Source organism: Cornus florida, unplaced genomic scaffold (assembly GCF_030987335.1).
Source record: "Cornus florida cultivar Cherokee Brave unplaced genomic scaffold, ASM3098733v1 CherokeeBrave_3.0.0_Hap2_Chr06, whole genome shotgun sequence".
Classification (NCBI taxonomy): domain Eukaryota; kingdom Viridiplantae; phylum Streptophyta; class Magnoliopsida; order Cornales; family Cornaceae; genus Cornus; species Cornus florida.
In genome coordinates, this window is record NW_026775576.1 from 66,900,145 (window position 1) to 66,969,525 (window position 69,381).

At 35.2% G+C, this 69,381-nt stretch overlaps 3 protein-coding genes across 7 annotated transcripts; all 3 read left to right on the plus strand.

The window, feature by feature from the left end:
• The first annotated feature begins 1,255 nt into the window (after positions 1 to 1,255).
• LOC132311826 (uncharacterized) lies at positions 1,256 to 14,133 on the plus strand. 3 transcript variants are annotated; one of them, XM_059809950.1, is made up of 14 exons: positions 1,256 to 1,516; positions 10,788 to 10,899; positions 11,365 to 11,477; positions 11,560 to 11,682; positions 11,773 to 11,945; positions 12,084 to 12,159; positions 12,269 to 12,355; positions 12,606 to 12,686; positions 12,796 to 12,828; positions 12,962 to 13,015; positions 13,126 to 13,167; positions 13,427 to 13,505; positions 13,591 to 13,661; positions 13,743 to 14,133. In XM_059809950.1, exons 1-14 carry the CDS (start codon positions 1,331 to 1,333, stop codon positions 13,842 to 13,844), a joined length of 1,332 nt encoding a protein of 443 aa, XP_059665933.1. In that variant the 5' UTR covers positions 1,256 to 1,330; the 3' UTR covers positions 13,845 to 14,133. The 3 variants fall into 3 exon arrangements, with proteins under 3 accessions (XP_059665933.1, XP_059665932.1, XP_059665934.1); XM_059809949.1 differs by lacking the exon at positions 1,256 to 1,516 and adding an exon at positions 5,629 to 5,861; XM_059809951.1 differs by lacking the exon at positions 1,256 to 1,516 and adding an exon at positions 7,753 to 8,061.
• Positions 14,134 to 16,027: 1,894 nt separating this feature from the next.
• On the plus strand, positions 16,028 to 24,997 carry LOC132311828 (uncharacterized). Its single transcript, XM_059809952.1, has 14 exons — positions 16,028 to 16,285; positions 21,724 to 21,835; positions 22,291 to 22,403; positions 22,485 to 22,607; positions 22,697 to 22,869; positions 23,006 to 23,081; positions 23,191 to 23,277; positions 23,526 to 23,606; positions 23,714 to 23,746; positions 23,882 to 23,935; positions 24,043 to 24,084; positions 24,323 to 24,401; positions 24,487 to 24,557; positions 24,651 to 24,997. Exons 1-14 carry the CDS (start codon positions 16,097 to 16,099, stop codon positions 24,750 to 24,752), a joined length of 1,335 nt encoding a protein of 444 aa, XP_059665935.1. The 5' UTR covers positions 16,028 to 16,096; the 3' UTR covers positions 24,753 to 24,997.
• A 16,997-nt stretch (positions 24,998 to 41,994) lies between these two features.
• LOC132311829 (uncharacterized) lies at positions 41,995 to 50,094 on the plus strand. 3 transcript variants are annotated; one of them, XM_059809954.1, is made up of 14 exons: positions 41,995 to 42,254; positions 46,792 to 46,903; positions 47,346 to 47,458; positions 47,541 to 47,663; positions 47,754 to 47,926; positions 48,065 to 48,140; positions 48,250 to 48,336; positions 48,587 to 48,667; positions 48,777 to 48,809; positions 48,946 to 48,999; positions 49,111 to 49,152; positions 49,411 to 49,489; positions 49,575 to 49,645; positions 49,753 to 50,094. In XM_059809954.1, exons 1-14 carry the CDS (start codon positions 42,069 to 42,071, stop codon positions 49,852 to 49,854), a joined length of 1,332 nt encoding a protein of 443 aa, XP_059665937.1. In that variant the 5' UTR covers positions 41,995 to 42,068; the 3' UTR covers positions 49,855 to 50,094. The 3 variants fall into 3 exon arrangements, with proteins under 3 accessions (XP_059665937.1, XP_059665936.1, XP_059665938.1); XM_059809953.1 differs by lacking the exon at positions 41,995 to 42,254 and adding an exon at positions 42,613 to 42,843; XM_059809955.1 differs by lacking the exon at positions 41,995 to 42,254 and adding an exon at positions 44,345 to 44,413.
• The last annotated feature ends 19,287 nt before the right edge of the window (positions 50,095 to 69,381 follow it).

A 69,381-nucleotide genomic window follows, 5' to 3' on the forward strand; every position in this document is an offset into this window, starting at 1 on the left:
GCATCTCAGATAAATAAGAAAAAAAATCAATTTTTTATTTTTTTTATATATAGTAACATATTATATTATTGTTTTATTATTATATCTTAGTGGTTTCCATGTAATTTATTTATTTTGAAATTTGAAGGTCTAAAACAGGTTTTGGCCTTTTTTGTTGTGAAGAAAAGGCTAAAGAAGACGGAAAATCTAGATATCCATTGGAGAGACGTGAGAGAGTAGTGAGATTGGAACATGCCTTTATTTAAGCTTTTGTCGTGCGTGTTAGCAGCCTTTTTTTTTGTATTTTAGTCCTTCACTACCCTAAAGACCCCACAAAACATCTACATCAGAGGCGTTACGATGGTTAGTTTCCAACTTACTTTTTGACTTTGAAATAAATAAAAATAAAATTTTAAATTTAAATTTAAAGTGCTAATTCAATACCTCCGACATAACTTATGTTTTTTTCATAATAAAAAAAAGAATAATGCTAAAAACACATATGGGTATATTGTTGAACTCTAAGATTAGTATCTATGACAATATGTTAAAATATTTTTGTTATGTAAGATATACATTGTAATTTTTTTTTTTTTAATTTTTAATAATTTTTTTATACAGCCACATTAGCATATTTCTTTTTTCTTTCATATATCTCATTTCATTAAGTATATTAAGTAGTATAGGTTCAGACATGACATTGGGTGGTTGTTAATTGAGAGATATATTTTTACACAAAAATATAAAATAATGGTTGAAGCTAAAAATAAATAATTCAAATTTTTTATATAGATCTATTATAACACATCAAATTTATACAAATATATACATATACAGATAGGCTGGTGATGCTCTAATAAGTAAGACTCCTATTCAATAGCCACTTTTATTAGTATTGATCTCCCGTTTGAAGTGTTAAATACTAAATTTAATGACCGTCAATCATTGAAATGAAACAAGAGAAATTCCATTTTTATTCAGTATTCACAAGAGTGACTATTGAAGACAATATTGGTATTTGAGCTCTGGACTTTCAATTTTAGAATTCCAACAATTTTTAAAGTATAAAATGAGAGACTTCATCAAGCCATCGACCAAATAAACGGTCACAAGAAAGCCCGCTCCGGCACGTGCGACCCTGTGCTCCAACCTTGACGGGCACACGCTCGAGCCTTGTCATTGCAAGAAATATGTTTCTCCGTCCAACCACCTCAACTTGTGTCGTGAATTAATTGTATAAATATCTACCTCTATATATATATATATATACACACACACACAGAAAGATAGAGTCAGTATTCTTATAAGTTAACTTTGTGAGAATTAGAAAGGAAAAAAGAAAAAGAAAAAGATGGGGTGTAAGCTGCTGAGTTTGGGAGAACTGAGACCTCTGCTTCACTTTCTGTTGCCTTTCTTCGTTCACGGGATCGCCGAAGCGATGACCATTCCGGTGCTCGTCGACGTCACCACCAGAGGTCTCTGTTCCGGAGACTCCACCTGTTCTCAAGTTATTTACATCAACGGTATTCAGCAGACGGTACTCACTCTCCCTCTCTCTCTCTCTCTCTCTCTCTCTCTCTAAATTACGTACACTCTCTCTCTCTCTAAAACTCCTTCCTTTTTTTTTTTTACGATTCATATTCCTTAGTCCTGAATTGTATTTCTTTTCCGGAAACCAAACGGAGCTTTAATTTATTTAATTCATAATTCTGGAATTGATCTTGGTGTTTGATTTGTTGTACCCTTCTTTCTATCTTTCTTTGGTGCTGGTTTAGTGGCCAAGTTTTCTAAGTTTCTTCAACAATTTTTAATTTTAGGGACAAAAGATTTGAATTTTAAATCATATTATTATAAGTGAAGATGCAAGAAATTTCTGTCCCTATTAAGAAAGTAATCTATTACATTTCACATTCTTTCTCTTAACTTCAGAAGTTATAGAAGTGTACATTTGTCCTAAAATCTTCCTAAAAACTCTCAATCTTGGGCCAATCTTTAATGGGCCGCCATGAGTGGAGGGATCCTCATAGTGTTGAAGAGATTGGGCCTTGAGGTAGCTCAACAGAACATTGGGCCTAGCCAACCACTCTGCAAGTGAACTAATGGTCCTTCTAAATCCTGGGCCGAATGGACCGAGGCCCGGTTCATTCTTCGTACCCTCAAATTCTGGTTGCTGACAAAGCAATATCAGACAAGACAAGACACTTGTGGTTATTACCATTTGCCAAATTGCGGACACAGTGGTCATGAACTCATGGTGCTACTTAATATCATGGGACCCATAGTCACTATAGTCCCATTGCGTCGAGTGAGCGGGTGAAGTCATCCATGACATCACATGTGGGTCCATAATAATTAAAAAATATTAATTTTTTAAATAATTATAAAGTAATATCGAGTATTAATTAAGATATAATTAATTTGTATGAGAGTCAAAATGGTATTTCTCTCTCTATATAAGTTTTGTAAATTATTGACTTGATGAATTCTACACTTCAGCCACCAAATTAGGGATGTCAATTTTTACCGCCCCGCCCCGCCCCGTTCCGCCCCGTTAATAATGGATATGGGAACACTTGTTATACCGTTGGGGCGGATATGAATACAAATTTTGTACCCGTCGAGGGTCACGGGGCGGGTAAGGGTTCAATATACATATCCTAGGGGCTCCGCCCCGCCCCGCCCTGCATATAACTATATTTAATATATATATATATATATATATATATATATATATATATATTAATAAGTTATTTTAGCGGCTTACCCAATTACCCATCTCTTATAATCCTAATTTGGGATATAAACTTGGTATTAAATTTGTTTTTGTTTTGATTATGGTGGAAGTTGGAGCTTAGAACTTCTTGTGATTTGGTTGTATTAAACTTTTATTTTTGTTTATTATATTCTCTGAATTATGTTATGTGCATGTTATTTTTTATTTATTTATTAGGATACATAATTTTATTTATGTTGTGTCATTCCTAAGCTTTGCACATTTAAATAGCAGGAGTTTAAGTTCCAAAAAGTGGGAGAAAAAAATTTGTTAGTGGGGCGGGCACGGGGCACAGTATTTCCTAACGGGGCGGGATTGGATATGAAAATCCAACCCGTCGCGGATCTCGGGGCGGGCATGGACTTGATAAAAATTAAAAGGGGCGGGGCGGGATTTAGAGAAACCCGCTCTAAACCCGCCCCGTTGCCATCCCTACACCAAATCGAGTACCTTCTTGAATCCCAAATAGTTCCGAGTCTTACTCATAACTCAATATTTTAAGTTTTTGACCTTCTATGTTAATGACGTGGTAACTTAATTTATCTGTTAATTGTAAAATGTGGGCAATTTTGACTGATGTGGCATAGTCCGTTGACCATTTAATCACGCTATGTGGGTTATTGTCATTGATGTGGCGTTTGCCATGTGGACTACAGTATACTAACACCTACAAACATTAATATGCCACATCAACCAGGCGGAATCACTGATTGACACATAAACAATTGTGTAAGTTTTATTTCACTTTTTTTTAAAAAAATTTATAATTACATGTCTAAAATATATAAAAAATTATTATATGGTCTCGACCAATCACTATTCGATACCTAAATAAAAAGTTAAATAAAGTTCAACACATTTTTGATAGATTTGCTTAGATGTCAAATGATGATTGGTTTGGGGCTAACAATATCCTTGAAATCGTGTAATAATTTATCAAAATGTACTAGTACTGTCCTATATGCTTTAAATTGGAATTCATGTCAAGAATTGATATATGGTGAGTCACGTGTGTCATTAGTATGCCTACAAAATAAATTTTTTTTTTCAAAAAAAATAAAATAAAAAATAAACCACCAAATAAAAATTTTGTAAATCAATTCGCAAAGAATAATTTTTTATTACACCCTTTGTTTTCGGAGGGCTTTCATAACTCGCAATTTAAATTAAATTATTCAATGATTCGGTATTGTTTAAATTAAGAAGTTTAACTAGTGCTTGCTTGCCTATACACCTGCTGAATAAAATGCATGTATATATTTATGTATACAATCAGCCACGGTCTACTTCAAGTGGTGTCTCTCTTGTTTTTTAAACGATGGATAAGTTTTCATCTAACTAATTTATATTCTAAATGTAGAAAGTTCGAAATTCTCTAGGAACTATTTTTTTGACAATTTTTCGGTTTATGTGGGATGGGACTGCATGTATTAGGAAGTGATATCCAACCTTCTCTTTTCCAAATTAATAGGGTAAATCCGTAAATCTTTGGAAATATTTTAGTCCTTCACGGGTCTAAAGAGCCCAATCCAGTGGCGTTGTAAACTTCACGGGTTTAGTCCTGAATCCTGATGGTATGTTTCCAAACATAAATTCCGAGTTTTGAGTTTAGAATTAAAAGAAATTTAATTTTAATTTTTTTTAATTTTAAATTTAAAATGCCAATTTAATACTCTCAAACATAAATTAATATTTTTCTTAATAAAAAAAGAATAATGCTACAAATAAATGTGTATATTGTGCAACTCTAATAAATAATAAATTTTTTTTTTCACTAATAAATAATATTCAATAGCCACTTTTATTAGTATTAGATAATTAAAAATACAATATCTTGTTCCAAGTGTTACACTCAATGATAAAATTTAATTATGTTAATCACTTTGATAAAACTAGAGGTTGTATTTTTATTCAATATTTACAAAAGTGATTGTTGAAGATAATATTGCTAATTGGGGTCTGAACTTTCTATTTTAGAATTCCAACCAAAAATTAATCCACCAAATTAACGGTCACAAGAAAGCCCCAGTGAGTGCGACCCTGAGCTCCAGCATTGATGGGGCACGCGCAACGAGTCAATTTTTTCTTTTTTGTTAAAATTTACAACTACCAGTCAACTTTCTTTTTTTTTCGAAAAAAAAAAGTGAATGCTTGGTATATATGAGAGAGCTACTTCTGCATCCGGATGAAAAGTGAACGTGTGGTATATATGAATGGGGTGTTAGTTCACTTAATAACTTAAGTTGTTGGGTTAGGAATAGCTTTTGGGTCAAATTATTAAACACTCATCCGTTATAAAATACCATTAGGCCACTTTGGTCTAGTCACTTTGTGAGTTGTATAAATATCTAATATATATACACAGAGAGAGTTAGTAAATCAATTTGTCATGACCAACATGTCAGTAGCCTAATGGTATTAGTCTCTTACTAAGGTTAGGGATTCAATTATCAGAAAAGACGTGTGTACGTGAATATCAATTAGGGAAAAAAAAAAAAAAATCAATTCGATGTTCGAACGCACAGTCTACTTCAAGTGTTTTCTTTTGTTTTTCGAAATTCTTGAGAAAATTTTTCAAGAAAGTTGCGAAAAAATATTGCTTTATAAGTTTAGAAAAAATAAAAGTGATTGTAATTCCCAAAATTACCTTTTTAATTATAAGATTAGTTTGAGATATTATCATATCTCTATAATTATGAAGAAAATTAAAATTCTGTATTATTTTTATTTTTTATTTTTTGACAATTGTTAGGTGTCATTTTTTTTTTTTCAAATTCCAACTACCGGGTCCACCTCATTCCAACTACCGGTCCACCTCTCTCTCTCTCTCTCTCTCTACACGTACATATATATAGAGAGAGAGAGAGTTAGAATTCTTATAACTTTGTCAATTTTTGTGGGAAAAAGGAATAGAAAAAAAGAAATGGGTGGAAGGCTGCTGAGTGTGAGTGAACTGAGACCTTTGTTTCACTTTCTGTTGCCTTTATTCGTTCACGGGATCGGCGAAGTGATTCCCATTCCGGTGCTCGTCGATGTCACCACCAGAGCTCTCTGTCCCGGAGACACCACCTGTTCTCGAGTTATTTACATCAACGGTATTCAGCAGACGGTACTCTCCCTCCCTCTCTCTCTCTACAAATTACATTCTGATCTCTCTAAAACTCCTCTTTTTTTTTTTTTCCTCCTTTTCAAGATTCACATTCCTTAGTCCTTGTATTAATTTTCGTTTTCCTGCAACTTTTCCAGGTAACCAAACGGAAAATTTTCTTTTAGAATTATTAATTTTATGTACAAAAGCTTTGGATTTTAAATCATAGGAGTTAACGAATGAAAATTCTGGTAGCTGACAAACTTTGGATATAGTAATTGGTAGCCAACAATTATTTTATTTTATTTTTTTTTTTTTTATTTATGACAAAACTTAGGTTCCTGACCAATCATATCAGACCACGTCAACAACAAAAAATACAGTCAGCGTTAATAAGAAGCACACGTCAGTACCTTTGATCAGAATGAGTTTCTCTCTCTTCGTTTTCTCTCCCCTCACGACTTTGTCTCCGATGACGACGATGACCACCACTTGTTGAACCCCGACAATCACTTCTAGCCCGACATCCAACCCAACGCTGGCCACCCGTCCTGGGCTGCTTACCCCTCCAGAAACTGACCCATTCGCTGCCAATCAGCCCCAAACTGGTTCTTCCGTCGAAGACCTCTCACCGATCGTTTTCTCTCTCCTCCCAACGACGACTTTTGTCTCCGCCTCCGCCGCCGCGGACGACGACCACTTGTTGAACCCCTACCATTACTTCTGGCCCGCCGTCCAACCCAACGCGGCCACCCCTCCTCGAGCGCGGCGGCTTACCCCCAGAATCTGACCCGCTCGCCGTCGATCAGCCTCAAACTGGTTTTTACGGCGAAGGGGTCTCACCGATTGCACGCACTCTTCGACTTGGTTCCTCCGAGTTCGTGACTGTGACGAATTTGCGAGAAAATTGGAGTGCTTGTGGAGAATCAGAGTCCGACTACTGATTGGAAATTAAAGTTTCAGAAGGACTTCGAGCGCCGATTCAACCTCTCGCTGTTCCGATTCCCTCCGCTTTTCCGGCCACCGTTGCCCAGTTTAGCCTCTACTACAGCCGCAAAAACCTAAATTAACACAAACAAACAAATAATGTTCCGGGACCATTTATGAGATGTTGGTCGGGACACTTCTCCAATGATCCATTACTCTAACCATCGCATTAATATATCATATCTTCTACACATGATCGAAAGCATTTGGTTGTGCCGGATACATTCGGCTTTTATTCAAATCTTTGTTTTGGGAGGCCTTATGATATATAAATTCTAATTTAAGTTGAGTTATTCAATAATTCAGTATTATTTAAATTAAGAAGTTTAACTAGCTCGTACTTGTTAAAGTTGTTAATTTAAATTGAGTTGTTCAATGATCCGTTAGATAAAGATGTAAACTTATTTTGAGATGGGGTGGTAGTTGCATGAAACTTGCCTATACACTTGCTGAATAAAATTTGTGTATATATATATTTATATAGATAATCACGGAACATCTAGTTCAAGTAATGTCTCTTGTTTTTATCAAGTGGAAGAGTTATAATTAAATTTTCTTAAAGGACATTGTAAATGTCGAAAGTTCGAATTCTCTCAATAATTGTCATATATATCTGGTGTGTGTTGAGAAAAAATTTCAACGGTGTTCTATAAAGTATGTTTCGGAGATTCATGCCTTGCTTCACAATCTTCTCATAAAATGTAACAAACCTTACTCTTATTTTCATTGTTGAACTCCTGTTACCAACAAAATTATAGACCGCCCAATTAAAGGTCAGTCGGTTGCACGTGACTGACACACTTCAGCACGTGCGAGCCTGTGCTAGTCACCTTCCAACCGCACCGCCTTTTTTTTTTTGAGAAATTTCCAACCACCTTCTTACTCTATACGTTTGTATATATATATATATATATATATCCACGTCTATATATAGAAAGAGAGAGAGAGAGACGGTTATTATCTAATTTATCTTGAATTAATTATATAAATATGTCTATTTCTCTATATAACTTGGTGATCGAGTTGTGAAATAATTAAGAAATTAAGAGAGATGGGGTGGAAGCTGTGTGTGAGAGAGCTGAGACCTCTGCTTCACCTGCTGTTGCCTCTCTGCGTTCACTGGGTCGCCGAAGAGATGACCGTTTCGGTCCTCGTCGATGTCACCACCAAAGCTGTGTGTCCCGGACAATCCACCTGTTCTCAAGCAATTTACATCAATGGTATTCAGCAAACGGTATTCCTGGCCTCCTCTCATCTTCTCTCTCTAGAAATTGAATTCTCTCTCTAAAATGCATATCTCGAGTCGAGCTCACGACGATGGAGTTTAAGGCTAGTCTGAGACCCTTAAATTGGGCAAAATCAAAAATTGTCAATGACATTGGCTAATATATGATTTAATATGATTTCCATTCACACACACCCTATATATTGTGTTGTATTTATTTATTTATTTTTTTCTCTCTTGTTATGTTTTTAGAAAATTTTGATTATTATATTTCTTGTTGTTTAGGTTCACCAAAAAGTTAAATGAAAGCAACCCAATTAGCTAAATGCACTGTTTGAGTGGTAACATTGTCAGGTTTTTCTTTTAGATGATAAAAATATTTGTTTACTTATTCATAATCCTTCATACTTATTTTTCTTTTCCTTTTCCTGCAATTTCTCAGAAACCAAATGGAGCTTCAATTTATTTCTTTCATATTTCTAGTGGTTGATCTTGGTTACACCTTTTTATCTTTCTTTATTACTGGTTTGGTGGCATACTTTTGTAGGTGTGTCTACCACTATTAATTTTCTGTTTTGCATTTTATATCATATATTAGAAGTTAGTGCAGATGCAAGAAACTTTGGGTATGTATAGTTCAGGTAAGAGTTCTTACAAATAGAACTGATTTAAGATAATCATTAAAAAACATTATATGAAAATAAGTTTTATTTTGAGATTTTTTATAAAATAATTTTTTTTATAAAAAAATTCAAATAAGTTGTACAATATTTTAATTTTCATTTCTATTCTCTTAAAAATAAAAAACTATTCTCCAAAAAACTAAATTTGGATTTATTGGCTATATAAATTTGGCTATTTATATAAATTAACATATTAGGAGCAAATATTTTTTCTGGTTAAGTAAATACTGATACACGCAGATGCTCTCCATGGAGCTTAAATCCCTCACCTCCCTTTTGAGGGAGGATAGTTTATATGGGCTTGAGGGATTATATATTTTTTTCTCTTTCATGAAAGGTCAAGCAAACACACACCCATACACTGTATATATTATGCCTCCACCGAAACTCGGACAACCAATCTCTCCATTTGGAGATGAAAATTTATACCGTCTGGACTAGTGCCCATTGGTATTATACATTGAGGGTTGTAATTATAGGATCAATATTAAAATTTAGTGGATGAAAAGTTCTAATTGACTGATTTAGGATCATTTGATTTTGTTTTATTTATTTTACAAAGCTGAGGTTGTTCCATTAGTCTTAAGGGTGAGAATCCATGTAGCTGGGTGAGGGCTCATTAAAGATACCTTATCTTTATGGACTGACCATCATAGTGGGGACTTTTTTTTGTCTTTTGCTTAATGTAAATGGATTTTGATTCATTTTGGATTTGGGAAGAGTTTCCTACTAAAAATGAAATAAAAAAGGCCATGGTTGCTCATGAATAAAGTATATGTTATATAATTTTGTGTATGGGTCCTATTGATGTCGTAGTTGTGGTCTATTTGTTTTTAAGCTTTTGGTTGCATTTTCAAACTTGCTATATACATAACATTTGAAAAAAAAAAATGATGTATCACTTTCATAATCAAGTAGGTGTACCATATAAAATTAAAATATTTAAGAAATGATATATTTAGTCCATGACATGATCATTATCCATATTTTGAATTAACAAATACCTGCTACTAAAAAAAAAAAAAAAAAAAAAAAAAAAATCTGATACTGTTTTGATGTTTTCCTGTTAAATTAATAGCCTTAGCATGTTAAATTTATACTAGTTATTTTGATTGTATTAGACTATTTTGCAAAACCCAAATGATTTAGATACAGCTAAGTTGTTGAAATTGGGATGAAGAATCAAAAGTAGAAATTGTGAGTTGTTTTGTGTGGTCTATGAGAACCCTACCCCATTAGTGCACCTAAGGTGTATGAGAAAATGCAAGTAAGAAGAAAAGAGCAGTAACAACAAAAAACTGATCCATTTCTCTCTTTGAAACTCCTTAAATCCATCAAATGTGCGCAAATGCGATTGTGTTTTTAGGTAGGGTGAAGGACATACAAATTAGATTATCACTATGCAGCAAGCTTGACTCCCTGATCTATGTCCGAGCTTTTAAGTTTTCAATTTTCAAGAATAAAATTTTGATTTGTGGAATTTATTATAATGGTGATAAAAACCAAGCTTTCCTATATTCTTTTGTTTTATATCAGTTGTATTTGGTCGACATATAGATTAGCGTTCGGATGTTTTAGCTCCAAACAGTTTAGACATGCCTTACCCCAACAGGAATGAGCTATTTTCATGAAACTAGAAATTGGAGGTTAAGGCAGGACAATGTTCATGTTGATGATTTGTATAATTTCGATGTATGGATTTATGATTAAAGCAGTGATAAAAGTGAGCTTCTCAATCTCCTTTTTGTTTTGCTCATATTGATCCATTATGCATCTTTGCATCTAGCATTGGGTAGACCTCATACAGTAACTGTCCCAGCTCTATCGTATCTTTTGTTTCATTTTTTCTGGAACAATCACAAACACGTTTTTGATTATGGATCTACTACTACCAGAAATTCAATGCGTAATCTCAGCATTCAATGGGTATTCGTGAATAATCTCATTTTTCAATTATTCATCAATTTCATTTTACCAAGTTCAATGTTAGGCAGATTGGTCAACATATCAACGGTGTACTATCAAGGCTTATGCTTATCTTTGCTCTTGTAGGTCGTTGGAATTTTCAAGATGGTGGTGCTTCCAGTCCTAGGCCAGCTTTCCGATGAGCATGGGCGTAAACCACTGCTTCTTATTACAATATCCACTACTATAATTCCTTTTGGTACGTAATAGAATTTTGACTTAACTTTTGGTGAGATCGTCTTAAATTTCTTTCTCAACTTACTCTTTGGTTGTCACACTTGAAAGTTAAATGCTAGCTACTTTCCTGTTAAGCATTTTGCTTCCCCTTTTTATTTTATTTTATTTTCTTTTTATTTTATTTTTAAATTTTCAAATTAGTCTTTGAATATCTAAAATGTTCCTAATGGACAGAGAATATATACGCGAACCATAATGACAATTGGTAAATATGATTAATGGATAAGCTACCTCTCAATTAGTCCTTGGCTTTGAAGAAACAAGAATAATTTTCCTGAAAGCAGAAGACATATTTCATGGCCTAGTTATCATCTCTTGATGGTCAATCAGTGAAAGGACACTACTTTGCAAATTACACTCTGCCTCTAGTCTTGCCACAAGTGTTCACAAGGTTTCCTATGCCTGATCTTTTCATGTTCTTGTTCAGGTTTACTTGCGATCAGCGAGTCGAAGGAATTTGTGTATGCTTATTATGTGATCCGTACATTTTCATATATTATAAGTCAAGGGAGCATTTTCTGCATTGCTGTTGCATATGCCGTAAGAATTTTTGTTCAATTCAACCTTTTAAAAAATCTTGCCGGGGAAATACTGGGAATCAGCTTTTATCTTCCTCTTGCAGGCAGATGTTGTTGATGACAGTAAGAGAGCTGCAGTTTTCAGTTGGATTACAGGCCTCTTTTCTGCTTCGCACGTCTTGGGAAATCTCCTAGCGCGTTTCCTTCCTGAAGAATACATTTTCGAGGCATGTTGGTGCAGAAAACTATAGCATTTGCTCATGCTGTTTCTCTCTATCATTCCTAGTTGTTAATACTGATGAAGCTTCCTGTTTCAGGTTTCGATTGCTCTCTTGATCTTTTGTCCGGTCTACATTCAACTATTTATGCCTGAGACAGTTCACCTGACTCCGAAACAGGACAAAAGTTCATTTTGCTTGCACAAGGCATTCAAGGTTGTTCAGGAACGATATAACTCAATGAAATATGCCGCAATTATTGTCATCAACAGGTATTTCTGTTCGTATGCCAGATTGATTTTTGTGGTTACGTAGAAATATTGCAACAACATATTATTTTATTCTCTACAGAAATTTTAATGTGGACAAAGTGTGACATTCTGTTTGCCTGACCTCATTTTACTTCTCAGTCCAACACTTAAGGGCATTTCTCTTGTTTCCTTCTTCTATGAGATGGGAATGACAGGCATCAGCAGTGTCTTACTGGTATGTTGATCGTTAGAAGCTGCACAAAATTTCATAATTTCAATATTCTACAAATGACTAAATTATAACATTATCTAAAAACTCGTGTAACTTTCTTTTATGTCTGCAGTACTATCTGAAGTCGGCTTTTGGTTTCAACAAAAATCAATTTTCAGAAATTTTGATGATGGTGGGAATAGGATCAATTGTGTCTCAGGTATTCCTTTTCGAGGTTCTTTCTCTTATATTTTACTTTAGAGATCCTGAAAGCATGAAACATGCTTGTAACTTGATACTGAAGATCGCGAGAGTGTCTCAAATCTGAATCCATTTATGAACAATAATGTCAGCACACGAACAAATTGTTTTTATTATCTGTTGAATATTTTTGTTGTGTGCCCTTATTCCAATTATTCCTCAAGAATTTGTCCCCTAACCATATGCTTCATTTTGCTGTTTGCTTTAAGATGTTGGTGCTTCCTCTACTCAATCCATTGGTCGGAGAGAAAGTGATACTTTGCTCATCCTTACTTGCATCAATAGCTTATGTAAGTTTTTCAACACTAGCTGAATTCAATCCCTGAGCCTGAGGACTTCATCTTATATCAGTGCATATTTAAATGATTTTAATGTCAAAGAGTTCATTTTGTTGTGCAGGCATTGCTTTATGGCTTGGCATGGGCTTCTTGGGTATGTATTTTTTCGTACTAATAAATGTCAAACTATTATCTGTTTCAAAACTAAAATTCTTACACTAGCAGGAAAAAGAATGTTTGCATTTAAAGTTTCAAATCTGTTGCTTATTGAAATCAATGCCAAACAGGTACCATACCTGAGTGCTTCATTTGGAGTCATCTATTGCCTTGTTAAACCTGCTGTAAGTATATTTCCTATGACTATCCATTTTGTCTGGAAAATATGTCAATCAATTTATGATGTCAAATTTGATATTTTCTCCTTCTTTCTGTTGATTTCTTGATATGACAGACTTATGCTATTATATCAAAAGCTTCAAGCTCGAACGATCAGGTTTGTGAAGTCATAGTGCATCCCTACGCAGTGTCATAGTAAATATCATTCAGAGTTATAGACATGGCAAAAACCCAAGCAAAGACAAATTTGGGGCATAAAAATGGGGAAAAACTCATTCCCAACAGCCTTAAAATTTTAAAATTCAGTCTGCTTCCTTGCTTGACTTCGGTGTCTTGGTCGAAATTTTTTTCATTGCAATTCAGTTTCACATACTTCACATTCTTCTATCGTCTTCTAAGTCCAATATGAATCACAGGGGAAAGCACAAGGGTTTATTGCTGGTGTGGAATCAATATCAAGTTTGTTATCACCACTTGCAATTAGTCCATTGACATGTAAGTTGATTTTTCTGTTTGTTTCAGTTGAACATCAGAACCATTTTAACTAACTTACCTAACTGCTGACTATATGTTGTCTCAGCATTGTTCCTGTCCAGCAATGCGCCTTTCGACTGCAAAGGTTTCAGTATTATCTGTGCATCGTCATGCATGGTAAGCCTTCTCTCTCTCTCTCTCTCAAACACACACACGCACAACAAACACACAACCTGACTGCACTATTCGTCATCTCAGGTGATTGCCCTCGGTTGTGCTTGGATGCTAAAACCAGAAGCACCACCAAAGAATGATTTGGAGGCTAATGTAGATAACATTGAATCGCCACTTCTGTCATAGAAGGTGGCAGTATAATCCTAGATACTCCTCTTAGGCTGCAATGTAATCAAATTTTGATGTTTCTTGTGCCAAGTGTTGTCGCTAATATAGAATGTAAATATCTATGTAGTCTGCCATTTTCTGCTAGTTTCATTCTCTCATAGAAAATATAGAACATTGAATTGTTTCTCCTGCAACAGGAGAATGTATTGTAATTATTTTTCATGCTCCACATAAGAGTGGTGTGTTAAATGATCTAAAGGTATGTGATGTCACGAAAATAAGTGAAGCAAATTCTAATTTATTGTTACCACATCTTCCATTGCGTTGCACTCCATTGGCTCGTATTGTATTTGTATCTATCATACCAGATACATCTCTTCGGCGAACAATGTAAACCAGGGAGTTTTTATCCACTTGATGTGGTAGGTAAATTCAGGTGTGAATCCTGTACACTGGGGATCCCGCTGCCCGGGGGGGTGTTTACTATACCCAACCAATATATAAGTGTATGTATGTTTGTATTATTACTAGTATTTGCCCACCCAGAGAAATATTAGCCCACTCCGTTGACAATTCCTAAATTCGACCTTGATCCTGTAGATTTACTACGTCACTAGATAGAAACTCTCCAACTAACAAATAGGTTAAGAATTTGTTTGGTTAGATGGAAAAAGAATCGTAATAGAAAATATAGTTTCCCGCCTTAACTAGTTTCTCCAAAAACTTTTTTCTCACAAACACTTCAAATAATATTGTTTTCGTCAAAATTGTTTCTTTTTATTTGACGTTTCTATTTTATCCAATAACTGAATCATGTAAAACAACTAAATGAGTTTCTTTTCTAATTTAGTTTCTTTTTTTATTGAGTTTCAAAGAAGCAAGTTCTCTAACAATTTTTATTTTAGTGGAGTTCTAAAAGGCAAGTTTTCTCTAAACATGTTCTTTTGTAATACAATTTGGACTTTTTCTTTTTATTTTCTTCTTTCTTTTTTTTTTTTCTTTTTTTTTTTTTTTTAAATATATACATTGTATCTAATATATATACACTTCTATTATATATACCAGAGAATAATATATATTTTGCTATTTTTATGTTCTCCAGTTAAAAGCCCGTGAGCCCATTTTTTTTTTTTTTTTTTTAAGCTTCCTCATTTTTTTTTAAAATGAATAGTTAGTTATACTTGTACTTAAAAAGTCTTGAAATATTATTTTAATTTAAATAACATAAATGAATATAAATAATGATGTTATTAAATTTAATAATTCATTATTTTATTAAATTTTGTTAATAAATTTAATAATTCATTATTTTATTAAAATTTTGATAAAAATAGACATCATCAAATCAAACACCTTTTAAGTAAAAAATGAGACTTCATCAAGCCACCAAATTAACGGACAAGTACCAGCACGTGCGACCCTGAGCTCCAACATTGATGGGCACAAGCAACAACCAGTCAATAATTTTTTTTTTTTTTTTTTTTTCAAACACCAGTCAACTTTTTTTTTATTATTTTTTTTTCTCTTTGCAACAACCGGTCAATTCAAAGTCTAATAATTGGGCGTTATTTTTACCTAATAATTTAAGTTTTTAAATTAACGGTAGTTTTTGAATTGAATAGTTAAGTATCCATTTGGTACAAGATATCACTGTATCACAGAGACTTTGATCTAGTCACTTTGTGAATTATATATATATATATATATATATAGCAGGAGAGAGAGAGTAAATCAATTCACTGTGTGAGAACAATTTTTTATTTCCCCCTGTGTTTTCGGAGGCCTATCATAACTTGCAATTTAAATTAAGTTATTCAATGATTTAGTATAATTTAAACTAAGAAGTTTAACTAGTAGTGCTTGTTAAAGTAGTAAATTTAATTAAGTTGTTTAATGATTCGGTGGATAAGATGTAAACTATAAATTTCTTTTGAGATGGGGTCGTAGTTGCAAGAAACTTGCCTTCACAACTTGCTGAATAAGATGTATGTAGACAATCGGTCTACTTCAAGTGTTGTCTCTCTTGTTTTTTAAACTATGGATAAGTTTTCATCCAAGTAATTATACTGTGAATGTCGAAAGTTCGAAATTCTCTAGGGAATGTTTTTTTTGACAATTGTTCTGTTTTTTTTTTTTTTTCACATTCTAACAACCTATCCACCTCTGTGTGTGTGTGTGTGTATATATAAAGAGAGAGAGAGAGAGAATTCTTATAACTTTGTCAATTTTTGTGGGGAAAAAAAGAAAAGAAAAAGAAATAGAAAAAAGAAATGGGGTGGGGAAGGCTGCTGAGTGTGAGAGAACTGAGACCTCTGCTTCACCTTATGTTGCCTTTATTGGTTCACGGGATCGCCGGAACGATGACCATTCCGGTGCTCGTCGATGTCACCACCAGAGCTCTCTGTCCCGGAAACTCCGCCTGTTCTCAAGTTATTTACATCAACGGTATTCAGCAGACGGTACTCTCCCTCCCTTTCTCTACAAATTACACACTCTCTAAAACTAAAACTCCTCCTTTTTTTTTTCAAGATTCATATTCCTTAGTCCTTGTATTTTTTTTCTATTTCCTGCAAATTTTCTGGGAACCAAACTTAAAATTTTCCTATAAAATTATTAATTTTATGTACAAAAGCTTTGGATTTTAAATCATAGAAGTTAACGAATGAAAATTCTGATCGCTGGCAAACTTTTGATATAAACAAGCTTGGGATAAATTTATTTATTTATTTATGACTAACTTAGGCTCCTGACCAATCAACAAAAAAATACAATCAGCGTTAATCAGAAGCACACGTCAGCACCATTTATCAGATACTGTATAAGTTTCTCTCTCTTCGTTTTCAATCGGCCCCAAACTGGTTCTTCCGTCGAAGAGCTCTCACCGATCGTTTTCTCTCTTCTCCTAACGACAACTTTTGTCTCCGCCGCCGCCGACCACTTGTTGAACCCCTACCATTAGTTCTGGCCCGCCGTCCAACTCAACGCCGGCCACCCCTCCTCGAGCGCGGCGGCTTAGCCCCAGAAACTGACCCACTCGCAGGCGATCAGCCCCAAACTGGTTTTCCGGCGATGAGATCTCACCGATCGCACGCACTCTTCGATTTGGGTGTAAGGCTAGTCAAGATCCTTAATCATGGGTCACCCTGCGGGTTAAACTTTATCTTGTTTGATCAACACGCTGGTCAGAATTATCTAAAACTTCATATGAGGGGCAAGTAAATTTATATAAAGATATTTTTTTATAATTTTAGTGGAAGTAATTTTAAAATTTTATAAACATAAATGTAAAAATAATATAAATTTAAAGATATAAAATATAATAATATAAAATTTCAGTAGAGGCACTGAGGCGACTGTAGATCGGTGAGGTGATTTAATATGATTTCCATTCACACTCTCTCTATGTATATGTTTTACTTTTTTTTTTCCGTTCTCTTGTTATATTTTACAAAATTTTGATTATTATATTTCTTGTCGTTTACGTGCACCAAAAAGTGAAATGGAACCCAATTAGCTAAAAACACTGTTTGATCGGTAACATTGTCAGGTTTTTCTTTTAGATGATAAAAATATTTGTTTACTGGTTCATAATCCTTCATCCTTATTTTTCTTTTCATTTTCCTGCAATTTCTCGGAAACCAAACAGAGCTTCAATTTATTTCTTTCATATTTCTGGTCGTTGATCTTGGTTACACCTTTTTAACTTTCTTTAGTACTGGTTTGGTGGCATACTTTTATAAGTGCGTCTACCATTATTAATTTTCTGTTTTGCATTTTATATCATATATTAGAAGTTAGGGATGCAAGAAACTTTGGGTAGTTCAGGTAAGAGTTCTTAAGAATAGAACTGATTTAAGATAATTATAAAAAATCGTTATATGAAAACAAGTTTTATTTTGATTTTTTTATAAAATAATTTTTTTTTATTTTAAAAATATCAAATAAGTTGTACAATATTTTAATTTTCATTTCTATTCTCTTGAAAATAAAAAATAAAAAACTATTCTCCAAAAAATCTAAATTTGGATTTATTGGCTATATAGATTTGGGAATTTATATAAATTAATGTATTAAGAGTGACACAAATGCTTTCTACGGGGCTTGAATATCTCACCTCTCTATGGGCTTGAATACCTCACCTCCCTTTTGAAGGACGATAGTTTATATTGGCTTGGCCCATTAATATTAGGAGGGATTGGTGATTATGAATGCTGATACATTTTTTATTTTATTTTAATTTTATGTAATATATTGTACATTGAGGGATTATTATTATTATTTTTCTTTTCCGAAAGGTCAAGCAAACACACACCCACACACTATATATATTATGCCTCTATCGAGGCTCGAACAACCAACATCTCTATTTGGAGATGAAAATTTATACCGTCTGAACTAGTGCCCATTGGTATTGTACATTCAGGATTTTAATTATAGGATCAATATTAAAATTTAGTGGATGACAAGAAGTTCTAGTTGACTGATTTTGGATCATTTGTGTAACGACCCGAACTCGAGGGTCCGAATCGCTAACCGGGTCCTTACCTGAACCCGAGGTCCACTAAAAACGTTACCGTCCTTTCCTATATCAGTACATAATATACGTGTCATCCTAGGAATTTATAATTAATAATAATAATAATAATAAGATGAGATTATAGCTACAAAATATATCAAACAGTCCACTAACCCATCAAAACCTATGGAGGAACGTCGTCCGCCACTTCTTTCCCGTGACCTAAAAAATGTTAAAATGATGGGGTGAGCTAAACGCTATGTAGAAAGTGTCTAAGACGCACTTTTTATGACCCCGTGAATCCACATAGAGAATAGAAAGTAAGAGAACGGGATCATATATCGGGAGTCAAGTAAAACCACTGTATCATCAACAAACATACATATCTCAACCAATTACCAAATGCACTACGTATGCCAATGATGTGCCATGCCACGCAATGTCACTCCCCGTTTCCGAAACCATACCGTTTCAACTTTCAAACCGTTAGTGTAATCCGACCTAAGGCACCTCCAAGGCGTCACGAAAGGAGGATTGGCTAACCATCCATGACCACAAGGCACCTCCAAGGCGTCGCATCCGGCCTGGTTAGCTCAACCACATTAGGGTCTCTCCCTAGTCCCCTCTCTAGACTACACTAACACCACGGACCACTAAGCGCCTCTTAGGCGTTCGGGTTTTTACAAACACTTTTCAAAAACTTTTCCCCAAAATAATCTCATTGGTTTTAAAAAAAATATATATACTTTTCCCCTTTTTTCTTTACCAATGAATGCTTCATGATTCCAAATGTCAAATTCAACAACCATATTCCATACATTTTACCCATATCATAATCACAGCTTGTAAAAGAATATTTTAAACATTTACTTCTACGATTATGACATCAAATTTTCATGGCAATTGAAATACATAAAGTAAACAACTTGTCATTTCTAAGCATGCTTCTTCACTACAAGGATATAACTAAATTTACAAACTCATTAATCACATAGCATACATCCACCATTTTACATATAGTCAACCACAATCACATAGTCAAAATAACTGAAATTAAACATGCTTATAGTCAATTTAAGAAGGAAAACTCACATAGAACCTAAGAAATTGTGAATTAGAGCACGCCTACCTCAAAAGTAGCCAAAATACATCCCCAGCCGGAAAAGTCAATGCCGGTCAACGCGGTCAATGCCGGTCAACAAAAGTCAACGCCGCTCAACGGCTTCGGAACAGAAAACTGTTCGGTGGGAACGTAGCCGTCGACGAGGAGATTCTACTGTTCCAAGGGTCAGCTCCGGAATCCGACTCTAAAATTTCAAAAATTCATAAAATAATCATCGCTCCTCTGAAAAATAAATCCTTTGATTATGTGATAGAGAACGATGAGAGAAACGTTTTCCGTTAAGGAACCAAGACCGGAATCCCTACCGATTGGCCGGCAAGTGAAGACGAACAATTGAAGCTCAAAGAAAAGAAAAAGAAAACAAAACAGAGAGAGAGAGTTGAGCCGTGAGAGAGAGAATCTGATGGTTGCATATGGCCTAATGGCCTTTGAGATGATTTAATGAAATGGTGGGGCCCACTTGCTTTTAATATATTTTTTTTACTATTTATTTTCCACCACAAATATGTGTATATATATATCTTTTAAATCCTAACCACACAAATTAACACACTACCATGAAATTGTGCAAAATAACAATGCAATGAACCCGTGACGCAACTCCAGTACACAACAAATCCGGTTGCGGGTCCTGCTCAGGATCGTTGGGCCTGAAAAATGAAAAAAATGCAAAAATGGCAACCTTAGCATTTCAAATAGTCTTGGACGTAATGAAATGTCTCAACCAACTATCGGACACAACCGGCACACTCCGCAGTGTCCGGTTCACAAAACGAGACAAAGACAGAAAAATCTCAGAAATGAAAAATGGGAAAAATTGAAAATATTACAATTTGATTTTGTTTTGTTCATTTTACAAAGCTGAGGTTGTTCCATTATAGTGGGGACTTTTTTTTGTCTTTTGCTTAATGTCAATGGATTTTGATTCATTGGATTTGGGAAGAGTTTCCTACTAAAAATGAAATAAAAAAGGCCATGGTTGCTCATGAATAAAGTATATGTTATATAATTTTGTGTATGGGTCCTGTTGATGTCATACTTGTGGTCGGTCTGTTTTTAAGCGTTTGGTTGGATTTTCAAACTTGCCATATACATAACATTTGAAAAAAAAGGATCTGTCACTTTCATAATCAAGTAGGTGTACCATATAAAATTAAAGTATTTAAGAAATGATATATTTAGTCCATGACATGATCATTATCCATATTTTGAATTAACAAATACCTGCTACTAAAGAAAAAAAAAACTGCTACTGTTTTGATGTTTTTCTGTTAAATTAATTGCTTTAGCATGTTAAATTTATACTAGTTATTTTTATTGTATTAGACTATTATGTAAAACCCAAATGATTTAGATACAGCTAAGTTGTTGAAATTGGGATGAAGAAGCAAAAGTAGAAATTGTGAGTTGTTTTGTGAGGTCTATGAGAACCCTACCCCATTAGTGCACCTAAGGTGTATGAGAAAATGCAAGTAAGAAGAAAAGGGCAGTAACAACAAAAAACTGATCCAATTCTCTCTTTGGAACTCCTTTAATCCATCAAATGTGCGCGAATGCGATTGTGTTTTTAGGAAGGGTGAAGGACATACAAATCATGTTATTACTATGCAGCAAGCTTGATTCCCTGGTTTATGTCCGAGCTTTTGAGTTTTCAATTTTCAAGAATAAAATTTTGATTTGTGGAATTTATTATAACGGTGATAAAAACCGAGCTTTCCAATGTTATTTTGTTTTGTATCAGTTGTATTTGGTCAACATATAGATTAGCGTTCGGATGTTTTTGGTCCAAACAGTTGGGACATGCCTTATCCCAACAGGAATGAGCTTTTTTCTGGAAACTAGAAATTGGAAGATAAGGCAGGACAATGTTCATGTTGATAATTTGTTTAATTTTGATGTATGGATTTATGATTAAAGCAGCGATAAAAGTGAGCTTCTCAATCTCCTTTTTGTTTTGCTCATATTGATCCATTATGCATCTCTGCACCTAGCATTGGATAGACTTCATATAGTAACTGTCTTAGATCTATCGTATCTTTTTTTTCATTTTTTCTGGAACAATCACAAACACGTTTTTGATTATGGATCTACTACTACCAGAAATTGAATGCGTAATCTCAGTATTCAATGGGGTATTCCTGAATAATCTCATTTTTCAATTATTCATCCATTTCATTTTACCCAGTTCAATGTTAGCCAGATTAGTCAACATAGCAACCGTGCACTATCAAGGCTTAGGCTTATCTTTGCTCTTGTAGGTTGTTGGAATTTTCAAGATGGTGGTGCTTCCAGTCCTAGGCCAGCTTTCCGATGAGCATGGGCGTAAACCACTGCTTCTTATTATAATATCCACTACTATAATTCCTTTTGGTATGTAATAGAATTTTGACTTTGACTTTTGGGTGAGATCGTCTTAAATTTCTTTCTGAACTTACTATGTCGTTATCACACTTAAAAGTTAAATGCTAGCTACTTTCCTGTTAAGCACATTTTGCTTCCAACCCGGCCCCCTTTTAAATTATTAAATTTTCAAATTAGTCTTTGAATATCTAAAATGTTCCTAATGGACAGAGAATATATACGCGAACAATAATGACAAATAGGTAAATATGATTAATGGATAAGCTACCTCTCAATTAGTCCTTAGCTTTGAAGAAACAAAAATATTTTCCTGAAAGCAGAAGACAAATTTCATGGCCTATTTATCATCTCTTGATGGTCATTCATTGAAAGGACACTACTTTGCATATTACACTCTGCCTCTAGTCTTGCTGCAAGTATTCACAAGGTTTCCTATGACTGATCTTTTCATGCTCTTGTTTCAGGTTTACTTGCGATCAGCGAGTCAAAGGAATTTGTGTATGCTTATTACGTGATCCGTACATTTTCAAATATTATAAGTTCAGGGAGCCTTTTCTGCATTGCTGCTGCATATGCCGTAAGAATTTTTGTTCTATTCAACCTTTAAAAAATCATGGCGTGGAACGACGGGGTATCAGCTTTGATCTTCCTCTTGCAGGCAGACGTTATTGATGACAGTAAGAGGGCTGCAGTTTTCAGTTGGATTACAGGTCTCTTTTCTGCTTCGCACGTATTGGGAAATGTCCTAGCGCGCTTCCTTCCTGAAGATTACATTTTCGAGGCATGTTGGTGCTGAAACTATAGCATTTGCTCATGCTGTTTCTCTCTATCATTGGTACTAGTTAATACTGATGGACCTTCCTGTTTCAGGTTTCGATAGCTCTCTTGATCTTTTGTCCGGTCTACATTCAACTGTTTCTGCCCGAGACAGTTCATCTGACTCCCAAACAGGACAAAAGTGCATTTTGCTTGCACAAGGCATTCGAAGTTGTTCAGGAACGATATAACTCAATGAAATATGCCGCAATTATTTTCATCAACAGGTATGTCTGTTTGTATGCCAGATTGATTTTTGTGGATACGTAGAAGCATTGCAACAACATATTATTTTATTCTCTATAGAAATTTTAATGTGGACAAAGTGTGACATTCTGTTTGCCTGACCTCATTTTACTTCAGTCCAACGCTGAAGGGCATTTCTCTTGTTTCTTTCTTCTATGAGTTGGGAATGACGGGCATCAGCAGTGTCTTACTGGTATGTTGATCATTAGAAGCTGCACAAAATTTCATAATTTCAATATTCTACAAATGACTTAATTATAACATTATCTAAACACTCATGTAACTTTCTTTTATGTCTGCAGTACTATCTGAAGTCGGCTTTTGGTTTCAACAAAAATCAATTTTCAGAAATTTTGATGATGGTGGGAATAGGATCAATTGTGTCTCAGGTTTTCCTTTTGGCGGTTCTTTCTCTGATATTTTACTTTAGAGATCCTGAAAGCATGTAACATGCTTGAAACTTGATACTGAAGATCGCGCGTGTCTCAAATCTGAATCCATTTATGAACAATAATGACTGCACACGAACAAATTGTTTTTATTATCTGTTGAATATTTTCGTTGTGTGCCCTTATTCCAATTATTCCTCAATAATTTGTCCCCTAACCATATGCTTCATTTTGCGGTTTGCTTTAAGATGTTGGTGCTTCCTCTACTCAATCCATTGGTCGGAGAGAAAGTGATACTTTGCTTATCCTTACTTGCATCAATAGCTTATGTAAGGTTTTCAATGCTAGCTGAATTCAATCCCTGAGCCTGTGGACTTCATCTTATTGCAGCGCATATTTAGTGGATTTTTATGTCGGGTTCATTACTTTTGTGCAGGCATTGCTTTATGGCTTGGCATGGGCTTCTTGGGTATGTATTTTTACTCCCTAATAAATGTGAAACTATTATCTGTTTCGAAACTAAAATTCTTACATTAGCAGAAAAAATACAGATGTTTGCATTTAAGGTTTCAAATTTGTTGCTTATTGAAACAATGCCAAACAGGTACCATACTTGAGTGCTTCATTTGGAGTCATCTATTGCCTTGTTAAACCTGCTGTAAGTATATTTCCCACGACTATCCATTTTGTCTGAAAAATATGTCAATCAATTTATGTCAAATATGATATTTTTTCCTTCTTTCTGTTGATTTCTTGATATGACAGACTTATGCTATTGTATCAAAAGCTTCAAGCTCGAACGATCAGGTTTGTGAAGTCACAGTGCATCCCTACACAGTGTCATTAAATATCATTCAGATTTATAGACATGGCAAAAACCGAAGCCAAGACAAGTTTGGGGCATAACAACAACAGCCTTAAAATTTTAAAATTCAGTCTGCTTCCTTGCTTGACTTCGGTGTCTTGGTCGAAAAATTTTCATTGCAATTCAGTTTCACATACTTCACATTCTTCTATCGTCTTCTAAGTCCAATATGAATCACAGGGGAAAGCACAGGGGTTTATTGCTGGTGTGGAATCAATATCAAGTTTGTTATCACCACTTGCAATTAGTCCATTGACATGTAAGTTGATTTTTCTGTTTGTTTCAGTTGAACATCAGGACCATTTCAACTAACTTGCCTAACTGCTGACCATATGTTGTCTCAGCATTGTTCCTGTCCAGCAATGCGCCTTTCGACTGCAAAGGTTTCAGTATTATCTGTGCATCGTCATTCATGGTAAGCCTCCTCTCTCTCTCTCTCTCACACACACACACACACACACACACACACAACAAACACACAACCTGACTGCACTATTCGTCATCTCAGGTGATTGCCCTTGGTTGTGCTTGGATGCTAAAACCAGAAGCACCACCAAAGAATGATTTGGAGGCTAATGTTGATAACATCGAATCGCCACTTCTATCATAGAAGGTGGCAGTATAATCCTAGATACTCCTCTTAGGCTGGCAATGTATGCAAATTTTGATTTTTCTTGAACCAATTGTTGTCGCTAATATAGAATGTAAATATCTATGTAGCCCGCCTGCCATTTTCTGCTAGTTATATTATCTCATAGAAAATATAGAACATTGAATTGTTTCTCCCGCAACAGGAGAATGTATTATAATTATTATTTATGCTCAACATAAGAGTGATGTGTTAAATGATCTAAAGGTAAGTGATGTCACCAAATTAAGTGAAGCAAATTGTAATTTATTGTTACCACATCTTCTGTTGCATTGCACTAGATTGGCTCGTATTGTATGTGTACCTATCATAACAGATATATCTCTTGGGCGAATAATATAAATCAGGAAGTTTTTATCCACTTGATACAGTAGATAAGTTTAAGTGTGGATCCTGCACACTGGTGGAGCCCACTCCAAAATTTTATTTTATTTTTTTACTATACCCAATTTAAGCTCAGCCAAAAAAAAAAATAAAAAAATAAAAAAATAAAAAAAATTATTACTAGTATTAGCCCACTCCGTTGGATAGAAACTTTCCGACTATCAAATAGGTTAAGGGTTCATTCGGTTAGATGTAATCAATTAGAAAAGAAAGGAAATAGAATTTTTAAATTTTTTTAGAGTTTGGATGGATGAAAAAAAAAAATCGTAATAAAAATTATAGTTTCTCGAAGTAGGCTAGTTTCTTCCAAAAATTTTCTCACACAAAACATGTGAAATAATATTTTTTTGTGAAAATTGCTTCGTTTTATTTGATGTTCCTATTTTATTCAACAATTGAATCATGTAAAACAACTAACTGAGTTTCTTTTCAACAGCTTAATCATGTAAAACAATTAACTGAGTTTCTTTTCTACTGAGTTTCAAAGAGGCAAGTTTTCTAACGATTTCTATTTTAGTGAAGTTAGACAAGTTCTCTCTAAACATGTTCTCTTGTAATACTATTTGGACGATTTATTTTTTTATTTATTTTTTAATTTTTTTTTTTTGGTTTTAAATATATACATTGTATCTCATATATAAACACCTCAATTATATATACTGAGAGTGAATAATATATATTTTGCTCTTTTTGTGTTCTCTAGTTGAAGGCCTGTGGGTCCATGAGCCCAATTTTTATTTATTTATTTATTTTAAAGCTTCCTTATTTCTCTAAAATGAAAAGTTAGTTCTTTTTCTAGCTAAAAAGTCTTGAAGTATTGTTTTAATTTAAACAATATAAATGAATATAAATAATTATATTATTAAATTTAATAATTCATTATTTTATTAAAACTTTGATAAAAATAGACATCATCAAACACAAATTATTATTATTTTTTTAGTATTTGAAATCATAAGGGTAATTTTGGACGCACAATCACTTTATTTTCATTTTCATGCTATCCAAACTAACAAACTAATATTTTCATACAATTTTCCTGAATAAATTTTCATTCTAATCAAATACTTGATAGAAAATAACTTTTCTTTTCATTCACTTCACTTTTCTTTCATTTTTCATTCCATTTCATTTCTTGCTTATTTTTATTTAACCAAACGGAACCTGCCAAAAAATCGATCATTTACCTTTTTATATTTGATAGTGATTCAATCTCATTCTTACATTTCCGTCTGTGATGCCTCTTACTTATGTAGACGTGTTTTGAATATCTACAATGGATTTTAACACCGTCACTCCCTCAAGTGCCAAGATATCAAACAACTTGTAGCCCTTTTGAGTGAAATTGGTTTTCTTGTAATTAATATCTCAACATTTAATCGTTCCCTTTATTATGTAAATTCTTTTTAGACGCTCAAGGTACCAAAAATTAAAAGAAATTTAATTTAAAATTTAAAATTTTTCTTTTTAAATTTTAAATTTAAAGTGCTAATTTAAAATTCTCAGACATAACTTAATATTTTTCTTAATAAAGAAAGAATAATGCTACAAACACGTATGCGTATATTGTGCAACTCTAATAAATAATATTGAATAGCCACTTTTATTAGTATTATATAATTAAAAATACAATATTTTGTTCTAAGTGTTAAACTCAATGATAAAATTTAATTATGCTAATCACTTTGATAAAACTAGAGAGATTATATTTTTACGGCCTGTTTGGATTGGCTTTTCAAACGTTGCTTTTGACTTTTTGGATTTGAAAGCTATTTTAGATTGTGTTTGGCTAATTTTTAAAAAGAGCTTTTAAACCTTAGAAGAACGTTTTGAAGAAGTTAGGGGGTACCAGTTTCACCAAAACGCTCTTCTAAAATACATGGGAAGAGTTTTTGGTGCATTAATGAAACTTTTTAAATGACAAGCGTACCCTTTATATTATCTCATAAAAAATTATAATTCCGACCATATCTGTAACACCCCGAATCCGGAGGTCCGAACCGTTAGCCGGGTCTTTACTCGAACCCGAGGTTATCTACGTCAAAGACATCATTCTTAGCGTTAAAATGTCACCCTTAGGATTAATACTAGGCTTTCACAAAAGCTCAAACATGCCCCAGAGGTCGAGAGAAAGGTACTTTGAAGATGAGAGGAAAAATGAACAAGCAGGTGCACTTCGGTCGGCTGAAGCAAACCTTCCAGAACCGGTCGACCGGACCCTAGCTTCGGTCGACCGAAAGACGAGATCCCGAGGGCTTAAAGATGGTTCGGTTGACCGAACCCTATTTCGGTCGACCGAAATAGATCACAAGAGCTGCAAAGTGAATCGGTCGATCGATGCACCATTTTGGTCGACCGAAATGGCAATGTCGAGCCTGAGAACCTGATGCTGGGGAACTGTAGTTGTGGTGCTAAAGAAGAACTAGAATGAGGGCTTAGAAGTATTCCGAATCTGAACTAAATCGTTAAAAAATAAATGAGTTGTTCAACAATTCAAAGATAAAAATTCCGGTACATGATCTCAATAAAATAACATTGGATTCGATTTCATGAAGTTTATACATAATCCTTACAAATGTTTTAATTTACAACAAAACGGTTTAAAACTTCCAATTACATCATCATTTACAAGCCAAATGATCTTAGCATATTTTGTGACATGTGCTTTACAAAAACGAGTTCAAGTTCTACGAAATATATCCAAAATGTCCTTCAAATACCCTCAAGCCTGTGGTGGATTATCATCTGCCAATTCCTTTCCGTGACCTGAAAAATATGAAATAAATGGGGTGAGCAATATACTCAGTAGGTGACGCCTAAGGCACACTTCTTGTGTCCCCGTGAATCCAAACAAAAAGGAGGACAATAGGAGCCGGGGTTATACTGTGATGGGAAAACACAACATAATAACTAATCTCAATTTCAAATAATGGAATGTTATGGAATACGATGCATGCCGATGTCGCTCCCCATTTTTATCACATTTAAAACTATCACTTTTCAAACTGTTAATATAACCCCCTTTGGTACCCCCTCAATGCCGAGAGAATGATTGGCTATTCTCACTGACCATTGGTACCTCCGCAACGTCATTATGGGGCCCAGATAGCTCAACCACGCTAGGGCAATCTCCACAGTTCCCTCTAGGTTACATTAACTTACCGGCCCTTTGGTGACTCCGCGGCGACCGGGTTTTCTCAAACTCTTTTATCAAAAACTTGTTTCCCAAAATTCCCCTTTTCATATCAAAACAATTTCTTTCCCATTTTGATACCCAATGACATGCATGATCATCACATACTTTCTCAATGCCATGATAAATGAAAGATTCATACATTACACCATTTAACATGCTCCCATTCAACAATTACTAATAAATTACTAACACCATAGGCATAAGGAATTTACACATAAACATGCTTCCCACACAACTAATTCTAACAAGTTAGCAAACACACAAGTATAAAAAAAATCAACATCTAAGCATGTTGGTCTCACAAATCCACATATACACATAAACATGAATTTCATATACAAAACCAAATCTTTTTAGAGGTAATCAACATAATTAAGTATGTTAAGCATAAATTAACAAAGATTGATTCACTAGGGAGCAAGAAACTTGTGGGTTAGAAGCCCCTATCTCAAGTTTGCACAAAACTCTCAAAATGGGTCTCAAATTTCGAAATTCCTATGGAGCACCAAATCTGAAATTGCTAGTATGGATTTGAAAGCCTCGTCGTGGGATTCGATTTGCCGTAAACATCTTCCAAAAACTCCAAGTATTTAAGGAGAGATCTAGGATTGAAGTTTTAAATGAAAAAGAAAAAGAAAATGCAAGATAAAGGGGAAGGAGAGAGAACCAGCAGGATAGAGAAAAAGGGAAGCAAGAAATGAGGCTAAAATGCCTCTTTGACCACTTTAAGGCTTTGATGTGGGTCCCACCATTTTTATTTTATTTTATTTTATTTTTTGTCTTAAATTCTCACCACATACACATATAAATGCACATTTAATTTACAATAACTTAAAATACAATAAATAAAAATGAACATGATACAAATGGACCCAATCATAATACCCGTATGCAACAATACCGGTAGCGGGTCCCACACGGGACCGTCCGGTCCGAAAAACTGAAAAATGCAAAAATGACCAACCTTGCATTTCAAAGAGTGCCGGGCTCAATAAAATGCTCCCAACGATTATTCGACACACCCGGCACACCCCACGGTGTCCGGTACGCAAAACGTGAAAAGACGAAAATGCCCATGCGGCAACAAAATTTCCGAAAAAGAAAAATGGTGAAAATCGGAAACATCACAATCTACCCTCCTTAAAGAGATTTCGTCCTCGAAATTTACCCTCCTTAAAGAAGAAGGTACAACCACCCACTTTCCTAAGAAACACTTCACTTAACCCCAAGACAAAGGACTCAACAACCTTATTGCTTTTGACATTGGCGCCAACAGGCAATCACACTTTGCCACCAGAAAACCCAATGACACCACCCTATGAGGGTACTCCTCACCCACAACCTAATACACAAAACCCGTTGAATTCTATACTCGATTTAAAACCAACACTGGTCCTCTCTATACGGCTATACAACTAAATAATCATATCATGACCACCAATCACACCAACCAGTAATTATCATACGGATCAACCTCAAGATAACTAAACGATGAATCTCCCAACAATTATACAATCACGAGTCACCAAAACAATAAAATGTACTATCTTGTATCTTGAACACAAATCCTCAAAACGAGATTCTCAATAATTAATGATTGTACCACTAACCCGTTATCAATTACCCAATATCACCTAACACCTTTCGTCACCCAAGATAAATCATGCAAGTCCATATTGTCACACCAACACAACGTACAGTACCATACTCTCACTATCACTAACAAATCGGAACGATCATTGACCTTTAACCTAATATCGTGCCAAAGAAGGATTGATTCAGGAGAAATGGTTGGCCAGGCCATTCTCATCCTCAATCCGATCTTGACACAGATATCATCCCTGTCCTCAGGTCTAGATTTCAAACACAGTCTTACACAGTCCACAAAGCAACCATGAGATCCACTTTCTAATCAATCCATCGCTCTACATAACCTCAACAATTATACAGTTATACACCTACTCTTAGAATTCCAATCATATCTCAATCACATAACCATAAATAAACAAAACGTCGTAGAATTAAATGTCCGAATCATCGACCAGCATCAAGACTTCCTAATCCTCTCATAATACCTATACCAGGTAAACAATTCCATAACATCATTCAATTCAATTCTTACCTCTTCAAAATGCTCGATATGACCGTCCAATGTTTGAAACCTCAAAACCAAGGTCAATCACTCCTACAGTTCTTCAACAGAATCCCACAATCACTCTCTGGCTACAAAACATTCAAACAATACCAACATTTTTCCTCAAGATATTACTAGAACAAACACTTCTAAAAATATCCAAATACATGAGTCACATCACATCACCCAATTATCCTCAAATTGCGATTCACGACACATTTCCTAGCCATCACCGCTAGTACCAAAATCGGAAACACAATCCCCATTTAGCAACCTGTGCCTCCTATCCTACTAGTCAAACCCATTCTTAAAACAAACACTACCAAAAACTAAAGACTCCACCTCCCTCCGTGGGAGTGAGTCGACCTCCTTCAATCAGGACCTTAATTGATGAACACAAACAGCGTAATAGACCGCTCACAAATCCGTCCGTCCCCGAACGCGCACAACTCTAAGACAGAGACAAGACTCACAACAAACGATGTCCTTGCAAGGACTAAGACAACCAGGAAGGGCAACAAACCTGTAATACCCCTGATTTTGTAAGGGTTATAATTGAAATTTTAATATTTATTTTATTATTTTCATTATTTATTTTAATTATTTTTGGTATTTATGTGGCTAGGTGCTTAATTGTTTTATTTTTTTTTTTTTGTTTCCATTTGATTTAAATGTAAATTTTGTATTTAATTGTAATGTTAATTAGGGTTTGAGTTTGGTACATCTCACGCCGACTAGAATTAAGTTTTCCATCGTGGATTAGGATTTGGGTTTAGGGTTTCTTGGGGCTTATATATATATATACTGCTATGGTCTTCAAAGGGTGGAAACCTTATACACGTACAATATAATGGAGAGAGAACAGAGAGGGAACAGAGAGAGATGGTGAGGAAAATAGAGGAGGAGACGAGGGTTTTGGCCAAGAATTAAGGCTGAACCAAGGAGAGGAGGAAGGGATGCTGCTCATGGGTTGAACCTAGGGCAACAATGGAGTAAATGATAGTCAAGAGGTCACCGGAAAGTCTGGACAGAGGACGGCAAACTAAAGTTACAGAGGCAAGTTCTATTCTGTCTCTCTCCCTTTGGCTTGTGTTCTGTGCATTTATAGCAGTTCTTTAGGATATTAAACGGATTATGCATGCTTAGTATATGATAAATTAATTATCTATAGGGGTTGAAATTAAACTGAAATCATTTTATTTTCAAGTTTGGTTTCACTATTAAATCTGTACGTATGCTAAATCGGTAGCACGTTTAATCTCTGTATTTGTTTGCAACCATTGAATATAAAATACGGGAGGGCTACTGGGGTTATATAAAACTCATGGGGTCAGTTTTATCCTATTTAATTATGTGTTGCAATTTAATCTGTTTCAGTTTGTGCTTATTAAGTTTCAGTGTTAGTCTTTAAGCATATTCTATTTGGTAAGTGTTCTAAGATTTTTCAATGATGCCCACTACTAATGTTTAAGATGTTACTGGATACTCCTAGAACCCTTAGAATCAGTTTTATAAATCAACTAAATGGTAGAAATATGCCAGAGATGAAGCAGAGGGTCGGTGCCGGAGCAAAAAGGGGAACGGAACTCTCAAATGAGGTGAGAGCCGGCTCCAGGAAGTTGGGAGCCGGCTCCCCCTTCATTGAGCCGGCTCCAAGAGTATAGGAGCCGGCTCCAAAGTGTTTTGGAGCCTGTTCAACATGTCTAGAGCCGGCTCCACTTTTCTTTTACGTTCTGTGGTTAGTTTTAAGGCACTGTTTGATATTTTTGGCACTGTTTGAGTTCAAATTAGACTTTCTGAACTGTGTTGAGTTAGGGAAAGGTTTTTTTAAAAATTAATTCATGGAGTTTTTAAGCCTTAGGGTGCATTAATTTAACTATATGCTAATGTTTTAAACTGTAGGAAAATCTAAGGCAAGTCGCAGGTAGTTTACGGATTTAGCGGATCGAAAGGATTTAACTGTGCAAACTGTGTCTAAAAATTAAAAAGAGTTGGAACATGGATTCCAAACATTATACCATGCTATCTTTAATAAATTAAGGTCTTAGTACTCATGAATTTAACCGTAGAAAATTATATAACAGTACATGCGGTTAACGGATAGAATGAGCTTAATTGCTTAAGTAAACTTTAGCAATTTAACGAAATATTATTATAATTATAAATCTTAATTTTTGGTGGCATGCTAGCACCATTTAATTAACAAGTTTGGTTTATGTATAGTTTGGACATTATTGGTTAAGATATTAAATTCTTTTCTGCAATACATGGATGTAAGATTTGAATTACAATTGCTGTAGTATTAAGCATTACATTGCAATTATTTGGGTTAGGATTTGGATTTAAATTGCTGAACCAGTACTTAGGCTTTATAAATCTAATTCAATGCTTGGCTTGGAATTAATTGAGGAATTATATTTATATTTTCTGTCAATTAACGGGATGGATGCTGGATTTTAACCTAATGAGTTACTAAACTTTGTCTCGTTTAATTACATGGATGGATTTGTTTTTGGATATTAATTGCTGAACTATTATTAATAGTCTGTAATTGTTACATGATCGTGGATTTAATTACTGAATTATTATATGTTCTGTCAATTACATGGATATGGAGGATTGTATGAACCGGTATGGGACGGTGTCATACTAGGTTTGGACAGCACCAGTTGCTAAAGTCCTACCTATACTGGAATAAGGGTTCGGATGATTAAAACAGATCCACCCTAAATACTTAAGTCTGTGCAGTTGAATAAGCTGAACGACTTACTGAATTTCTTATGGATGAATGTGAATGGATTTTAAATATATCATTATGTTACCGTGACAAGAGCATTAGTCTTAAAGTCAACGGTTAGGGTGCATATATCACCTAGAATGGATAGGGGTTTAATTAAAACAATAAATCCTAATTTTATGTCGTGTCATGGCAACGAATCAGTTGAGCGGCACTACATTGGTTTGGATGGGAATTTATATATATAAATTATGGTACCGCGATTTGAGCTTGAGTCTCATAGTCGACGGTTAGGGTGTGTATATGCAGTAGGATGCGTAGCTAGCTATGTTGGTTGAGGTATACCCTGTTAGGCTTAGGTAGTCATGCCCACTCAGGTGCGTATTGCATGTTACCTTCTATTCAGGTTGAGACCTTCAGCATAGTTGGTGAGAGTCCTGTAGTGTGGATATATGTTTATCTATTACGGACTATATAGATATGTTTGAGACGTCTAGGATGTATCTGCGTATCGGGTCTCTGTTTGGATTGTAGTTAGGATAAAACTTGTTCGTGGGCCTGACCCACTATTATTTTTCAGGTAACGGACGGTTCCAGGTCTTAGAGCTTGTTCGTGCCGAGTAGAGATGACTACTCATTCTACCGACGATGTAGGGGGTTCTTCATGGTTTAGCAGTGGACTTTTTTTAGTTGTTCGCTTTCCAGTATTGGCTTTTGATTAGGGGTCCACCAGATGGATTCCTGAGTTGTATTATAATTGGAAAAGTTGGATGTAACAGACTAGTTCTTATTTATAAGATTTATTCTGAAGTTTTCAGTAAAGGATTTGCATTTAGTTTCTTTCTAGCGAATTTTATTTACTCATGTTTATCTTAATTATATTCTGTGTTCGATTATTGCTAACTGTTTTGATATCCTCGGGTAATCGGGCGTGGGCCTGGCCAACCAGCATCCATAAATCCGGGGGTATCACAAAACCCCGCTCTCACAGGGGATTAACGATTCATACTTGAAGGAATCAGACACTCTATCACATATTACTCACCAGCCGTCCAACCATGAATACCCAATCACCCCTAAGACGAAGTGAACTTCTTACACACCATGAGGAGAACCAACTGGAAACGCTTATGGAACTACGACCTCAATTCAAAGCGACATCACCACTAACGAATCGTTACACACTATCAATACAAAATCCTCACATATGGCACTCAGCAACCCTCATGCTAACCCAAACTAATCAGGTCCACAACACCCATTCGTCGAGTACTAAGATACAACTCATAGCACAACCACACTAGAAACAATCACAACCCTTCAGACACCGTGCCCCATTCTCCTTAGAATCAGTCACCCTCCAACCGATAACTTCCACGCCATAAAACGACACCTTACCACCCACTTCAACCATTCCAACCCTGGTGACACAACCTTGATCACCATACCCACTGGACTTGTAACTTCAATCACAACCATCCATTGACTCCTCAAAAGAAAAAAAAGTGCCTATTTGACAACACCGCTCTCGTCGGTTTTAAGAACTAAGCCATCCACAATTGCCTTAACTGGCGCATAACCCCATTACCCTCCTGACACCATTATGCTCATCAATGCAAATCATCACATCACAATGTCTCTACTGCCACTTATTCGAAATAACGGTTCAAACCTACCAACCCACTAGACCACTAAGCCACCACTGAGCGACTTTTCCTCAAACATCCCTAAGACAATACCATCATAACAAAAGAACAAACATTACTCTCGATACTCCCCATAATGATCACTTTCTACTACTAGAAAAGAACTTCAAAACCAATGAATCCTTAAAACAATAACGAGCATAAAACCCAAAATACTTAACACCCCATAATCACCTCAAAATCATTAATGATGCTATCAATCATTAACGCTTAACCTACAACCTAATTCCACTCCTTCCGAGGCAATCTACGTGCCTAAACAAGAAAATTTCATGTTCTAGGTCCAACATTGCCATTACTATCACTATCTCCATTACCTGTTAGATTGAACACTTACCAAAAGAAAACATTAATAAAATGCAATTACATACCTTTGACTACAGAAAGTCCCTCTGGTGACCTAATAGGATAAACAACCGGACTGACTATACGACCCTGAGTCTCCCATTCCTGTGACTCTCCAAGCTGAACACCAATCTGTGATACTGAAGGTCGAGTCAATCCTTGCCCGGAACCTACCCTGCCAACTGGAATTCCACCTCTTTTGGGACAATCCTTCTTCTTATGAACAAGCTGACCACATATAAAACAAACTCCAGAACTAGGACGATCCCAAGGGCACTCTGCTCTCAAATGACCTGTCTGCTTGCACCTATAGCAAGCCTTCTCAACCTTAGGGGATGTCGCCAGCGGTGACGTAAAAACCACGGGAGAATGAGAATAATCTCTTTTTAACACCTTTCGTACATGACTCTCGGACATCTCCACCTCTTTAACCTGATTCCACAAATCCCTATCTCTTGATCAGTCCCTAACCCCTGTTCTTTCTGACTGTGCCATCGATTTCTGGGTCTCTATGACTACTGCACGTACAAAGTTTGTCATAGCCTCAACAAAATTCTTAACCAAAAGGTCCCAATCAAAGGGCTCGTCCTGGTCCCCATCATTATCTGCTTCCCTGTGTCTCTTCGGAGGTATGACTCTAAAAATGGAAAGAAAAAGGTCAAATACAACACAATCATGCGACCCTGACTCAAAGCTTTAAACACTCACACACAATAAGGGCACATAGCTATGAATATGAACCCGTTCTACAGTCATCCTCTAAGCACCGCACAAAATGCAACTAAAAGATCAGAATGACTACACGTTAAATAGCTCAATCCATTAGCTAGAAGCCCACGCCATCCGTTCGATAAGAACTGGCTCCCAACATCCCTGGAGCTACCGAGCTTTTCGCCATCTCAGGTCATGACTTACACAACCCTTAATGCCGTGACAAGTACCCTAGCGTACTAGCAACCATCTCGTGCTCGACTATCTACATGCCTAAAAATACATAGGTATACATACAAGGCATACTTATATATACACACACACACACACACACACACACACACACAAAATAACTGGAACATAACCCTTGACACGACCGTGACCTATCATATTAGTTTAAACAATGAGGTCACGAGATTAATATATAAGATTGATTATCCCTTCTATTCCCATCATCATTTCCCATACTTACAATGCTGACACCTTTCCCGTCGTAAAGGATAACTCGCAAAGCTAATACAACATAAAAACGTGCCTGCTAAACAATTACACATTGAAAACATAACACCTACCCGTGGATCACTTAAATTAGTGCTACACACATATAACATATAAATATGTGATCACGTGCGCAAATTTGCACGTAGGCAATTAAACAGGTAAGCAAGTAAACAAGTAGGCATGCTGCTCAAACATTTAAACACTTTAGCATATAGCACATAGGCAAGTAAACGATTTAGCATGCTTCTTCAAATATCTAAACACGTAACAAATAATCTCATACGCAATGCAAACAACTCCCCACGCAATCCCACATAAGCCTCTACCCGTCGTCCTAAGGTTTTCAAACCATGGCGCTATGATACCATTCTGTAACACCCCGAACCCAGAGGTCCGAACCGTTAACCGGGTCCTTACTCGAACCCGAGATTATCTATGTCAAACACATCATTCCTAACATCAAAACATCACCCTTAAGATCAACACGAGGCTCTCACAAAAGCTCAAACATGCCCCAAAGGTCGAGAGAAGGGTACATTGAAGAAGAGAGGAAAAATAAACAAGCAGGTGCACTTCGGTCGATCGAAGTAGAGCTTCGGTCGGCCGAAGCAAACTTTCCAGAACCGGTCGACCGGACCCTAGCTTCGGTCGACCGAAAGACGAGATCTCGAGGGCTTGAAGATGGTTCGGTCGACCGAACCCTATTTCGGTCGACTGAAATAGGAGATCACAACAGCTACAAAGTGAATCGGTCGACCTATGCACCATTTCGGTCGACCGAAATGGCAATGCCAATCCTGAGAACCTGATACTGGGGAACTGCAGTTGTTGTGCTAAAGAAGAACTGGAATGAGGGCTTAGAAGCATTCCGAATCTGAACTAAACCGTTAAAAAATAAATGAGTTGTTCAACAATTCAAAGATAAAAATTTCGGTACATAATCTCAATAAAATAACATTGGATTCGATTTCATGAAGTTTATACATAATCCTCACAAATGTTTTAGTTTACAACAAAATGGTTTAAAACTTCCAATTATATCATCATTTACAAACCAAATGAACTTAGCATATTTTGTGACATGTGCTTTACAAAAACGAGTTCAAGTTCTACGAAATATATCCAAAATGTCCTTCAAATACCCTCAAGCCTATGGTGGATTATCATCCGCCAATTCCTTTCCGTGACCTGAAAAATATTAAATAAATGGGGTGAGCAATATGCTTAGAAGGTGACGCCTAAGAGATACCTCTTATGTCCCCGTGAATCCAAACAAAGAGGAGGACAATAGGAGCCAGGGTCATACTGTGATGGGAAAGCACAACATAATAACCAATCTCAATTTCGAATAATGGAATGCTATGGATACGATGCATGCCGATGTCGCTCCCTATTTTTATCACATTTAAAACTATCACTTTTCAAACTGTTAATGTAAACCCCTTTGGTACCCCCCCAGCGCCGAGAGAAGGATTGGCTACTGTCCCTAACCATTGGTATCTCCGCAGCGTCATTATGGGGCTCAGATAGCTTAACCACGTTAAGGCAATCTCCCTAGTTACCTATAGGTTACATTAACCTACCGGCTCTTTGGTGACTCCGCGGCGATCGGGTTTTCTCAAACTCTTTTATCAAAAACTTGTTTCCCAAAATTCCCCTTTTCATATCAAAACAATTTCTTTCCCATTTTGATACCTAATGACATGCATGATCATCACATACTTTCTTAATGCCATGATAAATGAAAGATTCATACATTACACCATTCAACATGCTCCCATTCAACAATTACTAACACAATAGGCATAAGGAATTTACACATAAACATGCTTCCCACATAACTAATTCTAACAAGTTAGCAAACACATAAGTATAAAAAAAATCAACATCTAAGTATGTTGGTCTCACAAATCCACATATACACATAAACGTGAATTTCATATACAAAACCAAATCTTTTTAAAGGTAATCAATACAATTAAGTATGTTAAGCATCAATTAACAAAGATTGATTCACTAGGGAACAAGAAACTCGTGGATTAGAAGCCCCTATCTCAAATTTGCACAAAACCCTCAAAATGGGTCTCAAATTTCAAAATTCCTATGGAGCACCAAATTTGAAATTGCTAATATGGATTTGAAGGCCTCGTCGTGGGCTTCGATTTGCCGCAAACAGCTTCCAAAAACTCCAAGTATTTAAGGAGAGATCTAGAATTGAAGGTTTAAATGAAAAAGAAAAAGAAAATGCAAGATAAGGGGGAAGGAGAGAGAACCAGCGGGATAGAGAAAAAAAGGAAGCAAGAAATGAGGCTAAAATGCCTCTTTGACCACTTTAAGGCTTTGATGTGGGTCCCACCATTTTTATTTTATTTTATTTTATTTTTTGTCTTAAATTCTCACCACATACACGTATAAATGCACATTTAATTTACAATTACTTAAAACACAATAAATAAAAATGAACATGATACAAATGGACACAATCATAATACCCGTATGCAACAATACCGGTAGCAGGTCCCACACGGGACCGTCCGGTTCGAAAAACTGAAAAATGCAAAAATGACTAACCTTACATTTCAAAGAGTGCCGAGCTCAATAAAATGCTTCTAACGATTATTCGACACACCCGGCACACCTCACGGTGTCCGGTACGCAAAACGTGAAAAGACGAAAATGCCAATGTTACAACAAAATTTCCCGAAAAAGAAAAATGGTGAAAATCGGAAACATCACAATATCCCTATAAAAGACCCCTTAATTTTATTTCCAAACCCTAGTGTCAAAAACCTCATCTCTTTGTTCTCTGGCAATATATCCTTTCATACTGAAAAGAAAATTGATCTTATGAAGAACATAATAACGATCCAACAAGCATTCAACCGGAGAAATTTTTTTGAAGAAGATTATTGTTGTTTTCTACCTATTTCTTTAGGTTCAATTTTTTTTCTCTCTCGGTTTTCTCTAAATATTTTCATAGGCACCCTCGTTGTTCGCATCGCGTTATATTATGAAAAACATAATAACGATCCAACAAGCATTCAACCGGAGAATTTTTTTTGAAGAAGATTATTGTTGTTCTCTACCTATTTCTTTAAATTCAATTTTTTTTCTCTCTCGGTTTTCTCTAAATATTTTCATAAGCACCCTCATCGTTCGCATCACGTTATGTTTTTTTGTTCTGTGAAATCCCTTTTCTGTGCCAAATCAGGTGCCAAACCACCAAATCAAATCCATGCTCCCCGATTTCGCCCTACTTGTCTGTAAACTTGTAGTCTCTATCTCATCTTTCAACTAATTGAAATCAATATGAATTCTTAATTTCGTACCAAAAAATAAAGTTATTATTTTTTATCAAATTAATTCATCAAAGATTCAATTCATTAGTTTATAGAAGTCCAGTCGGCAGCTCTTCCACAGTTACTGTATTGAAATTGAAATTTTGTGGCGTACAAACCAATTCACAGCCTAATATTTTTCTCTTTTTCCCTTCAAATTGAATTCCCTTTGTTGTACAATGTATTCCAGTTATTTATCAAATATTAATTCATCAATTCAATTCATGAGTTTATAGAAGTCCAGCCGGCATAGCTCTTCCACTTTATTGCAATTTTGTGGTGTACAAACCAATTCACAGTCTAATATTTTACTCTTTTTCATTAATTTCCTTGTAATATAATTAAGTTTCCTTCTTTTATAATTAAGTTTGTTATTATAAGAAAACAAAAATATTTTTCTTTCTTCTTTTTCATGCATTTCCTTATAATATAATTCAGTTTCCTTTATTATATAATTTAGTTTTTTATTATAAGGAAACTTCATTATATTTGTTGTTTACCTAATTCTATAGACATTAACAATGTGAAAAACCAAAATTCATTTACGGGATTCATAGTATAAAAAATAGAAACCTTCAATATTTTATTATTCTTGTTATTATATTTTGGTAGAATCAAAATGTTCAATTACAAAATTTTCTAAACAGCTATTGTTATTCTTAGTATTATTAATAATTAATTATTATCTTTTATGTGGCATGTGGATAAATTTGATTATATTGAGTGGTCTATTTGTATGTATTTAGAAAAAGAGTTATGAAAAAAATATGATAGTCCAAAAAAATACTCTAAGGGCAAAGTAATTATCTAAGGGCAAAATAATTATTTCAGTAGTAGAGCTTCAATAAATGTTTTGCTAAACAGATTGAAAAAATTCTTTTAACATTAAAAACTCTTTTAAAATACAATTTTCAAACACTAGTAAATAAACTAAATAGAAGTGATAGCTTCTGCTTCTTTCTTTTTTTCTGCGTAAAAATAAAAGCAAAAATTATGTCAAATGAGTCCTTATTCAATATTTACAAAAGTGAATCTTGAAGATAATATTGGTAATTGGGGTCTGAACTTTCTATTTTATAATTTCAACCAAAAATTTGCAGCCTTTTAAGTATAAAACGAGACTTTATCAAGCCACCGAATTAGCGGTCACAAGAAAGCCCCAGCTCCAGTGAGTGCGACCCTGAGCTCCAACATTGTCGGGCACACGCTCGCGCCTTGTCATTGCTAGAAATACTGTTTCACAATGCAACAAGAAGTCAATTTATTTATTTATTTATTTTTTCTTTGCAACAACCAGTCAATTTTTATTTAATTTTTTATTTATTATTATTTTTTTCAACCACCAGTCATTTTCATTTTTATTTTTCTTTACAACAACCCGTCAAAACTTTTTTTTTTTAACCACCAGTCAACCTTTTTTTTTTTTTTTGGATGAAAAAGTGAATGTGTGGTATATGTGAATTGGGTGTTACTTCTACCTAATAACTTAAATTTTTGAGTTAGTCATAACTTTTGGATTGAATTGTTAGCCAGCCACTCACTCGTTACAAGATACTATTAGACCACAAAAACTTTAATCTACTCATTTTGTGAATTGTATGAATATCTAATATATATATATATATATATATATAGAGTTAGTAAATCAATTCGTCATACAAGAACAATTTTTTATTACACCCTCTGTTTTTGGAGGCCTATCAATTTTTTATTACACTCTGTTTTTGAAGGTCTATCATAACTCCCAATTTAAATTAAGTTATTGAATGATTCAATATCATTTAAATTAAGAAGTTTAAGTAGTGCTCGTTGTTAACTTAAATTGAGTTGTTCAATGATCCGGTAGATAAATTTTTTTTTTGAAATGGGGTCGTACTTGAAAGAAATTTGCCTATACAGCTTACTGAATAAGACATATGTATATATTTAAAGGATGGATAAATTTTCATCTAACTAATTAGATTGTGAATGTCCAAAGTTCGAAATTCTCTAGGGAATGTTTTCTTTTTCTTTTTTTTGACAATTGTTCGGTTTATTTTTTTTTCACATTCCAACGACCGGTCCTCACTCCTCAGTCCAACCGCCAGTCCACCTCTCTCTCTCTCTCTCTCTACACATATATATATATATATACAGAGAGAGAGATAATATTCTTATAACTTGGTCAATTTTTGTGAAATAAATAAGAAAGAGTCAAGGAAAAAAGAAAAGAAAAAGAAAAAGAAATGGGGCGGAGTCTGCCGAGTGTGAGAGAACTGAGACCACTGCTTCACTTTGTGTTGCCTTTTCTCGTTCACGGGATTGCCGAATCAATGACCATTCCGGTGCTCGTGGATGTCACCACCAGAGCTCTCTGTCCCGGAAACACCACCTGTTCTCGAGTCATTTACATCAACGGCATTCAGCAGACGGTACTCTTCCTCCCTCTCTCTACTTATTACATTCTCTCTCTAAAACCAAAACGGAAAATTTTCTTATAGAATTATTAATTTTATGTGCAAAAGTTTTGGATTTTAAATCATAGAAGTTAGCGAATGAAAATTCTGGTAGCTGCCAAATTTGGATATAATTGGTAGCCAACAAGTTGGCATAAATATATTTATGACAAAACTTAGGTTCCTGACCAATCATAGCAGACCACGTCAACAAATCAAAATACAGTCAGCGTTGATCAGAAGCACACGTCAGTCAGTAATATACTGTATAACTTTCTCTCTCTTCCACCTCTCTCTCTACAGATATATATATATCTAGAGAGAGAGAGTTAGTATAACTTTGTCAATTTTTTTGGGTAAAGGAAAAGAAAAAGAAATGGGGTGGGGTAAGCTGCTGAGTGTGAAAGAACTGAGACCTCTGCTTCACCTTATGTTGCCTTTATTCGTTCACGGGATCGGCGAAGTGATGCCCATTCCGGTGCTCGTCGATGTCACCACCAGAGCTCTCTGTCCCGAAAACACCGCCTGTTCTCGAGTTATTTACATCAACGGTATTCAGCAGACGGTACTCTGCCTCCCTCTCTCTCTACAAATTACATTCTCTCTCTAAAACTTTTTTTTTTTTTTTTTTTTTTTTTTTTTTTCACGATTCATATTCCTTAGTCCTTGTATTTCTTTTCGTTTTCCTGCAAATTTTCCGGGAACCAACCGGAAAATTTTCTTATAGAATTATTAATTTTGTGTACAAAAGCTTTGGATTTTAAATCATAGAAGTTAACGAAAGAAAATTCTGATCGCTGACAAACTTTTGATATAAACAAGCCTGGGATAAAGTTATTTATTTATTTATTTATGACTGACTTAGGCTCCTGACCAATCAACAAAAAAATACAGTCAGGCGTTAATCAGAGAAGCACACGTCAGCGTCATTTATCAGATACTGTATAAGTTTCTCTTGGTTTTCTCTCTCCTCACGACTTTGTCTCCGATGACGATGATGACCACCACTTGCTGAACCCCGACAATCAATTCTAGCCCGCCATCCAACCCAACGCTGCCCACCCGTCCTGGGCTGCTTACCCCTCCAGAAACTGACCCACTCGCTGCCAATCAGCCCCAAACTGGTTCTTCCGTCGAAGACCTCTCACCGATCGTTATCTCTCTCCTCCTAACGACGTCTTTTGTCTCTGCCGCCGCCGCCGACGACCACTTGTTGAACCCCTACTATTAGTTCTGGCCCGCCGCCCAACCCAACGCCGGCCACCCGTCCTCGAGCGCGGCGGCTTACCCCCCAGAAACTGACCCACTCGCCGGCGATCAGCTCCAAACTGGTTTCTACGGCGAAGAGCTCTCACAGATCGCACGCACTCTTCGACTTGGTTCTTCCGAGTGAGAGACTGTAACGAATTTGCGAGAAAGTTGGAGTGCTTGTGGAGAATCAGAGTCCGACTACTGATTGGAAATTAAAGTTCCAGAACGACTTCGAGCCCCGATTCAACATTCTCACTGATATCTCGCTGTTCCGATTCCCTTCACTTTTCCGGCCACCCTCGCCCAGTTTGGCCTCCACCACGGCCGCAAAATTCTCTCCTACGGAATTAACACAAGCAAACAAATACAAATGTTCGGGACCATAAATGAGATGGTGGTCCGGGACTACTTAATAACTTCTTCAATTTTATTTCACTTTTTAAGTATCCAATTTCGTTTTGAGTATTTGACTATTTGATACTTAATAAAAAAAATTGAATAAATTTTTTTATTTTATTTAAGTGTCAAATAGTGATTCGTAGTGATTCCGAAACCAACACATCCTACGGCTGAGAGTGGTGGGATATAGTATCCTTGGGACATTTTACAATTTTTCGTAATAGTTTTTAAAAATATATCTGTCCTATGCTTTAAACTGGGATGCATGAGTCCTCTTCGGACATGTCACAGTTAGATTGTAGGACAAATTTATGTACCTGAATGAACAGTATCTAGTATGTCAGGGTGTGGGTTCAAGCGACTTAAATTTCACCTGTCCAAAAAGTGAATTGATTATTATATTTCTTTTCGTTTAGGTGCACCAAAAAGTGAAATGGAAGCAACCCAATTGGCTAAAACCACTGTTTGAGTGGTAACATTGTCAGGTTTTTCTTTTAGATGATAAAAATATTTGTTTTCTGATTCATAATGCTGCATCCTTATTTTTCTTTTCATTTTCATTTTCCTGCAATTTCTCGGAAACCAAACGGAGCATCAATTTATTTCTTTCATATTTCTAGTGGTTGATCTTGGTTACACCTTTTTATCTTTCTTTAGTGCTGGTTTGGTGGCATACTTTTGTAAGTGTGTCTACCACTATTAATTTTCTGTTTTGCATTTTATATCATATATTAGAAGTTAGTGTGGATGCAAGAAACTTTGGGTATGTTTAGTTCAGGTAAGAGTTCTTAAGAATAGAACTGATTTAATAAAAAAAAACAATTATATGAAAATAAGTTTTATTTGATCTTTTTTATAAAAATATTTTAAAAAAAAAAAAATTCAAATAACTTGTACAATATTTTAATTCTCATTTCTATTCTCTTGAAAATAAAAAACTATTCTCCAAAAAATTAAATTTGGATTTATTGGCTATATAGATTTGGGTATTTATATAAATTAACGTATTAGGAGCGAATATTTTTTCTGATGAATATTTTTTCTGATGAGGTAAATACTGACACACACAAATACAAATGCTCGCTATGGGGCTTGAATCCCTCACCTGCTTTTTGAGAGAGGATAGTTTATATCGACTTGGCCTAGTAATATTAAGAGGGATTGGTGATTGAGTACTGATACATTTTTTTTATGTAATATATTGTACGTTGAGGGATTTTTATTTTATTTTTCTTTCCTGAAAGATCAAACAAATACACACCCACACACCCTATATATTATGCCTCCACCGAGACTCGAACAACCAATCTCTCTATTTGAAAATGAAAATTTATACGAGGGTTGTAATTATAGGATCAATATTAAAAAATAGTGGATGACAAGTTCTAATTGACTGATTTTGGATCATTTGATTTTGTTTTGTTCATTTTACAAAGCTGAGGTTGTTCCTTATCTTTATGGATTGACCATCACAGTGCGGACTTTTTTGTCTTTTGCTAAAGTAACTGGATTTTGATTCATTGGATTTGGGAAGAGTTTGCCACTAAAAATGAAATAAAAGAGGCCATGGTTGCTCATGAATAAAGTATATGTTATATAATTTTGTGTGTGGGTCCTATTGATGTCATAGTTGTGGTCTATTTGTTTTTAAGCTTTTGGTTGGATTTTCAAACTTGCTATATACATAACATTTGAAAAAAAAAGATATATCACTTTCATAATCTACCATATAAAATTAAAATATTTAAGAAAGGATATATTTAGTCCATGACATGATCATTATCCATATTTTGAATTAACAAATACCAGCTACTAAAGGAGAAAAAAAAAAAAAAAAAAAAAAAAAAAAAAAAAACTGGAACTGTTTTGATGTTTTTTTGTTAAATTAATAGCCTTAGCATGTTAAATTTATACTAGTTATTTGGATTGTATTAGACTATTATGTAAAACCCAAATGATTTAGATACAGCTAAGTTGTTGAAATTGGGATGAAGAATCAAAAGTAGAAATTGTGAGTTGTTTTGTGAGGTCTATGAGACCCCATTAGTGCACCTAAGGTGTATGAAAAAATGCAAGTAAGAAGAAAAGGGCAGTAACAACAAAAAAAAACTGATCCAATTCTCACTTTGGAACTCCTTTAATCCACCAAATGTGCGGGAATGTGATTGTGTTTTTAGGTAGGGTGAAGGACTTACAATTCATATTATCACTATGCAGCAAGCTTGACTCCCTGATCTATGTCCGAGCTTTTGAGTTTTCAATTTTCAAGAATAAAATATTGATTTGTGGAATTTATTATAACAGTGATAAAAACCGAGCTTTCCAATATTCTTTTTTTTATATCAGTTGTATTTGGTCAACATATAGATTGGCGTCTGGATGTTTTAGATCCAAACAGTTGGGACATGCCTTACCCCAGCAGGAATGAGCTTTTTTCAGGAAACTAGAAATTGGAAGATAAGGCAGGACAATGTTCCTGTTGATGATTTGTATAATTTTGATGTATGGATTTATGATTAAAGCAGTGATAAAAGTGAGCTTCTCAATCTCCTTTTTGTTTTGTTCATATTGATCCATTATGCATCTCTGCACCTAGCATTGGGTAGACCTCATGTAGTAACTGTCCTAACTCTATCGTATCTTTTGTTTCATTTTTTCTGGAACAATCACAAACACGTTTTTGATTATGGATCTACTACTACCAGAAATTGAATGCATAATCTCAGTATTCAATGGGGTATTCTTGAATAATCTCATTTTTCAATTATTCATCCATTTCATTTTACCAAGTTCAATGTTAGCCAGATTAGTCAACATATCAACCATTTACTATCAAGGCTTAGGCTTATCTTTGCTCTTGTAGGTTGTTGGAATTTTCAAGATGGTGGTGCTTCCAGTCTTAGGCCAGCTTTCTGATGAGCATGGGCGTAAACCACTGCTTCTTATTACAATATCCACTACTATAATTCCTTTTGGTACGTAATAGAATTTTGACTTAACTTTTGGGTGAGATCGTCTTAAGTTTCTTTCTGAACTTACTATGTGGTTATCACACTTGAAAGTTAAATGGTAGCTACTTTCTTGTTAAGCACATTTTATTTTATTTTATTTTTTTAAAATTTTAAAATTTTCAAATTAGTCTTTGAATATCTAAAATGTTTCTAATGGACAGAGAATATATACGCGAACCATAATGACAATTGGTAAATATGATTAATGGATAAGCTACCTCTCAATTAGTCCTTGGCTTTGAAGAAACAAGAATAATTTTCCTGAAAGCAGAAGACATATTTCATGGCCTATTTATCATCTCTTGATGGTCATTCATTGAAAGGAGACTACTTTGCATATCCTCTAGTCTTGCCACAAGTATTCACAAGGTTTCCTATGACTGATCTTTTCATGCTCTTGTTTCAGGTTTACTTGCGATCAGCGAGTCAAAGGAATTTGTGTATGCTTATTACGTGATCCGTACATTTTCAAATATTATAAGTCAAGGGAGCCTTTTCTGCATTGCTATTGCATATGCCGTAAGAATTTTTGTTCTGTTCAACCTTTTAAAAAATCATGGCGGGGAACTACTGGGAATCAACTTTGATCTTCCTCTTGCAGGCAGATGTTATTGATGACAATAAGAGGGCTGCAGTTTTCAGTTGGATTTCAGGTCTCTTTTCTGCTTCGCATGTCTTGGGAAATGTCCTAGTGCGCTTCCTTCCTGAAGATTACATTTTCGAGGCATGTTGGTGCTGAAAACTATAGCATTTGCTCATGCTGTTTCTCTCTATCATTGCTAGTTGTTAATACTGATGGACCTTCCTGTTTCAGGTTTCGATAGCTCTGTTGATCTTTTGTCCAGTCTACATTCAACTGTTTCTGCCCGAGACAGTTCATCTGACTCTCAAACAGGACAAAAGTGCATTTTGCTTGCACAAGGCATTCAAGGTTGTTCAGGAACGATATAACTCAATGAAATATGCTGCAATTATTGTCATCAACAGGTATGTCTGTTTGTATGCCACATTGATTTTTGTGGATACGTGGAAGCATTGCAACAACATATTATTTTATTCTCTTTAGAAATTTTAATGTGGACAAAGTGTGACATTCTGTTTGCCTGACCTCATTTTACTTCTCAGTCCAACGCTGAAGGGCATTTCTCTTGTTTCCTTCTTCTATGAGATGGGAATGACGGGCATCAGCAGTGTCTTACTGGTATGTTGATCGTTAGAAGCTGCACAAAATTTCATAATTTCAATATTCTACAAATGACTGAATTATAACATTATATAAAAACTCATGTAACTTTCTTTTATGTCTGCAGTACTATCTGAAGGCAGCTTTTGGTTTCAACAAAGATCAATTTTCAGAAATTTTGATGATGGTGGGAATAGGATCAATTGTGTCTCAGGTATTCCTTTTGGCGGTTCTTTCTCTGATATTTTACTTTAGAGATCCTGAAAGCGTGTAACATGCTTGTAACTTGATACTGAAGATCGTGCTAGTGTCTCAAATCTGAATCCGTTTATGAACAATAATGACAGCACATGAACAAATTGTTTTTATTTTCTGTTGAATATTTTCGTTGTGTGCCCTTATTCCAATTATTCCTCATGAATTTGTCCCCTAACCATATGCTTCATTTTGCGGTTTGCTTTAAGATGTTGGTGCTTCCTCTACTCAATCCATTGGTTGGAGAGAAAGTGATACTTTGCTCATCCTTACTTGCATCAATAGCTTATGTAAGTTTTTCAATGCTAGCTGAATTCAATCCCTGAGCCTGAGGACTTCGTCTTATATCATTGCATATTTAAATGATTTTAATGTCAAAGAGTTCATTTTTTTGTGCAGGCATTGCTTTATGGCTTGGCATGGGCTTCTTGGGTATGTATTTTTTTGTACTAATAAATGTGAAACTTTTGTCTGTTTCGTAACTAAAATTCTTACACTAGCAGAAAAAAGACAGATGTTTGCATTTAAAGTTTGAAATCTGTTGCTTATTGAAATCAATGCCAAACAGGTACCATACCTGAGTGCTTCATTTGGAGTCATCTATTGCCTAGTTAAACCTGCTGTAAGTATATTTCCTACAACTATCCATTTTGTCTGAAAAATATGTCAAGTCAATTTATGATGTCAAATTTGATATTTTTTCCTTCTTTCTATTGATTTCTTGATATGACAGACTTATGCTATTATATCAAAAGCTTCAAGCTCGAACGATCAGGTTTGTGAAGTCATAGTGCATCCGGACGCTGTGTCTTATTAAATATCATTCAGGGTTATAGACATGGCAAAAACCGAAGCCAAGACAAGTTTGGGGCAAAAAAATGGGGAAAAACTCATTGACAACAGCCTTAAAATTTTAAAATTCAGTCTGCTTCCTTGCTTTACTTTGGTGTCTTGGTCGAAAATTTTTCATTGCAATTCAGTTTCACATACTTCACATTCTTCTATCGTCTTCTAAGTCCAATATGAATCACAGGGGAAAGCACAAGGGTTTATTGCTGGTGTGGAATCAATATCAAGTTTGTTATCACCACTTGCAATAAGTCCATTGACATGTAAGTTAATTTTTCTGTTTGTTTCAGTTGAACATCAGAACCATTTCAACTAACTTGTCTAACTGCTGACTATATGTTGTCTCAGCATTGTTCCTGTCCAGCAATGCGCCTTTCGACTGCAAAGGTTTCAGTATTATCTGTGCATCGTCATGCATGGTAAGCCTCCTCTCTCTCTCTCTCTCTCTCTCTCTCTCACACACACACACACACACACACACACACGCAACAAACACACAACCTGATTGCACTATTCGTCATCTCAGGTGATTGCCCTTGGTTGTGCTTGGATGCTGAAACCAGAAGCACCACCAAAGAATGATTTGGAGGCTAATGTAGATAACATCGAATCGCCACTTCTATCATAGGAGGTGACAGTATAATCCTAGATACTCCTCTTAGGGTGGCAATGTATGCAAATTTTGATGTTTCTTTTGCCAAGTGTTCTCGCTAATATAGAATGTAAATATCTATGTTGTCTGCCATTTTCTGCTAGTTTCATTCTCTCATAGAATATATAGAACATTGAATTGTTTCTCCTGCAAAGGAGAATGTATTGTAATTATTATTCATGCTCAAGATAAGAGTGGTGTGTTATATGATCTAAAGGTAAGTAATGTTTGTAGACACTAAAATTTTATGGACTTTTGTTTTGACAAATTGACCCATCAAATATGAGTCTCTCATATTTAATTAAATTATTTAATTGGCCCAAACTTGGTCCACTTAAATTATTTAATTAGCTTAGCCCAAATGATTAAATAAAAAGATAATTATTCCTAATAAAATATTTGGAATAATTATTTTATAAATAATCATCACAATATAGTCGGTCCAGCCCAGTTATGATTTTGTCCTTATCAGGAGAGGACACGTGTCATCATCCTATTAATCAAGAAGCCTTTAAATAGAGGCATGGAGGAAGGAGGAAGGGGCTCCAGAAATTTAGAGGGAAAATTTGTACACACAAATTTCGTAGTCTACAAATAAAGAACAAAATAGGGAGCAAATAGTAATTTATTTATTTATGAAAATTTAGTACAATCTTCTGAGATATTCTTTACGAAAGAAAGAAAATATCCTCTGATTCGATCTCCTTTGTTGGTTGGATCCAAGGGATGTTAGAGCTTGATCATGAATCGGGTTGTTGACAATCTTCTTTAAATATTTGTAGTTGAAGAAGATCGCAAATGATTTCTGATTGAAGGCTGATGAAGCTTCATCTCGAACAGTGTTGTTTGATGATTCTTTGAACTTGTTGAATCGCAGGGAAAGAACAACACGATTTTGATGTGCTTATTGTCCTTTGTTGAATTTTAGGAAGAACGACACGACTTTGAATTGGATGTGCTTGTTGTTCTTCGTCTTCAGAGAATTTGTGGAAGAACGGCATGGCTTTGGTTGTGCTTGTTGTTCTTTGCCTTTAGAAGATTTGTTGAATTTGATGAAGAACGACACGATTTGATGTATTTGTTGTTCTTCATCTTCAGGTTTGGATGTTCAGGATGAATGTCGGCAGAACTTCTGTATTTATCTTTAGATTCTGAATTTCTGTCCCCTCTAAATTTTTGGACCCCTTCCTCCTTCCTCTATGTCTCTATTTATAGGCTTATTGGATTAATAGGATGATGACACATGTACTGATAAGGACAAAATCATAACTATGCTGGGCCGACTATATTGTGATGATTATCTATAAAATATATTAGGATTAATTATCTTTTTATTTAATCACCTGGGCTGGGCTAATTAAATAATTTAAGTGGACCAAGTTTGGGCCAATTAAATAATTTAATTAAACATGAGACCCATATTTGATAGGTCAATTTGTTAAAACAAAAGTTCATAAGATTTAGTGTCTACAAATTGCTCCCACTTCGAGTCTCATGTTTGACATGACTTATCTCATTTTTCAAGTGGGACTTAAAGTATCCAACTTGGTCTTTGAATTGTAAGAAGCTTTCTTATCCAACTTTGGATTATAATTTTATTTTCCCATTTGAACTGAATTATACAAATCCCATTACAAATAGAAGATATTTTATTGTCTATATATACTTAGTCATACTATAGGGTTAGACATCAATTTCAAAGCCTCTGAAGACTTGTTAGATTGCGGCCTCTGCTCGAACAAATAATCGGTATTACTTTTCTTTTTCTTTTTTTAAATTTTTTTCTTCTCTCTTTATTTTCACGCATGTTTTTTTTCTTCTCTCTCCCTCTTTTCACGCATTTTTTTTTCCCTTTTTTTTTCCTCATTTTTTTTTAGTGAGATCGCGATGCCTTGGATTATTCAACGACGCCTTGACGGTGTACCGAAAATCTTTTCCTTTGCAACGACATTTTGGTGACAAAGCAAAATTATTCTTTTCAACTACACTTTGGCAACGGATCAAATTTTCCTTTGCAGCTACAACTCTGGCGACGAACCAAAATTATTGTTTGCAGCTACATTTTGCCGGCGGGCCTAATGGCCTAATTTTTTTTCTTGCAGCTACAATTTGGCAACAGACCAAAATTTCATATACAGCTACAATTCGGTGGCATGCTAAGTTTTTTTTTTTTTTTTTTTTTTTTTGGGTTGACTGAACTTGGAACAAACTTCCAAGATGCCTACATACCCTAAACAGGGATTAAGTCATCATGTAGTTCAAAATAATTTTTTTAGTAGATAGTTTATACTCATGTCAAAGAGTTCTTGATTTTTTATTTTTATTTTTTATATTTTATTATTATTATTATTTTTTCTTCAAGCAGACAGTTTATTCTTGTGTCAAGGAGTTCTTGATTTTTTTTTTTTTTTCAGGTAGACAGTTTAAACTTGTATCATCTTTTTTTTTTTTTTTTTTTTTTGGGAGACAGTTTAAACTCGTATCAAGGAGTTCTTCATTTTTATTTATTTATTTATTTATTTATTTTTTCTAGGTAAATAGTTTAAACTCGTGTCAAGGAATATCATCGACCGTTTAGGCTCGTATTTGGGAGCACCATCGACAGTTTTGGCTTGTATCTGGGAGCACTTCAATTTTGATTATTCTTCAACTTTGCAAGAATCAGACAACAATTCAAGCTTATACTGGAGGGCACGGACTATCTCGTCATCACTTTGAGGATTTTCTTATTGGTTTCCTTGACTAAATGCCCCCTGTGATTTTGCACTTTCAGTTGAAGTCATTGTTGTAGCATGGTGCGTTTCTTGATGCAACTCTCTCGAGGTGATGTTTATAATGAAAGATGAAGCTACTTTGTCATCCGAGTTAGAGGAAGTATATTGTTTTCTTCTTCGAACTCATTTCCCTTATCTTCTTGAAGGTTGTCGGGTATATCAGGAACATTTTCCCTAGCACCATGATTTTCCATGCTAAGCTCCATGTCGTGGACTCGAGTAACAAGTTCTTCAAATGTGCGAGGCTTAATTCCTTGTAGGATGTAAAGAAGCTCCTAGCGCATGCCTTGCATACATGCTTCAACTGCAGAAATTTCAGACAAACGATCATTGCAGTCAAGACTTAGAGCTCGCCAACGGTTGATGTAGTTAACTATGGGTTCCCCCTTCATCTGTTTTGTGTTTGTAACATGCTTCAACTGTAGAAATTTCAGACAAACGATCATTGCAGTCAAGACTTAGAGCTCGCCAATGGTTGATGTAGTTAACTATGGGTTCCCCCTTCATCTGTTTTGTGTTTGTAAGCTCTAGCATACTTACAGTACGACGAGTGCTCGGTTGAGAAATTCTCGTTCCATCTGCTTCCAACTGTCAATACCTTTAGCTTTGAGGTCTGTGTACCAATCAAATGCATTCCCTTTAGGGAACAAACGAATTGCTTGACAAGGAGATCTCCATTTGTACCAGCATTGCCGCAAGTTTCTACAAAGTGTGCGACATGTTACTTGGGATTTGTGATACCCCTGGATTTCCGAATGCGGGTTGGCCAGGCCCACACCCGAATACCCGAGGATATAAAAAATAAATGGTAATAATCGAATACAGAGTACAAAATAAATAAATAAGAATAAATAAAAAACTAAAAGAAACTAAAATGATAATCCTTTAATAAAACCTCATAATAAATTTTCATTAACAAATTCTTCTAATACAAGTAATCCTTCAATTTATACAACTTGGGAATCTATACTCTGTGGACCCCTTGAAAACCAAAACTAAACAAATGACAGCAATAACTGTCTACGTCAAAAAACTAAAACATAAATGAACTCCTAAGTAAATAATCCGGAAGAGTGAAGCAAATGATCCCTGCTTAGCACGAACAATTCTTACTCCTGACGAACACCTGAAAAATATTGGTGGGTCAGGCCCACAAACAAGTTCTACCTTACTACAGTCCAAGTAGAGATCCGATACACGTATATATCCTAGGCAATCCAATAATAACTAGTAGTCCGTATATATATATAGATACACACTATAAGACATTCACAAGTCCATAGGTCTGTCTCAACCTGAATAGAAGGTAATATGCAAATCGCATATAAAGTGAGCTTGTATACCTAGACCTACCAGGGTACACAATGTTTACTATGTCCAGTTATTCATCCTAGACGATATACGCACCCTAACCATGGTCCTGAGACTCAAGCTCATATTATGACACCATAATCATATATATATATATATATATATATATATATATATATATATATATATATATAATTCATCCTATCCATCTATAAATAATCCAGATAGGTCATTCAACTTGTTCAGTTGAGCTGACACGAATATAAGTAGGATTTAACATTTTTAGTTAATCCATTTCCTTATACAAAATAGGTAGGACTTAACTTCTTTTGGTTAATCCGTCCCTAGAATGCCACCATCTCATACCAGTGCATACATCCATACAATCCCATACATGATGCAACAGAATAAGCAGTACATCAAATAATCCAAAATAACATGATAAAAATCACATATATAATCCTGGCATATACTTAAGCAAAATAACAATTCTAAGTAGCATGCATTTAATTTTTACAATAATAAATTAACATACATCTCAAATAGAATGTTTTAACCTACAGGACGTAATTAACTATTTAAATCCAATTAATTGATTAAATTAGTTTAATTCCAATATTCATCCATTTAAATTGCTAAATAATATTAAGCAATGAAATCCTTGGGTAACAGTATGCAAATTTATTTAAAACTTCATATTGTTCAAGTCTATAGCATATAGTTATAGATTATGCATTCCGATTATTAATCCAATTTATTTAAATCATCCAAATTGAATTAAACATCATTGGAACCACCTTAACAGTCAAACATAACCTTAAAAAAAACAAAATTTACAAGTTCCAGTGATGTAGCATGCTCTCGTTTTGAGAGAACAAACTCTGTCCTCAATAGAGCAAGCTCTCAACCTAATAGAGCAAGCTATCAAACTAATGGAGCATGCTCTTAAACTAATGAAACAAGCTCTCAAAGTAATAGAGGATGCTCTCAGCCTGAGGGAGCCGGCTCCCTTTTTCATGGAGCCGGCTCTCTCATCTGAGAGCCGTAAAAGTTTAATTGGGAGCCGGCTACATGCCCTTGGGAGCCGGTGTGATACCCCTCGATTCTAGAGTCACGGGTGATCAAGTCCGAGCACAGATCTGAGAGATACCAAACAATTAATATATAAACAAGCAAGAATACAAAAGAATTTAACATAAAATAATACGCTGAATAGAAATCTAAATATAAAAATCCTCCAAATAAAATATTAAAAATTTATTTAATTTAATTTTTCAATCCTTACAATTCGGGAATCCATCCAGTGGACCCCTAATAATCCCAAATGAACAATAATTATAAAACCAAAATCCAAAACTAAAATAAGAAATGAAATCCTAAGTAGTCGGAAGAGTGAATGACGGTATCTGCTTTATCACGATCAAGCTTTAAGCTTGGTACTGTCGAACACCTGAAAAATAAGAGTGGGTCAGGCCCACATGCAAGTTCCATCCTACTACAATTCATACATAAACCCGATACGGAGATACATCATAAATAGCTCGGCAATATCTAAAATAGTCCATAAATATATAGATACACACTATAGGATGCTCACTAGCCTATAGTGTAGTTCAGCCTGCATAGAAGGAAACATGTAAACCACACTTTCCAGTGGCCATGTACATCTCCGGTCATGGAACATCAACTATATCTAGTTACTCAACCTTTGCGATATATGTACCCTAACCATGATCCTGAGACTCAAGCTTATATCATGGTACCATAAGTATATATATAATATCCTTCCTAGTACAGAAAAATAAAGCAACCATCCGTTATGTCGTTCAACTATTTTAGTTGACAGGACATGCATCCATGTAGGATTTAACTGTTTTAGTTAATCCATTCCGTATGTATGAAGGGGTAGGACTTAGCGTTTCGATCTAATTCATTCCTGATATGCCATCGTCTCATACCAGTGCATATAATGCATATGATCCATAAATGATGCACACTCAAATGAACATCAAGTATATCCAGAAACCAACATAATAGAAATCAGATATAGATAAGATCCTATCATGCATCCAGTATATAATTATAATCATAGAACTTCCGTTTAAATTGCTAAAGTATTGATAAACAATTTAAACCATGCATATTCATCCAATTGACAACACAGAAAATATAATAGTTCATCAATTTACATCCATAACATGTTATAATGATCATCAGAAGTATTAACTGAGTACATTATAGCCAAAATCCCAAATGAATCCTTTCATACTAATCTATTAAATTTACTAAACCAGACTAGCAATTTAAACCTTCCACAATCCTTAACATCATGCAAATTATTATATAAATTTAATGACGTCCATTATGAATCCAAAACAGGCTATAATGATAATCAGAGCTATAAACTGAGAACATACATTCCAATCCTAAATACATTCCTAGCAGTCCGTTTAATTTATTACAAGAACCACTTAGCAATAAAACCTTCATATTCCGCGACGACATGTAAATTATTGTTAAATTTCATGGAGTCTATTAACACAACATAAACCAACATCCCTGGCCTTCTTTAAATTATATATATAATTCATATAACGTCCCATAAATAACTTAATACCAGTCCGTATAAGTTGCTAACACAAATCTAGTAAGTTAAACATTTCTCCTTCCTTGACAGCATGCTTATTATACGTTTATGTTTCATGATGCCCCTTAGGACTAGCACACTGGCTTTTACTACATGTTTTCAGGTTTTAACAGGTTAGTTTTAAACATTTACAACCTCCCATAACTTTCCAGAATTTCCATACAAGCCCCTGGAACTCAGAAACTATCAGAAAACACCCTCGTAGGGGTATTTTTCAAGGGAGCCGGCTCCCCCACTATGGGAGCCGGCTCTAAAGGTTCTAGAGCCGTCTCTCCCTCATGGAGAGCTAGCTCTCTCTTCATGGTAGCCGGTTCCCTCCCTTAGGGAGCCGGCTCTCCCCCCTGAGAGCCCCTCTCTGCCTTCTTTCTTTGTCTCTACTTCGTCCGGTTGTTGTCTTCGCTTCCGGCGAAGTTCACTGTCCTATCCCAAATCTTTTAAACATTCTTAGGGTTCAATTTAAGTTCTTATAGTCCTAGAAACTCCTTATAATCCCGTGTGAATTAATTGACAAAAACTTAAATTACGACCGAACAGTTTATGCCCAAAACAACAGTTTCAGTTACAAGAACGCAAAACAGATTTCAGACTAATCTAACATGCATAAAGTCCATTTTAAAAGTTTAATTTGATTCCTGAAGTCTATATAGAATGCACAGAACACAAGTTTACAGGAAGGAGATAGAATGAAACTTGCCTTTAGGTTTCGATTTGAAACCTTACAACGTCGCCTCTAAATTCCGGCAACCCCCAAGACTGTAGTTCTCCTCTGATCACTGTTCCTTTCTTCTATTGCTTCTTGGTTCCATCCAGAAGCACCCCTTCTTTCTCCTTTAGCCTCAAAGGTTAACACTCAAGACCCTCTCTGTTTTCCTCTCAAGCTTCTCTCTATTTTTTCCTCTCAAGACACGATTACGTGAATAGGGTTTTTCCCAACCCTAGCAGACGTATAACAATAGATATATAGGCATCCCAATCTTAAGTCTGATTGTAACCGTATATCTATAAGTTTTAATTAAAACCTAATATAAGTCGGCTATTACAATTCCATGAAACCATAAAACGCTACGACACATACAAATCATATATGCTACCAAATATAAGCTACCAAAATTACACGACAATTAAATCATCAATAAACAAATATTTAAATTAACTAACAAATAAATTAAAACAATTTCAATTAAACAAATAATTTAAAATAAATACACCCTTAATCAAATAAACAAATAATAAAATAAATTCACCATTATCAATTAAGACCAAAACACATAAGTCACATAATTAAATAAAAATGCAAGAAAAATTAAAATTAAAATTCCATTTTATCCTTTTGAAAACTAGGGATATTACATTCTTCTCCCCTAACAAAATGAATTATGTTCTCGGAATTCACGAAACTCTGAATTACTGTCTTTGCAAAATTCATTTCCGTTTTCGTGTGGCATAACCTCTTTAGATGAGCTCCACCATATTCCAACATATTCAACAATATACCAGGTTTCTATGTTTAAAGAAAACCATAAATGTACAACTCCTAGGTTGTAACTATCAACGATCCAATCCTACCCCATCTTTAGTGAAGGGTAACGATCCTTATTCCTCCAAGTTCCATAGAACAGACGCATAAAATTCCTATGCATCCAATGCTAACTAATTAATAACGCTAAGCAATAGGCTACTACCTAAATCGATCTACAAAATTCGTGAAAAGTTAGTGCAATACGTAAAACTAACCTTCCTCCAAAACACATTGCTTCCTATACGGAAGTCCCCCCAAATAACCCTTTCCTGATAAAAAAACTCCTATGTACGAGTTCAACTATCTACAAAATTCGACTGCCGCCTCCAAACCGTGCGCAATCAATACAAAAGAGAGTATTTTTCTCCGATGGATCCTTAAATAAAGGCAAGGTCTTATTATATAACCTCACTTCCATGCCAAACCAACAAGTGAGATATCTGCCCTATGTAGTAGCCAAAACCCCAAACGTTGTCGTACCACCCTCCTTGGCCATCAATAGCACAGAAAATACTGAAAAGCGAAGTAACACTTTCAATTACCCATGCCAACCTAGGATATATATCCTAAGCATATTCGCCATGATCAAATATAATATCTCGATCAAATTTCCCGTCTAGAGATGCGAAGCATAGTTGTTGCTCCAACATCTTCAGAAAATTCCTTTGAGACAGCACTGTTAATCGACTAGACGAAATAAGCACATGCTATAACCCCGTTATCAGTGCAATGTAGCACTGACATGAAATGCCAAGGTAAACAACACTAAAGTGACATCCGTAAGCGAACCTACTCTATCCACCACACTTAATCCACATAGAATTAAAATTCCAAATAATGTCGGTAATTTCTACCAACCATGTAATACCCCTAATTTTAAAAAGGATATTCTTGGTATTTAATGGTATTTAATTTATTATTTAAGTGCATTTTATTTGATTATGTGTCATTATTTTTTTTTATTAGGTGCTTAATTGTTTTCTTTTGTGGTGATTTAATTTATTTAAATGATATTTATTTTTAGTTATATGATTGGAATTACTTGTTAGTGTTTTAATTATTTAATTGGCATTAATGGTTTAAGTGTAATTGGTTTAGTTATTTGATTGGAATTACTTGTTAGTGTTTTAATTATTTAATTGGCATTAATGGTTTAAGTGTAATTGGTTTAATTATTTTATGTGTGTCTTATTTTATGTGTGTCTTATTTGGTTTAATTGGGTTTACTAATTATTATTTTGTTCAATTAGATTATTTGTTAAGTATTTAATGGTGAATAGGGTAATTAGGTAAATACATCTAACTAGGGTTTTAATTACAGTATAAATTAGGGTTTTATATTATAGCCGTCGTAGGTTTCTACGTTAATTGGATGGGCCGGTTAGGATTGTGAGTTGGACTTAAATAAACCTAGGGTTTAGGAAAACTCTATAAGTATAAGGTAAACGTCTGTGTAAGGTTTTTTTTAAATAAAGCACACGTTTTGTGGAAGTGGAGAAGGAAAAACGCAGTTTTTCACATTCTGCCAAGGTTTGATCAAAGCTCCGATCCCGCTTCGTCTATGGTCCGATCGAGCTGAATTTTGGAGGAGAGGTTCACGACTCAGTGACGCACAATCTGAACGGTGGAGATCAGAGTTTGACCTCTAGAACAGTGATTCGTACTCATGAACAGTAACTGGGTCGCACAGGTTTTTTTTCCATTCTACCCAGATTTCATCAAACATCCGATCCCGCTTCGTCCGTGGTCCGATCGAGCTGAAATTTGGAGGAGAGGTTCACGACTCAGTGACGCACAATCTGAATGGTGGAGATCAAAGTTTGACCTCGGGAACAGTGATTCGTACTCGTGAACAGTAACCGGGTCGCACTGGTTTTTTTCCATTCTGCCCAAATTTCATCAAATATCCGATCCCACTTCGTCCGTGGTCCGATCGAGCTGAAATTTAGAGGATAGGTTCATGACTCAGTGTCGCACAATCTGAATGGTGGAGATCAGATTTTGAGTTCGGGAATAGTGTTTCGTACCCGTGAACAGTAACCGGGTTTTGGAACTCGCCGGGATTTTTTAAGAAGACGACGTTGAAACTTTGAACAAAAGTTTCTGAGGCAAGATTCTATCCTTATTCTTTCCCTTAGGCTTCATACTCTTTGCACTCTTAAATGATTTCAGGATTAATGAAGATTAAACCAAACTAAAATGACATCTGTTTTGCTATGAAACTGGTAGTTACAGTAGTGTTGTATGCTTGTTCAACCTATACTAAGCATGTTTGTGGATGCATTGTGGTTCTGTGGTTCACGTTTTTCCTTACCACTGCTAGTATAAATTATTGGAAGGATGGGTCTAGATAATAGCTATCTTAGCTTCTGTAATAGCAACTGTTGGAACTTAAATACTAGGAGGATTTGAGTTTAACACTAGATCGGTTTTGTGGAACACTATAATTTGAGCATGTCTACATACATACTGTGAATATTGTTTTGATGCTTACATTATCACAGTTAATATCAATTGTGGAGGTTGGGATTTTGTGATACATACCCTACATATCTGTATGTCATTTGTAAGGTGTTAAATGGAAGTTTTAATTAATTCTGTCTTTATATCAGACTAAAGGGAACAACTTAAATTGGGCATGTATATGTTATTGTTGTGACCCTGTTTATCAATGCTTATTTTATCACTGCTAACATTGAATGTTGGATGTTGGAATTTAGTTGATATATACTTGATTTATTGGTATTATTGACTACTGGAGGATTGGAAAGTAGGCACCGATATGGGACGGTGGCATACTAAGGATGTGTTTGGTTTTTAAAACAATACCATTACCCACTTACTTGGAATAAGGGTGGGGTTAACTAAAAGTTAAGTCCCGTGGATTTGTATTGTCATGGCAACTACTTGTTGAGCGGCAATACCAGGGATTTTGGATGGATTTTATATATGTATTGTTATGGTGCCTCGGTATGAGCTTGAGCCTCAGGACCGATGGCTAGGGAGCGTATATGCAACAGGATGTGTAGCTGGCTACGATGGTTGGAAGTGTACCCTGTTTAGGTATAGGTACATATGCCCACTTCGTGTGCGTTTTAGCATGTTACCTCTATTCAGGTTGAGACCGGCCTGTAGTCCAGTGAGAGTCCTTTAGTGTGACTATATATATATTTACGGACTATTAGCTATTGTTGAATTGTTTAGGATGTACATGCGTATCGGGCCTCTGTTTGGATTGTAGTAGTATAGAACTTGCGCGTGGGCCTGACCCACTTCTATTTTTCAGGTACACGACAGTTCCAGGCTTAGACGTGTTCATGCTGAGCAGAGGTCTCTATTCACTCTTCCGACGATGTAGGGCTCTCTCTATAGTTTTATTTCTGGACGTTTATTACAGTTATTCTATCTTCCGTTTGGATGTTTAATAGGGGTCCACTAGAGATGGATTCCCAAGTTGTAAACTGATGGAGTTTTGGAGTTTGGGTTTGATGGATTTTAATAATTATAATATTTTGCGGATTCTATTTTTAGTTCCTTCCAGCTTTAATTTCATTTCTTAATTTATTTTGTATTCCGTGTTCATTATAAAATATTAATTGGTTGATATTCCCTCGGGTTTGGGCCTGGGCCTGATCAACCCGTATCTCGGATCCGAGGGGTATCACAAACCATCCCCTCCTGAGTAGTCCTACTCCTATTTTGAGACAAGAAGTGGCTGCAACCTCCAATAATATCCAAGTATCAATTTTCCACTTTTGCGAATAGGTGATACCCTTGGAAATAGTGATATACATGTCTCTATCCGTACCGGCTCACCAAAATGAACATGGTATGTCGTGCTGCAACTCTTAACCATTTACTGCACTGTAAAATGTATGAATTTTACATCTCAGTCACTCCGACCTTCCTGGAATTAGTAGGACAACTACCAATCCTCCTTCAGTACCCTAAACTCATTTAAGTAAGGTACTACTTCTTGTGGGGTCAACTCAAATATTCCAAGTTGACCGTTTCCACTTCCCTGGTAATAACAAGTGTTATTATTTCTACACGCTAAAACGCAATGGATTGCGCAATAACCACCGAAGATTCAATTACCATATCGGTTGATAAGATCATCCTCCACCCTATTACTTTCACCAGACAAAACTTAATGCAAAGTGTGAATCACAACATTTATCCATCTACGCCGTCTCGTGATCCGTGTTATTCGGAGGAACTGATATCTTACTAGTTCCAAAATAGACAAAGTGAAGCTAATTTAATTTCATCAGTCAAACAATATCCCAACCAGAATCCTGACCCTTGTGTAGAATCAACAACTGCTCATCAAAATCCGTGGAAACAACTCTGTCATTCCCACTCTAATATGAGAAATGGCTGCAAAGATCTAACGATCTCTGATGGTCCATCTAAATTATTTAATAGATATCAGACTTTGTGACAAAAATCACTGTGTCCCTCCTCCTGCCTGTCTACCAAACATTTGCTTCATTATGTGAAACATCATGTTTCCTCTAGGATCAATAAAGAATTAAGAGTTGTGAACCTCAGTACTTACATCCTCCTTCCAATTTATCTAACGAAAGTATCGTTAGTCCGGTAGCATCAGCTTCCCTATTTAGATGTTCAGTCTCATTTTCAAGTCTTTAACATCCTACGTTTCTAACACAAGTACGTGTCTATTAGACCTCCTGTCTAACTCCAAAATAATATGGAATCTTTCCATCCTCCACATAGTCAACAATTTTCGAGCAACAACTGTTTGTTGCGAACTGTGACTTAAAAAAACAAATTTCCATATTATTTGTGCAAATGAAGAAACTTTGTTTCCTCCTCGATATGCAACTCCGGTAACTCCTCTTAATGACACCCCCTCATGAACAAAATTCTTGATTAAGAATTTACTGATAACTAGTTAGTCCATCTACTATCCTCAGTCGGTGTCATTCTAATAAATACTTAACCAGTAGAAAATCCTCCTGCCGACTAGGGAACAACTTTTGAAATTTCGAAGAAATTGTTCAGCAAAGTCAGTATCTCTGATATATCATTGTGGTGTTAAAGTATATCAAACGAATCTATATTATTTAACTCGAACTGCTGGTTTACTTATCCCATCTGGAAAACCTACTATATCTACGCACGTCTAGGTTCATTAGATTAGCTAAAGATAGGTATACTTGCCAAATCCTATAACCACATGCCCAAAATCCTAACGTAATTAACGCTATTCCTTCAAAATGGTAGTTGGCTGATCACACACTTATATCCCCAACTAAACCACATTCCCAATCTTGAATAACTGACGAAAATGAAACACATAAAACACATACAATAAAACATAATATAATCCTACGTAAAACATCGTTCCTCCCAGAAAAGAAAGTCTCTTTTGGAAATCAACTTTACTTGATTGGTTCACAATCTCCTTTTACAATTTCGAAGGTAATCATCCAACCTCGAAACTTAAGGTCAAAACAAAATCCATTTGCCTCAGCAAATTCCAAAGGTTTAACCCTCATCCTCCTTATACGCGGAATGTAAACCGTCTAATATAGCTTTATAAAGCAACTTAGAACGTCACAACCTACTCCCCCTACTCTCCGGAACATGATATAAAATCATTCCTGTGTTCCGAGAAGAACTCCATCCGATCCCAAACTCCTGAAGAGTTCTCTTTATCTACCTCTTTTAAAGGTAACACGGAAGGTTACCATATGTAGTTCGATCCACACCACCTTTATAAGTATCGTTCACTATACTATTAGCGAACAAGATCACTCTTGCGTGATCCTTGAGTTTTAAAATTCAATACCCTCTTTCTTGGGTATGTTGAAAACTCCTCCATTGGAATCCTCTTCGGATTCTTATTCCTCGGTTGTCTCCTTTATGAGAACAATTAAAATCGTGTTGGTCCCTTTATGCGGTGACCTAAAACACACTCCTAAATCATTCCTTGGCTTATACTTCTAAAAGTAACGCTAACCGAAACTAAACCTTCGATCCTAAGTTCTGCTTCTGACAAAGAACTCGATAACATACTCCTTTACTCCTTTGGATCTAAATCGCTATTGCCTTAGACCCCATTCTCCTCCTAGTGTCAACCATTCCATAATTATGAAATATAATTGACATCAGCTGCTCTATCTAACGAACCGTAAATAGAGTATAACAAATCCTAATATGGCTCTAAGTTTTAAGAGACGCAACGCGGAAGTCATATAACGAAAGACACTCCTAAGGACACTAGAACCTGGAGTGCTCAGATACCAACTGTGATACCCCTCTATTCTAGAGCCACGAGTGATCAAGTCCGAGCACAAATTCTAAGGATACCAAACAAATAATATATAAACAAGCAAGAGTACAAAAGAATTTAAAATAAAATAATACGCTGAACAGAAATTTAAATATAAAAATCCTCCAAATAAATATTAAAAATTAATTTAATTTAATTTTTCAATCCTTACAACTTGGGAATCCATCCAGTGGACCCCTAATAATCCCAAATAAACAATAATTATAAAACCAAAATCCAAAACTAAAATAAGAAATGAAATCCTAAGTAGTCGGAAGAGTGAGTGACTGTATCTGCTTCATCACGATCAAGCTCTAAGCCTGGTACTGACGAACACCTGAAAAATAAGAGTAGGTCAGGCCCACATGCAAGTTCCATCCTACTACAATCCATACATAAACTCGATACGCAGATACATCCTAGATAGCTTGGCTATATCTAAAATAGTCCATAAGTATATAGATACACATTATAGGATGCTCACTAGCCTATAGTGTAGTTCAGCCTGCATAGAAGGAAACATGTAAACCACACTTTCCAGCAGCCATGTACATCTTCGGTCAGGGAATATCAACTATATCTAGTTACTCAACCTTTGCGATATACGCACCCTAATCATGATCCTGAGACTCAAGCTCATATCACGGTATCATAAGTATATATATAATATCCTTCATAATACAAAAAAATAAAGCAACCATCCGTTATGTCGTTTAACTGTTTTAGTTGACAGGACATGCATCCATGTAGGATTTAACTGTTTTAGTCAATCCATTCCGTATGTATGAAGGGGTAGGATTTAGCGTTTTGATCTAATCCATCCCTGATATGCCACTATCCCATACCGGTGTATATAATGCATATGATCCATAAATGATGCACACTCAAATGAACATCAAGTATATCCAGAAACCAACATAATAGAAATCAGATATAGATAAGATCCTATCATGCATCCAGTATATGATTATAATCATAAAACTTTCATTTAAATTGCTAAAGTATTGATAAACAATTTAAACCATGCATATCTATCCAATTGACAACACAAAAAATATAATAGTTCATCAATTTACATCTATAGCATGTTATAATGATCATCAGAAGTATTAACTGAGTACATTATAGCCAAAATCCCAAATGAATCATTTCATACTAATCCATTAAATTTACTAAACCAGACTAGCTATTTAAACCTTCCACAATTCTTAACATCATGCAAATTATTATATAAATTTAATGATGTCCATTATAAATCCAAAATAGGCTATAATGATACTTAGAGGTATAAACTGAGCACATACACTCCAATCCTAAATACATTCCTAGCAGTTCATGTAATTTATTACAACAACCACTTAGCAATAAAACCTTCATATTCCGTGACGGCATGTAAATTATTGTTAAATTTCATGGAGTCCATTAACACAACATAAACCAACATCCTTGGCCTTCGTTAAATTATATATATAATTCATATAACATTCTATAAATAAGTTAATACCAGTCCGTATAAGTTGCTAACACAAATCTAGCAAGTTAAACCTTTCTCCTTCCTTGACAGCATGCTTATTATACGTTTATATTTCATGATGCCCCTTAGGACTAACACACTGGCTTTTACTACCTATTTTAAGGTTTTAACAGGTTAGTTTTAAACATTTACAACCTCTCATAAATTTCCAGAAATTCCATACAAGCCCTTGGAACTCAGAAACTATAAGAAAACACCCCCGTAGGGGTATTTTTCAAGGGAGCCGGCTCCCCCACTATGGGAGCCGGCTCTAAAGGTTCCAGAGCTGGCTCTCCCTCATGGAGAGCTGGCTCTCTTTTCATGGGAGCCGGCTCTCTCCCCTGAGAGCCCCTCTCTGCCCTCCTTCTTCGTCTCTGCTTCGTTCAGTTGTTGTCTGCGCTTCTGGCAAAGTTCACTGTCCCATCCCAAATCTTTTAAACATTCTTAGGGTTTAATTTAAGTTCTTATAGTCCTAGAAACTCCTCATAATCCCGTGTGAATTAATTGACAAAAACTTAAATCACGATCGAACAGTTTATGCACAAAACAACAGTTTCAGTTACAAAAACGCAAAACAGATTTCAGACTAATCTAACATGCATAAAATCCGTTTTAAAATTTTAATTAGATTCCTGGAGTCTATATAGAATGCATAGAACACAAGTTTATAGGAAGAAGATAGAATGAAACTTGCCTTTAGGTTTCGGTTTGAAACCTTACAATGTTGCCTCTAAATTCCAGCAACCCCCAAGACTGTACTCTTCCTCTGATCACTGTTCCTTTCTTCTATTGCTTCTTGGTTCCATCCAGAAGCACCCCTTCTTTCTCCTTTGGCCTCAAAGGTTAACACTCAAGACCCTCTCTATTTTCCTCTCAAGCTTCTCTCTGTTTTTTCCTCTCAAGACACGATTACGTGAATAGGATTTTTCTTAAACCTAGCAGATGTATAACAATATATATATATATAGGCATCCCAATTTTAAGTCTGATTATATCCGTATATCTATAAGCTTTAATTAAAACCTAATATAAGTCGACTACTACAATTCCATAAAACCATACCTACGACACATACAAATCATATAAGTTACCAAAATTACACGACAATTAAATCATCAATAAACATATATTTAAATTAACCAACAATTAAATTAAAACAATTTCAATTAAACAATTAATTTAAAATAAATACACCCTTAATAAAATAAACAAATAATAAAATAAATTCACCATTATCAATTAAGACCAAAACACATAAGTCACATAATTAAATAAAAATGCAAGAAAAATCAAAATTAAATTCCCATTTTATCTTTTTAAAAACTAGGGGTATTACAGCCGGCTTTTGACCTGTTCTACTCCTTCTTCTTCGTCCTCGGCGTTCTCCGATCATTCTGATTATCACTGTTATTGGTTCTAAACCTCCGTTCCATGTCCTAAACAATCCCAGATAATTAATTGAAGATATTTTGCATCAACAACATGAATCAAAACAAATACTCTTGTAAGTATGATTAAGATCAAGTCATTACACGTAGAAACATATAAATTCAATTTTAATTCCAATTAAGCATGCAAGAAAGATCCAATTAATATCTAATTAATCTTGAAATTGTCCTAAGCATGTATAGAACACAAATATAAGGAAAAGAGTAGGAGTAAAACTTGCCTCTAGGTTTCAGATTGAAACCTTAACCTCTGCTTCTTAGCTTTTCTAGTGATACCTGGTCGTCGTCGAAGTCTTCTACTGCTTTGGTTCTAACCCCGAACAGCCCTCAACATTCCTCCTTCGTCCGGCCTAATTCCTTGGCCAAAACCCTCTCTCTTGTCTTTCGGTTTCTCTTTTCACCTCTCTGTTACTTCTCTTTCTCTAGGTATAATACAACTCCCGTAATAAGCCTAGCTTTCTCCTCTACTGACTTAAATAAATAAATATAAACAATATTATTTAACCCTAATCCTATACGTAATACAAGTCTACTTATAAAGATAATACAACTATATAGTAATACTACTACTACCCTGTAATATTATGTATTTACATATATATGTAACCATTTACAAATATAATATAATTATATATTTATATAAATATATATATATATAACTGAATCCTACTTATCATTATTAATTAGAATAATAATAATAATAACTTCCAATACTCATAGGTCATAATCCTTATCCATGTAGATCCATCCCAGTAGTTCATGTGACCCATTTATTTGGTCTATTATTACAATCCAAATCCAACTGCATTTTGAAATTAAAATTAAAATAAAACAATTAATCATTTGCAACTAACAAATAATTGACAAGAAATTTCACACAATTAAACAAACAATTCGCACATTAATAATCAATTAAAACACACAATTAAATTACATATTTTAAATAAACAACGAATCAAATAAACTCATATAAGCAATTAAAACAAATAAACATATAACATGAAGCCACATAAGCACCTAAAATACAATTAAATAATTAATTAAATCCTTTTTATATCTTGAAAACTAGGGGTATTACAGGATTGCCTTTTCCGTCAAACTGTTGAAACTTTGGAGGTTGATACCCAACTGACATTTTTAAGATGTCAATTCTTTTCTATGTAAGGCTTTGAGAACATGCAAGTACTTTGAGGAACGCCACTGTATTGTTCTCTTATGCAATTTACTATCATGTCTTGAGGTTGTTGGACAGAAAGTGAGGTGACAGAGGCATCTTTAATTACGTGGTTGGTGGATATGACATTTTGATCTCTGGTATGGAATTAGAAGGAATTCTGCCTTTGCTTGACTCAGCATTGTCGTCACACAATTTTAACTTTTTTATCAACGAGGCAATTTTCAAATCTTGATCCTTGAGAGAGTGTTGTAATCTTTCAATTGCACTGGCCATACTTGCCAATTGCTTTTCGTACGAGGTAGTACTCGTCATCATGACTGGCATAATGACTAAGTTAGAGGAGATTTGTGGCCTTGGGACTAGCCTTAAGCTTGTGACTAGAGCAACCTTTGAGGTTGTAGGAACCTTCTTCCTTGCCCCCAGCGAGGTGAAGACGGTATGAGCTTAAGTTGTTATGTGGACATATTTGGTAGATTTGACGAAATTTACTTTTACCGCATCGTGTTGCCTTTTGGTGGGAACGGATGCTTTGGCTATGTTCCACATCATTGGGCTTGCAGAGATGTTGGTATCACTTGACGAAGTTGCAACCTTCTTACCACCTTTTGTGGTGGTAATGATGTTGTCCATCACGACTATGATGTCCTTGGGGGTATTCTTACTCTTCGTCTGAATCTTGTTGGAAGTCATAGACTTTGAGGATGAATTTGTTGAGGATTTGATGTAAAAGAAAGAGATGAGAGGCAAAGGATGTCCCACCGAGCGTGCCAGAAATTTGTACACACAAATTTCGTAGTCTGCAAATAAAGAACA

Bases quoted from the DNA above. Each gene is read 5' to 3' on its own strand.
- LOC132311826 (XM_059809950.1), top strand. From the start codon at position 1,331: ATGGGGTGTAAGCTGCTGAGTTTGGGAGAACTGAGACCTCTGCTTCAC. The intron at 12,160-12,268 runs GTATGTTGATCG...TTATGTCTGCAG, and splicing joins GCATCAGCAGTGTCTTACTG to TACTATCTGAAGTCGGCTTT. The intron at 13,662-13,742 runs GTAAGCCTTCTC...TCGTCATCTCAG, and splicing joins TCTGTGCATCGTCATGCATG to GTGATTGCCCTCGGTTGTGC.
- LOC132311828 (XM_059809952.1), top strand. From the start codon at position 16,097: ATGGGGTGGGGAAGGCTGCTGAGTGTGAGAGAACTGAGACCTCTGCTT. The intron at 22,608-22,696 runs GCATGTTGGTGC...TTCCTGTTTCAG, and splicing joins CTGAAGATTACATTTTCGAG to GTTTCGATAGCTCTCTTGAT. The intron at 23,278-23,525 runs GTTTTCCTTTTG...GTTTGCTTTAAG, and splicing joins TAGGATCAATTGTGTCTCAG to ATGTTGGTGCTTCCTCTACT.
- LOC132311829 (XM_059809953.1), top strand. From the start codon at position 42,655: ATGGGGTGGGGTAAGCTGCTGAGTGTGAAAGAACTGAGACCTCTGCTT. The intron at 48,810-48,945 runs GTATGTATTTTT...AATGCCAAACAG, and splicing joins GCTTGGCATGGGCTTCTTGG to GTACCATACCTGAGTGCTTC. The intron at 49,000-49,110 runs GTAAGTATATTT...TTGATATGACAG, and splicing joins ATTGCCTAGTTAAACCTGCT to ACTTATGCTATTATATCAAA.